General features: G+C 51.9%; 1 protein-coding gene across 2 annotated transcripts; it reads right to left on the bottom strand.

Moving 5' to 3' along the window:
• Nucleotides 1–22,340: 22,340 nt before the first annotated feature.
• On the bottom strand, nucleotides 22,341–58,341 carry DUSP8 (dual specificity phosphatase 8). 2 transcript variants are annotated; one of them, XM_053979426.1, is made up of 8 exons: nucleotides 58,294–58,341; nucleotides 55,805–55,873; nucleotides 48,386–48,791; nucleotides 41,795–41,933; nucleotides 25,471–25,637; nucleotides 24,161–24,320; nucleotides 23,851–23,974; nucleotides 22,341–23,460 (listed from the first exon to the last, which is right to left on the bottom strand). In XM_053979426.1, the coding sequence occupies exons 3-8, from the start codon at nucleotides 48,614–48,616 to the stop codon at nucleotides 22,371–22,373; spliced, it is 1,911 nt and encodes a 636-aa protein (XP_053835401.1). In that variant the 5' UTR covers nucleotides 48,617–48,791; nucleotides 55,805–55,873; nucleotides 58,294–58,341; the 3' UTR covers nucleotides 22,341–22,370. The 2 variants fall into 2 exon arrangements, with proteins under 2 accessions (XP_053835401.1, XP_053835402.1); XM_053979427.1 differs by lacking the exons at nucleotides 41,795–41,933; nucleotides 48,386–48,791; nucleotides 55,805–55,873; nucleotides 58,294–58,341 and adding an exon at nucleotides 32,904–33,238.
• Nucleotides 58,342–64,613: the final 6,272 nt, after the last annotated feature.

Genomic DNA, 64,613 nt, shown 5'->3' with positions numbered 1-64,613 from the left:
ATAGCTGTTTTGTATCCCTCTGTCTTAAGGAAAGGTGGTAGAGTTATTCTGTATTAAAAAGCATATTGTGCTGTAGTTTTGGGAACGGACCTTCCCTTTGAAATCTGCTTTGCACAACACATAACTGCTTTATTTTGCCATTCTCCTATAACAAAACTTCAGCCCGAGAATTATCTGGGTTTATGGCAGTGTACCATAAGAAATGGAAGGCCAGAACTTGAAAATGTATGTTATCTGTGTTCCAATGAAGTGTTTCTCTTTAATGCATTTTATCTTCTAATTGTTTTTAGTTTTACTTATCCTTGTATTTAGGAAATGTAGCAGAGGATGGGAAAAAGGTCTTACAGCAAAACCCTCCATACATTGCTGAGTGGTTAGGGCAAGGAGGCAAGGATTTTTTACAGTGTTTAAAATACCAGATCAAACCATCTGCAGAAAATAATTATCCTTTATGCAGACACTCAATCCAGTCATTATCTGCAGACATTTGAGAGCAGATATCCCTCATTTCAATTATATTTTCTTGTTGCTCTTTGTTATGGGTATTTTTAGCAGGGCATTTGAGGATGAGCTCCATCCAAATTTACTGTGGGATGCATTGTAACAGGAGTAGGGTGTTTAGTCATATGACACATGTTTTAAAATGACTTCTGATACAATGAGTTTGTCATGTCAGATCAGCTGTTTTCCTCCTAATTGTATCAAGGAAAATATACAGTAACTGGCACTAGAAGAACTACAGGTACAAAAAAAATCAGACAAGGAACATCTATTTCATTTATCTTTTGTATCCTACCTTCCAAGGGCACAAGGCCTTTATCTATACTCACCTAAGGTGATTATTTTATTTTTTTTCCCTTTGACATTACACTTCCATTGACATTACTGTTTTGTTTCGGTTTTTTTTTTTTCTTCCTTCAGACACTGGAAACCACAGAAGTCCCTCTGGCAGACCGAGCCTTTCACATTCATCCCAGTTCAGTCAGGCCCCTCCGTGAGCAGCTCTGAAGAGCAGAGGATGTGCCAACCCCAGAGCAGTGCCCAGTGGTTGTCCTGCAACTCCCCTTCCAAGCCCTCTATAAAATGCATTGCAGGGATTATTTATTTGGCAACAGCAAGCCTGGAAGGCTGCGGGGCTCCTTTGTGCTAAGCCCTATGCATATGGACAAAGAAAGGACGCTCCCTGTTCAGGGCTTGCAGGCCCTGTAGGACATGAATATAAGGTGCTTAACAAGGCTGGTCCCCAGCATACAGATGTGGTAGGAAGCGCAGAGGATCTGGGAGGTTTATAATGCTTGACATTGCAGGGTTTTGCATTGACTCTTCCCTGGATTACTGTTCCACAGCTTACTCGTGTCTAACAGGATTTAAAATGTGAGATTATTGACAGTCAGTCTGGGCAGAATGTGTGCCCCTGTGGGCTTGTGGGACCTGGACTGTAGGGCTTTTGGCCTGTGGCACATAGCAAGAAATTCACTTGCTGCATTCACTTGCTGCTCTCCTCCTTGTTCTGCTACTCATATCCCCATGCCTGGCTGGAGTAACAGGAATCCAAAAAGGTGCATTTCCTGCTCCTCCTGGCCTCCAGGCATAGTGTGCCTTTTTTTCCAGATGTTCCTCAGCAGCACCAGTGCTTTTCAGAAACTGATGGGAGGCTGGAGGGGATCCCATGCAGCCCAGAGTGCAGGAGTTGGGGCGGACAAACATCTCACATGGGGATTTGGCAGTCATGTAAAGCTCTGCAGGGCTCAGTATAAAAGCCAAAGTATAAGACAGTGTGGACTTGAGGGCTGTCCCTGTGTCAGAAGGCTCTGTTATGTCCCATAACCCCTCAAGAAAGACACGGCAGTCCCAAAAGTGACTCATCACTGGCTGAGAGCTGCCTTGAAATAGCAAATGTGAACATTTACTTCCTTCATTTTGTCCCACAGTTCTCATTAGTAGATCTGTGCAAAACAGGACGTTTGATAGCCGTCCAGACAACAGCTGTGTTATCTACCTGATATTCATGTTCCCTTTTAGTCGCTTGTTCTGCCTGTCTGATAATAAAGTGGTACCGAAGAGGGTGAGTGGCTATGAGGAAGTAATCAAGGCAGGAGTCTCTTTGCAACTGTCCCTTTGCTGCCTCTGATTTAATTGTCCTTACCTCCTGCAGTGAGAAACATGCAGCGTGCAGGTGGGCAAACACTACCTTGCACAGCCAGCACTATGAAGCAGGAGTGAACTTTGTTCTTTTATTGGCTTATTGCATCAGAAACACCTGTCCCTCCTTCACCTTCCCTTATTGATGTGGGGCCGAGCAGCCTCAGATCTGATACCTCAACAACAGCCTCACATGTTCCCTCTTCTCTCCTTGCTATATAGGAATGGAGCATTGTTTAGGGCTCTATGAGTTTTCCTTCCTTGGTCTGAAGCAGTGTCATTCCCATGGAGCTCATCTTACCCTGGACAGCTGAGAAGCCTCAAAAGGCAGAGATGGGAACCCATTTGCCAAGCTGAGGCATTTCCAGTGGGTGGCAGAGAAGCAGAGCAGGTGATGGCTGCCCTGACACAGAGGGGGTGTGACATTTTTCAGCAAAAGCTGCAAATCTGCAGTTCCAATCTGGGTCTTCAGCAACAGAGGAGATACACCCTATGCAGTGTATCTCCAGGAGACATGGCAGGTTGATGGGCTTGGGTTCAAAATGGTTCTGTTTGTGAAGCTCTGAATGCGGCGCTGGCTCTTTTAGTCAAAAACATCCACATGCCCCTTCCCTGAGACAAAACCTCTTTGTCCCTGAGCGTGAAACATATTGCAGTTCAAATTCCTACAGAGCCATTAGAAAAAGAAAAGTGCATGAGTCTGACAGCGTGGGCCTGCCTGCAACTCTGAATATGATTATTAATCATGCTAGATATTAGTAAAAGCATCTCTTCTTGGTTGGAACATTTGATTTTTTTTATAAATAAATACTGTGAGTGGTTATAAATATTGATTGCTGCCAGTAATAGTAGTGCCTTTTACATATAGTCTTGCAACAAGACAATCAATCCTGCTGAGGACCAGATTGGAAACAATAAATGGCATTTTGGGTCCTAAACTGTCTGGGAAATATGGCTTTTATTCTGATGTCTGAGAGAGGGGTGAAACTTTAGGGAAGAGGACTGCAAAATCTGTCCTTGGGGGTCTGCATTTCTAGGGATGTTGACCAGGGTTCAGTTTCTCTCTCCAAGTCACAGAAGAACAGAATTATTAGGTATTTCCTCTTTCAGACAACTTATGAGTGGTTGTCAAAACATGAGACTGGTGGTGACTGGCTTTTCATTTTCCCCCCACTAATTAGGCATTACTGTGCAGCATCTGCCTTTTGCCTCAGCTTCCATATCTGGAAAATGAAAAAAAAAATCCCACTTCCCTCTGCATCAAGTCTTGTGAGAGATGATGTGTAAATGCTCAGAAACCTCCAGTGCTCAGGAGTGCTAAAAATTAGGTGGATTTCTCTGTTCCTTCAAGTGTGGAATACAAGAATTACGCTAAAATGAATCAAATTCATTTTAAAGAAGAGGGAGTTTTCATTTCAGCTGGGAAGCTTGGGAAATGCCACTCATGGGGTCAGCATGCCTGGGTTGATCTGCATGTGTCAGAGAGCTCTGTAAGGGGATGAGCGTGGGTTTCCTTTTGTCCCAGTGCTGGCAATTCTGCGTCATTGTGGACAGGCTGTAACCAAACTGACGCTCCCAGCATGCCTGACCAATCCCAGCCAATTTGAACGGCCCCTTGGAAAGGGGAAGAAGAAGACACGTGCCAGCTCTGTGGTGCTGCTCCTCCTTACTGATAAGCTCTTCCCTGAACATGTCTTAATCTACTGGAGGAAAGGGCACAGGGTGAGAAGTGGGACATATATTTTTAAGTTTAGAGAGGGATGTTCTCTGTGGGGTTGGGATGTAGGCTAGCCATAAGCAAAAGATGTTGCATGTAACTGGAAGCCAGGGCTTGTCCATCCCCACTGGTTTTGCAGGAAGTTGGAAACAGTGCCAGAAATTGTTTGCATTATTTTCCTAATGCTGCATCTCTCTCACAGATGGCAAAACTCCCTCTAGGCCTCCTCCTTGAAAAAACCCAGCAGGCTGCAAAAAGCCTGCAAGGCTGTTTTTTTAGAGTCCTGGCTGCTTTTAACCACTCATTGACATTATTTACAAAGGCAAGGAACAACTGTCTAGCACGTCTTGTCCTCTGGTACAACTGCATGTAAAGCGGTTTACTAAATAACCTTTGAATCATCTCAAAGCCTGCCTCACGTCTCCTGCAGACCAAGGAGATGGGCAGCTCACCTGCGCACACACAGGGCTCATCTCGTGCAGGGCAGTGTGCCCCCCACAGCCAAATGCCCAAATGGAAGCAGCTGGATTTGCAAGCCACGGGAGTTTGGGCAGACTCGTGCCAGGATCACACCCAGGGGTTTGCTTTGTGGGTCCTGCGTGCCCCGCCCGGAGCGAGCTGCGAGCCCTCAGCCTGCTGCAGTAGGGTGGGTAGTGCCTGCGTGCAGCCAGCTGCTCTCTGCCCCCGCTGCCAGGGCTCAGAGTCCCGCAGGCAGCGGCCAGCCCGCCGCGGGGTTGGTGCCTGCAGTACAAATGAGGCCTCCAAATGATGACTGCATTAAAGTGCTCCCAGCCCCCACCGATTACAAAGGGTGCCTGGCAGAACAGGAGTCTGTTTGTCTGCTGCGCTCTGCACAAACAGTCGCTTCTGTAAATACATCTCACATGAGCAATTAGCCCCGACAATAAAGAGGTCCCATCTCTGCTGAGCTGTTCGGGGAAGCTGCTCTTCACCGGGCACCGAAGAAGGCTCAAACAGCTAGCAATCCCCCACCTGTTGCCTTCCCTGGGAGACCACGGCTCTGGGTCTGCAAAGCATCCCCTCCGTTCTGCTCCAGCCCTCTTGGCTGGGTCTCGGTGCCTTGGCACAACACCAGTGATGCAACCGCTCTCAAAACAGCCCCAGGGTGATAACTGAGCACCCAGCGGCGTGGGGCTGCATAGGGAGGGGGCACACATTGCTCTTCAGCTCCTCTGTCACCCTGAGGGCAGGGAGAAGTTATTTTAAGGGTGCGGGAAATATTATGCTGTGAAACTGAAGCTGGCTCCCACTATGCTTGGAAACCACCCAACCCAGCTCAGCAGCCATTCTGACTAAATGCACTTGTAATGATTTCTCCTTTCCCTCCTTCCTCACGTTACTAGCATTTTTCTCCTCTTTCGTCTTGCACAATTAAATATGAAAACCAACTCAGGAAAAACACTAATCAGTTCTTATTCATGCGTATTTGCAATGCTAGGTAGTGGTCTCAGCTGGACAGCAGAGCTCTCTGTGCCAGGCTCTGGTCATTGCAAAATCCACAGAGAATTATAAGTACCAAAGCCCTGGAAGTCCTGCCCCCACATACTGAGGGGAGATGTCAGATGTGATGAGCATATTGTAGGAAACGTGCCTTGATGCCTCTTCTTTTTACAGTGCACTCTGGGCTGAAAAAAAAAAAAAAAAAAAAAAAAAAAAAAGGTAGAGAGAAGAGGCAGGGAGCAGGGAGAGGTAGAAATGAGACGGTGTTCCCCAGGCATCGGGCAGCCTCCTGCCTAACTTCTAACTTTCCAAGGAGGGCAAGTCCTGTGTTCCATATATCACTATTGTGGACATGAAAGGAGCTTTTGCTAATGCTGATCCCTCTTTAATTTCTATCCTTGCTGCCTGAAAGCTGTTCGTCCTCTCTAAATCTTTCCAGAAGTGAACATGTGTCTTTTTCTTGGAGCAGAAATTGAAGTGCTCCTATACTACTATGCTTGTTCCTACACTGGTATCACTGGAGTCCAGCTCCAAGAAGGTAGGCAAAAACTTGTGCAAAACAAACAAATAAACAACCAGAAAAACCGGTGACACACATCCTTGTTAATTTATTTGATAACACCAGAATATTTCTGTATCAGTAATTGTAACTGAGGAATACAGTGCTATTCCCTGCCTTTGAGGTGAGGCAAGAAGCCAGTGTGATCCCTGGTGGCAGCCTGCTGTCCTCGGGGCTCCACATCCTAAGAAGACTCAATGGCACCATCTGGTGGTTGAGAGGAAATACTCATATTCATATTCATGAATACTCCATTCAAAGTTAATCCCAATCAGTAACAAGGTTTCTAGCTAGGTGCAGGTGGGTTAGTGGTCTTTCAGGGAGGCTTTGGGAGAGATCCAGGAGTGTTGAGAGGTAGGAGTGTTTGGCCTGCATGGGGGGAGCGCTACCCTCTTCCTCATTTGGCTCCTTCAGTGCTGACACAAGGGAAGCAGCAGCACCTCTGGAGTAGGTATGTGAAAAATGGGTGACAGTGAGCTTGCAGGGCACAATCACAAAAATGTAGGATGCTGCTGAGGCTCCCCAAAATCAGCACAGAGCAGAGTGCACTGTGCCAGAATGGTGTGCTAGTAGAAACAAAGAAAAAACTGTGCCACAGCAGCCCAGACAAGGGAAAGCTGAGCTGGAGCTGCTGGAGAGGATTTGCTGTGCATAGATGGCCATGCAAGGCACTGTTGATGCAGGTGGTTCAGACCAATGGGGTTTTGTTTGGTAAATGCCCTCCATTGATTTTTCTATGTATAGGAAGTGTTGATTTCTCCAGCAAAGGCTGTAAAGGAAGGTTGGGTTTATTCCATGTCTACTTTGCAGCATTAGCAGGGGAAGGTAACCTGTCCTCTTTGACTCTGATGACTGCAAGGGCAGTAAGTGCAAGGAGTCAGCTAAATTTTGCCCCCTGCTCACAGCAATCTGCTACTACATGAAATCCAGGAGGATAGGATGACAGGTAAGAAAACTTTGCCCAGGGCAACTTCCTTAGATTTATTGGGGTACAATGGTGCCATGAATGAGTCATCAATTAAAACAGATACCACCATTTGCTTCCTCAGCATGATTTGTGTACATGGAACCAGCTGAAACAACTCCCTGGAGTTTATCTTTGTGGGTGTATGGAAGTACATCCATTGGTCTTTTCAATGACCAGGCCTGAGACACAGGCCTGTGTGTCTCATATGTAAACTGGGGCCACATTAGTAGCTTTTAAAGGAAGAGATGAAAACCTTTGTGTTGGGCACACTGGGGATCTGGCTGAGTGTGGAGGTTTCCTCACAGCATCCACAGGCTCCAAGGCTCTGTTGTCCACAGACTTACCCAAAAAGTAATTACTTCTCTCTGCTAGTCCTAATCCATCTGCAGAGAAAATCATGGCCACTACCAAATCCCTCCAAGGTCTGCAGTGGGGGCTGTAGCAAGATGTGAGTTTTCCTCCATCTGCAAATGGTCACTCCTTCCCACACACTGTCTGCTTGGGCCTGCCTGGTCAGGGCACGGGGCAGTTGCTGTCTGCCTGTTGCTTAATCTGGCTGTTGTCAAAGGGAAGTCTGCTTCCTGGGTGGAGCTGATGGATGTAAGGGAAGGCTCGATCCCAATCTGCTTCTGGCAGCCAGCACCAGTGCTAATGCTTTCAATGGCTCATTAGTCATTTATGGAGTGCACCCAGGCACCTGAAAGTCTTCCTGGAGATGTGGGGAGAGTGAGGCAACACATTTTATAAGGGGTTGGGTGGCAAGTTGTTTGTGTCATACCTAGGAAATCAGCCCAGAGCAGATATGTGGTTTCTGGCTGTAGCTCCACCAGGTTTTTTTTGATGCCCCAGCTGCCCAGCATGGTTCCTCACCCTACCACCTTGTTGCTTGGGCAAGGTGAGCCTGAAGGGATGGGAGAAGCAGCCCAAAGGGTGTAGGATTGTCTTTCAGGAGTAGTAGGATGCCACTGAGCTGATCATTACCATAAGTAAGCATTCCCCTGCAGACTAACAGACCTATCTGCTTGTGTCATCAGTGTGAGTCTGTACAGAGATGCAGTCACCTGTTAACCAGCTGGTGCTGACAGCCCTGAAATATGGAGAGGGTGGAGGGGGCACTTCCATGGACACAGCCCCTTCAGGAAGTCCATGCCATGGATGAGCACACACCACGTAGGCTGTGTTCCCATGAAAGGCACCAAGCTTTCCCTCCCTTGACCTGCAACCCTAACCTAGGGGAAAATGTCCTCCCCTTCCTCCACTGAGGAAGATGGAGATGATTAATAAAGCACACAGCCAACTAAAGCAAACAGGCAGTTCTGGCCAGGCTAAATCCCTGGCCCTCTCACTGCAGTTCCTGTTACTTTTCCCTTAACTCTCAGCTTCAAGGTCTCTCAGAAAAGTATTCCTGGAGGTTCCAGAGAAGAAACAAGGAGAGGACAGGCAAAGCGGTTTCCTGAAACCAAAGGCCTGAGGGGGACATGTAAGAGGCATGGATCAATAGCTGCACTTCTGAGACCCTCCAGGCTCCCTGGATCAGCAATAATAGTGGGCTGAGCTCATTGCTAATAGCTTTGGTGGGGGAGAGAGCCAAGGGCCGCCTCTGCTTTGGAGAAAGCCTTGGTGCTGTCTCTGTGCCTCTGTCAGCACTGGTGCAGGAGGAAGCAGAAGGATCCTTTTTCATTACTTCTCTGTACATGGACCATGTTTTTTGGTGAGGAGGGGGTATCAAGGCTTTGTCTTTGACTGGGTGCTATCTAATGAAGAGTAGAACTGGCAAAACCACAGAGGTTATCTGAACTACATTACACCCTGCTGTGATCTGAGTTATCTTGCTGGTTGTATTCCCTTTAATCCACCCTGATATAAAAATACCCCGAGGAAGGATGATTGCTCTGCACAGGGAAGTTATTCTTCTTCCTAAGAGATCTCCATACTCCCACTGCTGCTCTGCCAGGCACCAGATTGCCTGGCTTTGAAGGAGTACAAGGTGCGCACTTGTGGAACCAGGGTGAAACCAATTACCATCAGGAGTCCATGCCTAGGGCCTGGTGCAGAAGGCACCTAAGCTTCATCATTCCTGTTTACTGCCTACTCATGCTTTGCCTGGCAGGGTTTACCTCCCCTGTACTAGCCTTGCACCCAGTGCTGCAAGCCAGGGTAATGTGGATGATAGGATTTTCAGAGAAGTACTGAATTTTCCTTTTTTTTTTCTTTCCTTAGGTTTCCACAGCTAAACAAACTCCTTCAGGATGAAAGCACTTCGGGAGCCCTGAGTGACCCAGAGGACTAATTATGGGGCCAAGGGGGAAGAGGCGAGGGCAGAAAGTTCAGTCATCTGAATGCCATCCTGCTGTGCTGTCTCAGTGACATTACGGCATCAGCTACAGCCCTCACAGGCACCCCTTAGCCAACCAATACCTTCACCCTGATGGAAATTGCACTTCTTCCATCTCCAACTTCTCCATACCCTCTGTGCCCTGCCCATGGTGCCCAGGGCTGAGCCCACAGCTGTCTGCAGCAGGGGTAATCACTACAAAGCCTTGAGCGCCTGGGTGTTTTCTCAGGGGCTGCACAACAAAAAATATCCTGGTCATCTGTGCCAGTCTGTCCCAGAGGTTTGTAGCAAGTGAGAGGCAAGCATGCCAGGTGCCTGTGGAGAGCATCTTCTGCACATCCTGGCTGTTGCTCCCTAATGGATGGTCTGGTCAGCAATTAACGGGGAAAGCAGAGCAGGGAGAGGCAGCCCTGGCAGCGCTTTGACTTCATGATGTACTTTTGCAAGTACAAGCAAGGTCTGAGGAGTGTCTCTGGTGGGGGAAGGTTAATGCTGCCTGGCTGGAGACAAGGCAGTCTGGCCCTTGCTTGGCCACCACCAAGTCTGCTGGACAGTGGCTGTGTGGGGGTTCCCAAATGCAGACGCTTCATCACAGCTCTGTGCTCAGGGGATGCCAGGGCAAAGCCAAAGCCAAGCCTTGAAGACAGGCTGAAGCCAGCAGCATTCCTGCCCATCCCTGAATGATGTGCTGAGCCAGAGAGGATTGCTGTTGGGCATTTCTCACCTCCTGAAGTTGGAGGGGTCTGCACACCTGTGTCACAGATGGCACATGGAATCTGTAAGGCAGTGGTCACTTGTCACTATCCTCTCTAATGAAGAAGACAGGCTGGGATGTCAGTAAAGAAAGAGGTTTTGGGATGCAGAGCAGGGTCTCCTAGAAGTGGACTGTAGCATCTTTTACAGCCTTCTGTCCACAGCCCAACAGCTGGTGTCTTGAGTTTATCAGTGCTGCAACCCAAATCTGGTCCTTAGTGGGTTCAGAGGTGTAAAAAACTTGAACCACATGGTTCAAGTGAATGGAGCACATGTGGCTCTTAGGAGAACATGGAGCCCTTCCCTTCTCCAGTACCATATGTAGCCTGGAGATGAGATGGGAGCTGGATACTGCAAACATTAGGGTTGACATGTTCTTCCCAGCCATGCTGATGAAGGACAGGTTGCCTGCAGAGGCACTGAACCTCCACAGCCTTGCTCTTAATGCTCTTAGTTTGCACCTGTAGGGTGCAAGAGATTTCAAAGCTGAAGTGCAAAGTGGCACCGGCCCTCCCTCAAGTCACAGCCAGGCTGGGGGCTCCTGGCCCACCGTGGCCTGTGGTCTTGCAGACATTTTCACTCTCCAGACTTCTGTCCTGCATTGGTCCAACAGGATGTATGAGCAGCTGTTTGCCTTCGTCCCTCTTTCCTCTCCTCCTCATATTTGTACCAACACCCGCAGCAGTGCTTCAGCACCCTTGCAGAAAGGGGTTTGTCCGGCACCGAGTGTCACCCCGAGCTCTCCTGAAGGATATGAAACGAGGGTAAACATCTTTTCCTGGCGTTGCACAGACAGACCTGCGGTGGTGTGAAGGCTCCCAGTAGAGGCCAGTAGAGGCTGCTCGCTCGCCTCGCTGCAGGGCCAGTGCACGGCGCCTGCGATGGTACAGCTCGAGACTCCCCTCCCCTCCTGAGCACGGCTCCGGTGCCAGGGAAAGGTGTCCCACAAAGCTTGCTTTGAGCTTGCTCCCGTTGCCTCCTCTGACACGGCCTGGCTTCGCTGTGGCCTCAGCTCCCGGGGTTGGAAGCAGCCTTTCTTTTGGCAGCCCTCGGCAGTGTGATGGATGCTGTGGGGTGCTAGTGGGGTCTGTAAGAAAGGACCGAACTGGGCAGGTTGGTTCTGCTCTCCTACAACACCATGCCCCCAGATGGCCTCAGGGGTCGTTATCGAGGGGAGGTCACTGGGATGGAGGGAGCAAACAAATATGTGTTTGCCAGGACATGCAGGACCCCATTTCCAGCCCATGGTGGATGTTCAGGCTCCTGCTTCCTTCTGTTCTGCATCCCTCGCTGCTGCCAGCCTTGACTGAGCTGGAGACACCATCTCCTCTGAGGAACAAGCCCCCAGCTCTCCTGTGCTGGGCTTTGGGGAGAGGCACTGGGAGCCCACTCATCCTGGATGGATGGAAAGGGTCCCTTGGGGTTAGCAGTGCAGGATCAGAACCTCAGCATGTGTTATGTGGAGATCCAGGGCACAGTGGTGAGAAGTGTCACAGCCACAGCCCAAATCCAGACCAGCTGCCCACTTCCATGCAAGGTGGATCTATTTATATCCAACATGCATGTCTCCAAGACACAAACCACACCTGGCTTGGAATACTCAGGTGTGCCTTACATGGAGGTTGTGCCTGCTCTCAGGAAGCCCTCTGCATGCTGTTGAGGCTTTATGAAGCATCTTGGAGCAGAGTGCTGGGCTCCCTGATGACAGCAGGTTTGAAGAGTGATGCCATGAAGCAGCAGGATTGGAAAAACTGGAAGAAAAACCTGAAGAACAGGGAAAAAAAGGAAACTATGGGGCTGAAGCAGCAGAAAGAGAACAAAATGCTATTCCTACAAACTTCCACCAATTCCTCTGCCAATGCCACGCTTTCCTTATCCCAAGCAATCATTCCTGCGTCCTCCCCTGGCAGTGCCATCAAGGCAGTGCCTTGCAAACACAGATGTGCACTGGTCAGGATGCAGCTCTGTTCCCAGCAGGACTGGCTGTGACTCAGAGGATGCCTCAGGGGAGCAAACCAGATGAGGAAGATGCTGTCTTTTTGTTGTTTGGAAACGAAGCCACTTTTTTTTAAATTGAAGGCTTTTTTAACTTGCCGAGGTGCTTTTCCCACTGGGCAGTGACACACTCTGTGGAGAGGGAGGAGGATTGCAATTAGTGTGGGCTGTGGGCAAGACAGGAGCAGCTGGATCATGCTGTGGGCATCTGAGAGGCCAGCTGGGCACAGTCAGATCCACACTGGTACTCAACACAGATGGTTTCTGCAGGAGAGAATTTTTGTTTTCATTGTTACCCTTGTGCCTCGAAATGCAATTTTGGGAGGCATTATCATTTGCCCTGTTCCTGCCGGCACACCTCCTTCCTGGCAAGGCAGTGAGAAGGAGCAATGCTGGGTTGCCAGTGTGATCTATAGGGGTTGCAGCATTTTGGGTCAGGGCACACATATTTAGAGGTAAATCTACAGCAGGAAAACTACCTCTCCTTGTGCAAGGTGGCTTTATTGAATAGACATAAATTAAGTATCTTTAAAGGAGAGGCGAACGAGAGACACAAACCCCATCCTTGGGGCGATGCAGACAGATGAGTAATGGGGCACTTTGAGTAAGTGCATGCCTGGCCAGCTCTGAGTCACTGAGCAAACAGCACCAGCCTGGAGCCAGAGGCAGGGCTATTCTTAGCACTCGCTTGTCAGGAGATGCTGCTGGGGGAGAGGAGACAGGTTAAGGGGTGTCAGAGGGGGAAAACATTTGATTTCCAACTAGAAAGCCTCCAAAATCCAGCCTGAGGCTCAGCTGCAGTAACCCAGACTGGAGATGACAAATGAGAGGATGAGGAGGGTGACCACTGCTGTGCTGGGGAGCTCAGGAGAAATTTCTCAGGGAGTTGAAGGGAGATAAAAGGACACCTGGAGGGACAAGTGCTCCTCTGCTGTGTGCATTGCCCAGAGGCAGCTGGAGATTCCTCTGCCTGGGGAACATCTGATAACACATATTAAGCATCACCCTCACCTGCCCCTAACAGCATCTCCCTTTCCCACCTGCCTGGCAAACATCCCAGTTTGAGGTTCCAAGAACCACCTCTTCTCAGGCATGATGTCCCTGCTGCCGATGGGATTGCATCAGCAGGGAAAGGAGGTGGCAGAGGGGTGCTGCAAAGACCTGGACTCAGTTACACTTGGGCTCCTTCTAAATAAAGAATCTCCAGTCATACTGGCTTGAGCTGCTGGCTCAGCCCAGAAGCCTGGAAAACTAAATAACATCATCTGGGTACTGCCGACAGACAATATTTCCACTCAGACACTGAGTGCCTGGGTTTCAGCTGAGGGGTGTGACCAGGGAGAATTGATGGCTTTATGGAACCCCCTAAAACTGCCCTTCCTCTCCGCAAAAGACCCAGGGAAGCAGTTGACCCTCATTTTGGTCTACGTTTTCACCTGGAACATCCTAATGCAAACCCTCTGTGCCCCTGGAGGGACCCCAGCAGCATCTCAGCCCTCTAAGCCAGCCTTGTTCCAATGCCTCATGGCTGGGACAAGCCCAATGACCATCCCATCAGCTCCTTTCCCACCCTGGGGTGCTCTGGCCACAGCTGTGGAAGCCACTCACCCAGTAGCTGAGGGTTGGTGGGATCTGCCACACATGGCAGCAGGTCTGGGGCTGTTATTCCAGAAAGTGGGGGGGTCACATGTGGGAATTTTGTGACTTGCTGCAGTAGTGCTCCAAACCAATATGCTCATGAGCCTTGGCAGCACCTACTGCCACGGAGAGCAGGGTATCTCTCTAACCACCTTGTGAAGTGACATTGTGGACAGGAAGGTAAGCAGCAATACAAAGCATCTGCATCCTGTGGGTATCCTGCAGGTGAGGACCTGAAGGGGACCAGAATTACCCCGTCAGTTTTGGAATTATAGTCTGGAGTGTAGGAGAAGGGCTGGGAGCAAGGATTCCCATTCCTCCCTGCCCCTTCCCTCCACAGAGGCTCCAATTCTGCCTTCCTGTGTGGCCTTTGGCAAATAACCTGCCCCATCCTGGCTCCAGGTTTCCTATTTGTACAAGCTGGGATGAGTGGGATTCTTCTCTGATTTCCAGAGCTCTCACGACTAGATAGAGTTGATCCCCATCTGCAGGGGTACATGGAAAAGGAAAAATTAAGTCAAATAACAATAATTACTTTTCTCCTTCCTATGGGTGTTGTAAGGATTAGCTCATGTTTAGCAAAACCCTCTGTAAGTGCTAAACATTATGAATGTTCTTGGATTGCTCCAGGAGTGAATGTGGCTTTCCAGGGAGTGACGGGGTTTTTCCCTTGGCTGGCACACAGCTGCAGTGAATTCCTCACAGCCCAAGGAAAGCAACATCCTATTCCTGTTAGGCTCAGCATGCAGAAGAGTGTCTACAGCACAGAGCAGTACTCACCTTGTTTTCCATCAGTCTTTGAGAGATGAAGCCCATCCCTTCTTGCATTGATGCACAACCAACAGTACTCTGAAGGAACATGCATCCCATGGAGCCTCTCTGAGCGTGGGGCCCTAATAAGGGCTTATCTCACCAGTGTGGCAAATGACATCTCCCAGGCTGCTCCCAGACACACAATGAAGTGGGATAACCTGGGAGGGGACATGGTTGCAGCACTGCCTGAAGAGCACCCAGCAGCTGAGGCCAGAGACCAGGTCAGAACCACAGCACAGCTTACCAGTTTCAGTGTCCTAAGGTGCTCAAGTAGGGGTGCAAGGGTGGGGGTCAATTAATGCCCCTGGCTGTCCTAAGTGTCTTAACACACAGCAGCTCTGTGCACCAAGAGTATTTATGCTCCTGCTAAGTGTGGAAAAGCAATGCATACCACCTAATCCTGGAAAGCCTGGGGGAAATGATAGATTCTCTTTTCCAGGCTCTGGTGCTGGAAAAAGACACCAAGTCCTCACAGGAGAGGAAACTGGCTTGTGACTGGTTCAGCCCCTGCCCGACTGCTCTAGCAAATGTCCCTCCTGGGAACCCCCAGCTCTCTGGGTAGGGGTACAGGGTGCCAAAGCTCCTCCAGCTGCCAGACCATGTCACCCTTGGTCTCCAGCCCTGCAGAGCTGGGGCTGGCTTTTTGTGACCCCTTCTCCCTGTGCTGACTCAGCCATGCCCCCATGGTGGGTGGCCACAGCCCCGGGTGGGATGGCATGAAGGTAAAGGCAGTATGGACTGGCAAGCTTTCAAAGAGGCCACAAGCTAAATAAATAGCCAGCAGCCTATTTCAGTGGCTGCTATATTTAGCTCAAGGAACATTTATTTATAGGCTTGGCAGCCTCTCTGAGTCAATAAAACCCAGAGAGCTGGAAAAAGGACATTCCTGGGTTTCTCATTGCAGTAATGGTTTCTGCCATGCAAACCACGAGGAACAAGAGGAGAGGCAGCCTCAGCACCAGGGCAGGGGGAGGAAGCTGTGCTGGCTGCACACCCATAGGTGCCTCTGCCAGGGAACAGAGCCTACACATACTTAGAGCCCCAGCCCCAGCTAAGAGCAGCTTCACCTGGGTTTTCTCCCACCTGGGTGCTGCTGCCAGTCCCCTGGCCCAGAGGGAATGTCTCTCTGAAACATGAGAGGATTTAATTGTGATTGTGCAGGTAGTGACACAAGACATCAACTCTGGGGACTCTACTGCAGCACTACTCTTCCCCCGGGTAGTGAGTTTGGAAAAACTAAGCCAGGGGCAGATAAATTGAGAGGGAGATGGGAACAGTGTTCATGTTTCTCTATTAAATAGTTGTGTCTTCCCATGTCACACATGGCAACAAGTGGTTGAAAGAGGAGGACAAACAGTCTCTCTGGAGCTGCTAGTGGTGTCAGATGCACAGGAGGCTAAAGCTTCACACTGAGATTCTACCCCAACAGCAGGTGATGGCAGTAATTTTGTGAAGCTTTACAAAACACCCAGCACTTGCAGCTGGATAAGGGGAATGCATTTATAAAAGACACAGGGGTTTAGCCCAGCCTGTAGAAAGCAGCTGTGAGGATGGATGGATGTCCCTTCTACATACACGTCAATAAATGCTGAGGCTTTCTGAAGCCAGAACTGCAGGGAGCCTGCTCACACCTTCTCCTCCCTCCAAAGAAAACCTGCTGCAGGGGTAGCAGGGAAATGCCTCCATCAGCTTCCACTTGAGCACAGTCCAGTCAAAATGGGGCTGCTGCTTGGCTCCTGCCAGCTGCCCCCTGAGCACAGCATGCCTCAGTTGGCCATGGGTGAGCAGGGAATGTTTATAGGGTTTTGCTGTAGTGCACAGCAAGCGTGTTGCTGTTATGTCAGGAGCAAGGTGGGAGCAGAACACAGATGGGAAGCAAAATAATAATAATAATAATAATAATAATAATAATAATAATAATAATAATAACCAACAACAGTATCTCTCAATGCAAACACTCCATGTCTTTGTGCTCTTTAGCTTGGCGATCTGTATCATTACCTACATGTGTGCCCCCATCTGAAGCAGGACTGGGATAGTCCTTTCCATTAGAAAGGGGATGCTTAGGCACCTGACTACAGCTTCAGAGCCCCTAGAGTGGCAGTTTGCAGTCTGAGTGCCCATGAATGCCCCAATTAATTTTTATGCCATGAGCCTTATTTCTGCTTTGTCCAGCTGCAGCTTTCAGCTGCTGGGCCCTATACGTAGACACAGGTCTGGCTGTGCATCCAGGTCTGTCTGTGTCCAGGTCTGCCTCTCTGTCTAGCTCTCCACCAGCTCTAGGCCCCATCATTGCAACCAAAGGTCCATTGCCCTCCCCAAACTCCCAAAGAGCCCCATCCTGAGAAGGTCTGACCCTCAAAAAACAAGGCTGACACCAGCTGTTAAAACACCTACTCGGGTATTTATTACAACACGTTGTTCCAAAATACAAAAGAAAGGAAAAGAAAGTAGAGGGTAGAAAAGCACTGCTGTTTACAGCCTCTGGTAATAAATAAATAAAGATGAGGCAGGGGCACGGTGTCTCCCCAGGTTCGACGCTGGCGCTGGCCAAATGGACAGCAAGGAAGGGAGTGTGGTGGGGCTGGTGGCCAGACCCTCTCTTCCATGCTTGGGAGTCCCCAGGTACACCAGGGTGGGTACAGACCCCCTCTCTGTTGTTGTGCTTGCTGAGGAAGGGTCTAATCCTACAGGGATGAGGAAGGGAGAAGAGGGTCAGTCCTAGCATGGTCAGAAACTGCCTGCTCCCTCCCTGTCCATGGCTGCTTCAAAGGCAGGTGAGGTAGGAAGGGTGATGCTGGACCGGGACCCCAACAGAGATCTACCAGGGTCCCCCAAGAGAGGGGTGAGACCTGAGCTCTCTCCTCTCCAGTGTGGTCTCAGAGCAACCTTGGAAATGTGTTCAGCACAGCATGATGAGAAGGATCCCAACCCATGACAAAGCAAAGTCATGACAGAGAAGACAAGAAACCGTGGCTAAGCCAATTGGAGAAGGGCAGTGTTAAACCCCGCAAATTAAAATGATTCTTCATGGGGCTGGCGCAGTACAGGGAGTGTTTTGTACCACGGCGCAGATGGGGGTCCTCTTCCCTTCCCCTAATGTCTCCTCCTACACCTTACAGTCATCTGGAAAGCTCCAGGTTGTACAAGGAGCAGAGGCAATGGGTGCAAAAAAACCAGCACCAGTCTCTCTTTGCTCATGACACCACAGTTTATCAGTGTTTGACAAAGACCATACCAAGTCCCATGCTGGGAGCTATTCCCAGCCCGTCTAAATCCCTCCAGGTACCAGAGGCCACTCACATGTCTCCCTGTGGCTCTGCCACTGGGCTTGCTCTAGCACTGTCCATGTGTATTCCTCAGGCTGTGCTGCTCCTGGGCAGGGGAACCACCAGCATGAGGAGGACACTCAAGCCCAGGCAGCCCAGGGCATATGGCTAAAGCAGCAGCCAATGTCCTGGGCTCAGCTGAACAGGACAGCTTTGCAAAGCAGCTGCGATGCCAGAGCAAGAAGCCCCTGTGGGTGAAGATGCAGCTTGCAGCTGCAGCCAGCTGAAGAAGGTGAGAGGACCATGACCTGGGGGGAGCTGATTTCATGAACTCAATGCCTGGCCAATGCTCCTTAAAGCCATTTAATACTTTGTTGTTGATGCCAATGGGTTCCTGCCTCTTGCAAAGATGAGCAAAAACCTGTATGGGGGAGAGGAGCTGCAGGAAGTGAAGGGAAGAGTTAAGAGAATGGATCTGCCCCGGGTTTGTGTGCCTTTATATCCTTAGGAAGCACCTCCTTCCAGCTCCTGTGACAAGGGTTTGCCTCCTGAGGCTTGGGGCAGCCGGGAGCTGTGCTGAGTCAGCCACAGACGGGCTGCGGGGAGCAGAGAGAAGGTGAGATGGGGTCTTGCTTTTATTCACAACAGAGAAACAAAGAGCAACATACAAAGAGTAAGAAGCAAAAAAGTACAGAATCATAACCATAATAATCATAATAATAATAATCATAAATACTCAAATCTATCATTCATAGATTGCAATGACAACACTGATAGCTTATTAACATTAGTATTAAGAATGGGAGGGGAAAGGGGACAGCAGGAGGGGTTTCTGAGGGGCACTGTCTCCTAAGGGGCAGATGTAACAGGGATGGACAACCAAAGAAACAAGCAGACAAAGAGAAGGGCTGGGAAAGCAGCAGGGGCTGGAGACGCTGATGCCGAGGCCAGGGACGAGCCTGCTCTGACCCAAGCCTCTGGCTCAGTGTTGCCAACCTGATCACTGCCCTCTTGCCAGCTTTGCTCAGCTGGGACAGAGGTGGCTGGGAGGCTCAGCCCTGCAGACAGGTAGAGGCTGGAGAGAAAGGAGCAAAATGTCCTTTCCTACTCTGAAGGAGAGCTGTGATTTGCTCAGTCCTTCATGTGGTGGAAAGCGCAGGCATTGCCACTGCCGTCGGACACTCAGCAGCATTGTTGGTTCCTCCCTTGAAAGAAGAGACCTTTCCTCTCCTCTACTCACACTTCTGCCTCTGTAGGTCCTTACAAATGAATGCACCCTCATCAGATCGCCATGCAAAGGTGATTTTTGGTTCCAGTGAGGCTCTGGGATGGGTCAGCTGGCTTTAAGAGCCCACAAAAAAGACTTGGCTGACAGATGATGTGGAGGATTACCACTCGGCACATCTGTCCTCATGACAATTCACAGCTGTGTGACTCATGGACAAAGTGGTTCATTAGACAGAGTTTGATTAAAAAAAAAGAAATTAATTGCAAGCCACTTGGTGACCCTGATGGCTTTGGGTCAGGATGGCAGGAGACACTTGGGCAGGGCTGCTCCATCAAGGCTTACCTTCTGGATATAGACAAAATATTGTATGTATGTGGGTTTCTGATGCACATGCCCAATGTAAAGGAGAGGGATGAATGCAAAGTACATCAAAATAAGGCTGCAGAGGTAGGTCATGAATGTCTATGATCTACTAATCTTAAAATATACTTATCTTTGTTCTGGTTTCAGAGGAGACAGGAGTCCACAGTGTGTAAAACCTCAAACATGTCTCAGAAGCATCCAGGTGATGGCAGAGTGTAGATGACAAAAAGCAAACCACTGCCTTTTTGCAGGCACTGCAACACGTGCCCTCTCCTTCCTGACTTGCTTCATCTACTTTTTTGTGCTTGCAACACACTGTGTAACTTGACAGGAGGAATTAGAAGGGATCTTGCTAGTGCTTTGTCTCATCTCCCCACCTGATTTTGGCCACCTGTCGTCCTTTCTATTACATCCCTTGGGAAGTCATTTAAGCCTCTTTCCATTGCTCAAAACTACACTAGGTCCTGCCAGCAACTTGCCTGACCTGAGCTCAGTAAGTCCATGCTGGCACCAACCCTGGAGGACTATGGGATGGGCAGGGAATGAGTGCTACAGGGCAGAGATCAGCAGACAATCACTACTGGCATGCTTGGGAAGATATGCTGCCACTGAGAGCAGCAGAAGGGGAAGGAGGACCAGAAGCACTCCTAGGACAGGAGGCAGGTGACACTAACACTATGCCCAGTGAGGAGGCACCAGAGGAAGGATGAAGCCTTTTTCTTCTCCCTCCCAGGATGTGACATTGATGCCTATTTAGGACGGCCTGCTGCAAGTGGAGCTCCTGAAATAGCTGCCTGGCTCATGGGGTGAACCTAAATGCCTTCTGGAGTCTAGAAAGGGAGCTTAGAAAATAGTGTCATCACTGCTTCATGATGATAACAATGTTCAGGTTGGCAACACTGAGCAGGTTTGATATGGTTGCTGGAGGCAATGATGGGTGGTGGTAGGCTTTTCAGGACTGACTATGAGATCTCTTACTCTCATCAAAAGTGATGTGGGGAGAAGAGCAGGTGGTCCCTGGGTCTCCATCCACCCCCATCCCTCCCTTCCACACCATGGGGAACCACCCAGGATCATGTGGGGGTCCCCAGCTTCTCACCAAATAGCTCCATGGAAAACCAGAAAAACTGAAGCCAGAAGAGCAAGGAGTCTCCAGGGAGACTTGCCTCAACTGCAAACACAGAGGTGGTTGAGGAAGCAACAAGCTGAAGCGAGCAGCCCCTCCTCGTGTGATTGCAGCTCCTCATGCCTCTGCTTTATGTTCAGTTTTAAACCTGAGATCATTTGGTTTTGTCACGGGTAGTTTGATTTAAAGATAGAAATGAATGACAAGAGGAGGAAAAAGGGAAAGGGAGAGAAACAATGTGGACCCAGAAAAGAAAAAAAAACAACACTCCAACAATGACACAGGACACAGACATGCACGAACACAGACCCCTGAGGTATCAGCTTTGCAAACTAGTGCGAGACAAGGGAGAAAGCAAAGAGAGATGCAAGGAGAGATGTGCTTTGCAGTGGAGGCAGCTAAGTGCCTCCAGCTTCAGAAAGCAGCTTCTCAGCAATCCTGACATCGGGGTTGGGGACAAGAGCTTGGCTTCCCACCAGATGGGAGGAAGCAGCCAACCATCTCCAAAAATAAGTCACTTATGCTCCTCCATGTGCTTGCAGAGCTTCATGTCTGGACAGCTTATCATCCGCCAGATGGAGGGGAGCTGGCCTGGAGGGCAAGAGGACTGGGAGAGTCCTGGCACCTGCAAACACGCTCCCCCTGAGTTTCTCAGATGTGAAACAAAGGATGTGGGAAGCCAGAAGAACCACCGCCCCCAAAGGGAAAATGGTGCCCATACTTCCCAAGCAAGGTAGCTGAGGTGAGGGGGAGCTGAAGGGCTGAGGCAGGCAGGCAAGACACCTCCCAGCAAGAAATCCCAACTACCACCAGCCTCCCATCCCTCCTTCTGCTGTGGCAGCTTCCAACACTTTCCCCATGCAGCTGGAGGTGACATCCTGCAGCCTTCCATCCACTTCAGGTGGCTCCCACCTTTCCACATCCAAGCAAGGATGGGCAGCCAAAAGGAAAGGAGGGGAGGAGAGGGGGTATGACTGGGATTGGGTGACAGCCAGGATGGGGAAAATGCCTGGGATGGGATGATGGCTGGGATGGTGGTAATGGCTGGGATGGAGATGAGGAGAAACAAACAGAGACCATGGTGGGAAGAAGAGGCAGCAGCTTCCAGAAGAGTTTTCTGGCTCAGTTTGTGTCATAAGAAAGTTTTATGGTTTGCTTGTTTACTTGTTCATTTCTAGAAAAAGTGCCCAGAAGAGTCTCCTGTCCCCTTGTTGGTATGCCCAGAGATAAGGGGGGAAATCTATGTTGTGGACATCAAGTATAGAAGGAGCCACAGGCCTCAGATATTGCTTAGAAACTCGTATTTCAGATTTAAATACCATACACAGTAAAAATAGAGCTGAAAGTACTGCCCCACATTGTCTGGAAATCATTGTCAGAATGAACAGCTTCAATAAATTAAAAACAAAACAAAAAAACTGAAATATTATTTACGTCTCAATAAAAATTGCAGTAAAACCATTTACCTTTTCTTTTGTGTGTGTGTTTTCGGGGTTTTTTTTTCTTTATATTATATATAATATATATTTATATATGTATAGGGCTGCTCCAGTGCAGCATTTTTAGTATACTTAGCCAGAGAAACACAGCAGAGCATGCTTAGTGCACCAGGGTGCAGGGAAGGGGCAGCTGTGGTCCCCCCTCCAGGTGCTGTGCCCCATCACCACAGCCAAAATTGCAATCCCTGCCACTTCCCCAACTCTTCCCACTTGAGTTTTAGGCCCAAATTTTGAGTGCACGTCTCTGAGGTCCGGGGCGCCCTGGGGATGGGCGGGAAAGGTCCAGGGTGAGTGCAGGAGGGACACTAAGCATCCGCCACTATGTTTCCCGACTCTGGAAAGACTCATCCACCTTTGCTTCGGTTTCAGCGCTTGCGCTCCCGAAAATGCACGCGCAAGTATAAATACACCCCCCGACCCCATCGCCTCCCTTTCCCGCTCCCCTCAGCTTAAATATCCCCCCGCCCCAGCCCTGTCCCAGGTCTCCAAGCACCCCAGGTGAGTGTCAGGACACCTCGATGATCTCCATGCTGCCCGAAAAGCTGGACTGTTTGCTGATTTTGCCCAGCTCTTCCCGAGCCCTGCCTTCGGACATGGTTTCCTCAAATTCCATCTGGCAGCTCCTTCGCTTGAATTGCTTCTCAGCACTGGCCTCCTCGTGCCAGCTGTGCCGCCCGTCTCGTGGCTCGGCCCGTGCCTTGTCCCTCAGTCTGATCTCACATCCAGCCGCCACTGCACCGCAGCCAAATGGCGGCGGGTATGGGCCAGCGCTGGGAAACAGGCCCCCGCCGCTGCCGCCAGTGCTGATGGAGTCCTTGCCAAAGTACCAGCCAGCCTCGCCTGAGGCAGTGCTGGGGGACTCCAGGTGCACCCCGCTCCAGGCAGCGGTGGTGGCGCCGGGCGCGGTGGGTGGCTGGCTGAGCCGTGGTGGCAGCCCATCCTCGGCGACGGGGCTCTTGCGCGTGGCGCAGGTCCCGCCAATGTTGAGGCTGACCCCATGGGCTGGTGAGCCCGCTGCGTGCCGGTGCTTCCGACGCTGCCTCACCTTGGCCTCCAGCAGGAGCTCGGGCCCCGTGGGCCAGTCAGGGCTGTCCGCCCCTGGGGAGAAGGGGCTGAGGCTGCCCGAGCCCGAGGGGCTGTCCAGCTTGCAGAGTTTGGGGGCTTCCCCAGGTCCAGGGGGCCCAGGGGGGTCCTGCTGCAGACCGGGGGAATAGGCAGACTTGATGTCCAGGGAGAAGGAGCGTTTCAGGCGGTTGGTATCCTGGATGCGCTCGGAGGAGAGGTGCAGGCCATTGAGCCCCTGCTGCAGGGTGGTGGGTGACAGGACCTTTGGGGTCCCGCCCTGCTGCTCGGGGTCACTGGTGGGGGATGCCGAGCCCGTGCTCCTTGGCACATCCTCGGCCTTCTCTGAGGTAGGTGTTAGGGGATGCCGGCTGCTCTCAGCCACCTCTGCTGCGTCCTGCAGGGCATTCCCCTCGCCCCAGTCGCCCTTTGACTTCAGGGCCTTCAGGAGCTTCAGGCTCCTCTCGTACTCCAGGAGCTGGCCCAGGAAGTTGAAGTTGGGCGAGATGGATGGGCGACGGTCCTTAACAAACCTGCCAAGAGCCACAGACAGCCCCATTGTTGCTTGGTCCTTCAGTGGGCCACCCCTACTCTCTCAGCCACTTTAGAGAGAAGAGGCATCATCAAGAACCTTCTGACCAGACCCTCTAAAGAAAAGGATCTTGGGGAACCATGGGGCCTTGAGATGCCCCAGGATTAGAGCTAGGACTGCCTCCCCACTCCCTTTTACCACTCCTAACCATTCCTTGTTGCAGGCATTTTATGACGGGAGGTTTGGTTTGGTTTGGTTTTACTGGGACCTAGACAGGCAAGACAGAGCTTCAAGGAGCCCTGACCCTCTCCTTCTGGGCTTAGCCTGCTTTCCTTCCCTCAAGTGAAGCATACTGGTATAACCCCCCCAGTACCCTCAGGAGAAAACTCACCTGTAAGCATCATCAGATGACATACCCATGGTCTTCATGATGTAGGCGATGGCAATGGTGGCTGACCGGGAGATCCCAGCCAAACAGTGCACAATCACCTGGCAGCTGGACACCTTAGCTTTGTCTGGAGCATGGCAGAGGAAACAGAGAGAACAATGATGGTGAGAAAAATGGTTCTAGCCTCCCTCCCCAAACCCCAGCCCCTTTGTGTGACGGGACAACAGTTGCTGCGAGCAAGACCAGGAGGACAGAAGAGTTCACATTGTGAAGGTTGAGAATTGGAGGGTCTGCAACCAAAAGAAAAGCTCACCGATGAATTCAATGGACTTGTCCAGCCAGGGAAGCAGCTTCTCACAGTAGTTGTCATTGACAGGAATGCGCATGAAGTGACTATCACAGATGAAGTCTGGCTTGGGACAAGAGTTGCTGGCATTTAGGACATAGCTTATCCCATTCTGTGTCATCAGGTCCTGGTGGGAAAAAAAGCCATCAAATGATCAGCTGAGTTCAGCCCACACCATGTACTGAAGGTCTGTCTTGCCATGAACACTCCCTGCCTCTTCCCATCCCAGCATTTTCTCCTGTGGGTCTCCTAGTGCCTTGGCCTAGTTGATGATAATACAGCAGAGACCTGCTGAAAAGGTTGTGTCAATTTAGATGACACAGGTTTGAACCTCAGCAGAACTTTACTTTGGTCCAAGTAAAGTGAACAAGGCCAAATACACTTGGAAAGGGGTTCCAGAGGGGAAAACCCAACAACCCCAGTATGAGAGAATAGGACAATACAAAAAAGAAAATTAGCAAAAACTCTGTCTGAAAGCTGTGGAAGAATCAGCTGAGGAAGAAAGGAGACATATCACCAACAGGGTGGAGTGAGTCAGTGGTAGCACCCTACATTAACCAATGCGGCCAGAAGATTCTCTATCTATAGGCAACAGAGTGAGGCCTTGCATGGGCAATGCTTCTCTTCTCCAGCATGTGGCCACATTGCAAGGATGGCAGAAAACACAGTTCCAAAACATGAACAAAACCCTCCAAGAAAGTGGGGAGGGAAGAAAACCACTTTCCCTGCCTGGCATTGGCTCCTCAGGATTTTGGCCCCAGGATTTCAGCCCTGGGTCTTCAGGGTTCCAGACCCAGACTGGCTCCATCAAGCCTGCTGGAAGGGCCTGTTCCTGCCCTTCCAGCAGGCTTGATGGAGCCAGTCCAGCTCCCAGGCTTACATTCTTGTCATTTTTTTCTTTCATTTCCTTCTACTCCCTGTACATAATTTCTCTCTCCCTCCTTTCTGTCTCCAGTTCCAGTCTGGTGTCATGATCCCTCTCCCTCCTTGCCTGCCATGGATGAGGACACCTGGCTGTCTCCCTCATGGCTGCAGTAGGCAGATGTTTGGCAGCACTTTAACTGCAATTCCTCTTTCTTTCTTCTCATCATTACTTTTCCTTTAAACATAATTTCTTCCCCAGTGTGACATCACAGCACAGCCTTTCTGGCATCTTTTAAAGGGCACTGTGTGGTCTTCCCACTAGGAAGGAGAGGAATCCTTAATACCTTCACCTCTCTGCATGACTGGGGTCCCCATTGGGACAGGGCAGACGTGTCCCCTCAACAGGGCTGTACCTTGTTCAGGACATCCTTCTGGGAGCCCAGGTACAGATGTGGCAGGATGCGCGTGGGGCCAATGTTGGCCACAGGCAAGCATGGCTGGGAGATGCTCATCGGCAGGATGGCAGCTGGCTTCCCCTCGCAGAGCCCTGGGAAGCAGGATGAGAAGGTGGCAAAGCCTCCTGTGGAGAAAATGGGGACATTGAGCTTGGAGCAGCAAGCCCGAGATCATCAGTACCTGGCACCCCAAGGCCTGGGCTGGGGACAAAGTGGTGATAACCCTGCAGCCCTGAGAACAGAGCCTCCAGGAGCAACAAGCCACCAGCACTAACCAGTGCACACAGATTGTGATGGCCGTGAGACACACACAGAGAAAGGAATGGAGAACCAGCTCTGACTTTTCCCTGTCGCAGCTGGATATTAATGCACATGTGAGGCATCCCACACCCTCGCCAATGAAACTGGCTCTTCTCAACTTCATTCAGACAAATAACAGGAAGAGACAGTCCTTTTCTTGGCTCCCTACTATTCTGTGAAGAGGGTCACCTTTTGATACCAAAATCCATCAGGGCAGGAAGACGACAAGCAAACCCATTGAGATGCAAGGCTCCTGGGGTCTGGGAGGTCAGCCCAAACCTTGCTGCATTGGCTACACTTACACATTGTGATTTCTGAGAGACAGCCCTTCTGCCCAACCCTGCCAAGCCCATGATTTCTGCCACACCATGGTGGCATAATAGTACTAGCAAGCCACTGCTGATTTTCATGCTCTGACCTTGCTTAATGTGACAGCAAGCAGTTTATTGCACCAAGCTGCTGGGCAGTCACACTCAGCTTGAGCATCTTGAAGCCCAGTGTTTAAAGAAAACCCCCAGCTGAGGTTGCAGTAGCTGGCATGTGACAGCCAGAGGTATTGTCACACTGTCTGGCATGGTCAAAAGCCTGAGAGCCAGTCCTGAAAGCTTGAGCAGGGCTGCAAACCTTGCCCTGCTTGCACAGCAGGCAGCAAGGAGAGCTGGAAAACCCCTGGTGCTGTTGCATGTCCTTCACAGTTGCATAAGACCACTGATCCTTTGCTCTCACTTGCTGATCCTATACTCCAGGGTAGAGCCAGGTCTGGTTAGCAATGGCCTAGTTCCACTCCCCTCCAGCTGAGGACATCTGGGTGGCAGCTTCATGCAGTGGAGAGGAGCTTGAGTCATATGTGCCTCAAGTCTCCCTTGAGGTCTTCCCAGTCATGCGAATGAGCAGATGCAGCTTGACATCACCCAAAGGGCAGAGAGGACTTGGGGGCTTGACTGCCTTTGACTGTCAAAGGGACCAGTATGCTCCCACGAGATCCTTTTGAAAGCCCAAGTCTCTGGACTGAGCACCCTGAGAATCCCTGGCTCATCTCCACAGCTAAACAAGACCTTTTAACGAGCCAGTCCCTCTCCCCTTCGGAAGCAGGGCAGCCTTGGCATATTCTCAATTTACCTTCTCCAGCATTTTGGCAACATTTCTGCTGATCCTCCTGGAGCACCTTTCTGGCTGCTGGTGTGGCACCCACACTCTAGAGAGGCATGACTGGTGCTGCAGACAACCCATCTGACATGTTTGTGAGATGAAGGTGATGGAGAAGCCAAAGCAGTGCACAAAATAATGCTCACACCACTTGGGAACATCCAAGGTCCTCCATCTCACTCCATCTCAGCACCTCCTGGTGTCAGCTTCCACTGGCCTAAGGAAAAGGTGTCCTTCAACAAGCCTCTTTCCTCCCCTCTGTTTTCTTGTCTGGCAGCTAACACACCTCCCAGCTTTAAAACCCAGTCAAAACAGGAGAGGCAGAGTTAAAGTATCTTATCTTTTCCAGCACTTCCTTTTCTCTTGCTCCCTCCGAAATTACATCGCCTCTCAACTGGGACATTAAATCAGAGCAAAAGCAGGAAGCCCAGCACAGGTGCAGCATAGCTCTGGTTACTGTTGGCCCCATTGCCAAGACTGTCCATCACTAGCCAGAGCTCTGCATGGACACATGCAACCTCCCTGCTTTGCCCTGTGCTGGTGCCTGGGGGAGGCTGGGGCAGAAACCCCTGGGAAGTGTTTCCTTCAGCTGCCCCTAGAGCAACCTGTAGCACTTGAGTTTGAGTGGGTCACAGATCTAACCCCGGGCTTGTGTGAAACATGGGAATTTTTCTGAAGGAACACTGCACATTTTTGGGGAGCAGGGCACACACAAATGCAGCCCCAGGGATCAGTGCCTGCTCTGGTCCATAGGTGCCCAGCCTCTTGCACTCACTCACATCCATCAGGAGCTGCCCAGGGCAGTGGATGGCTTGGTATAGCTCTTTAAGGTGATCTCATAGTTCAAGCAGGTCAGGGCATGCTGCTCTCTCCCCACTGCCTACTCCCACCATGCTCAGCTGGCAGCAGATCCTCTGCCAACCTTGACTGGGGAACTCCAGGCAGGAGCTAAGGGGTCTGTCAAGCAGGCGGGGATGTTTGTAGAGTGGCAGCAGCACCCTCATCTGCAGAGCCTACCTGGGCAGAGGCTGCCAAAACTGGAGGATGCTGGCACTTGACATGATCCCCATAGCTCACCTCACTTGTCCTAAGCAAAAGCCTCAACCCTGTGTCCAGGAGTCCAGGCATGCTCCCAGCCCTCCTGTCCTCATCTCCCCCATACTTGCACCTGCTGAAGGCAGTCTGGGCTTGGAGGAAACCCTAGAGATGGGGCCACATACTTGACACAATCCCAACATGGAAGCGATGCTCACCCCACCCCACTGCTTCAGCGTGCCTTTCATTTTTAGAAAGTGAAGCAGCTCTTCAAACAATCCCAAAGGCAGTGAATGTCCCTGGCTGCGCTCCAACTGATACTTGGGCTTTCCTCCCCTCTATGCCCCAGGCCATGGACCCCAGGTTTTGCTGGGAGAGAGCAGCAGAGCACAATGAGGTGAGGAGCCAGGGTAGCACCAGTTCTAGCCTTTCCTCTTTTATTCACAATGCTCATGCCAGGAGCACCATTTCTCTTAGTATGTGTGGAATTAAGCTCAGGAAGGATTTGTATCTGACATGGAATGGGTGTTTGGGGATCTCTGGTTTCTTTTGGATGCTCCCCTACCCTGGTGAAGGCTTGCTGGGGAGGAGCTGGTCCTTGTGTGGCACGGCCCAGTGAGCTGCTCATGGTTCCAGCATGGAGGGCTCTCAAAACCATTCTCTGGAAAAAATACTGTCTGCCTGCCTACTGCAATTACCTGAGGCAGAGATAGTGCCCAGGAAGAGAAGTGGGAACTGGAAGGGAAGGGAACCAGAACAGAAGTGGGGATGCTTTCACTGCTACTGCTGAAAATGGAAGAAAGAGGAGCCAAGAACCAGCATCAGGCAGGTTCTAGGAGGCCTAGGAAGTGAAAGTCACCCTTCTGCAAGTGAAAATCACACCGAGGCACAGAGTGTTGCAGCAACTTAGTGCCAGAAGAGTGCAACAATGGAGCCCTCACCTGAGGTTTCACTCACAGGGTGCTGACCACTCTTCCACCTCTTGCTGTGTCCTGCAGAAACCCCTCTGGGCCAGCCCCCAGCCCTGCTCTGCGTGAGCCTTCCGTCAAACAGAGGTGAGGGGAAAACACCAGAACTTCTCCCCTATCCCTATCTTTGCCAGGCCCTCCCCTCTGTGCATTTTCCAGCTATGATAACCACCCAGTGAAACTGGATTTATTGTGAGAACAAATGCTGCAGAGGGAAAGCAAACAGCCTTGGAATCTCCCCGAGCCTGTCCATCAGACCAGGGGGAAGATGCCAGCAGCATCTTTGAGCAGGCTCCTGTGGTATCTGCACTGCTGCTACTGTTGGGAGCCGTGTGACTCCTCCCCTCCAGCAGCAAACTGCACAAGGAGGAGGCCGTCTGCCAGGCCTTGCACCCTGCCTGCCTACAGCCCTGCGACAGCTGCAACCAAAATGAACAGAAACACAGACATGGAAGGAGACTACAAGATGTAAGGATGAGATGTTGCACTCCTGAGCTGGGATCCTGACATAGCTGGGGAACCTTCCACTGCCCTGGCTGTCACCTTCAGGTGGTTTTTGGGGACATCCTAGTCATAGCTGGGTCACTGACAACATCGCAGGCAAAATATGTCACCTGTGAGTTGCACTGTGCCCTTCTCTGCCATGGCTGGGCAGCAGTGGTGGTGCAGAGAAGGTGACATAGAAGGTGACAAAGTCCTGGCTAGGGACAGGGATGTGGTGTGGCATTATTCTCCTTCTGGTGGTAAGCCTTAGCTTTAGGGATTTACAATCCATTAAGCTGCATGAAATGATAACAGACACTGCTGAGGATAAAAGGAAGGTGTGGGACATGTGAAGCATGGATATTCCAGCTCCCTGTTGTTCCCTGTGTCCCTCCCTGCACTGGGGCCATCTTTTCAGGCTGGAGCTGTAACGTGGAGCTGAGGCTTCAGAACAGCCCCCTCAGCTGCCAGGAGCTTTAGCGGGGCAGAGGGTCTCCAGCGAAGCACAGGCGCAAGACTCATTGGTGAGGCTGCAGGCTGCCGCAAAACCTCTGGCAGCTGCCTGGGGAGCTGGTCTCTGAACAGCTCTGTCTGCTGCTCTCTAACTCTCATTATTGCAGCAATGAGGGTGGGCTGTAAAACACATCTTTAATACCCCTGCAGGTCTCCTCCTAGCTTCCCATGTGAGAGCTGGAGGTGAGGATGGGGTGTGGCAGCTGCTGGCCCAGGGAGGATTTCCAGCTCTGGATCCCCTCCTCCTTGCTGCCATAAACTGATGGCACAGCAGAGTGACATGTCACCTCTTCCCCGTTTCTTGGTGGGGACCTTTGAGCCTGCAATGCACAGGGGTGGCTGCTGAACAGGACATGCTGCTCAGAGTATCCCTAGGGGAACTTCTATGAGACTCATGAGGCTGGGGGTATTCAAGAGACATGTGGCTCTCTTGAAGAGCAGTTTTGGGATGAGGCAGGTGCCCTGGGCAGCCCTTTCACAGCTTCTTGCAGTCAGCAGAGCACAGCATTAAAGCCAGAGCTGTTGGGTTTCTTCAGAGGCCTCTGAAGGAGGCGGTGAGTCCATGGGGCTGGAGATGAATGTGCAGAGTGCAGCCATCAGAGCAAGGTGTGAGTGGTAGAGAGGCCAGGCTCTGCCCAGCTCTCATTAAAATGCCTGTGGTGGCTGGGAGCTGCTGCCAGGGCGGCACGTGGCAAGGAGCAGTGGGGCATGCAAGCGAGCACGCGCCTCGGCTTGCTGCTGGAGCAGCCGCCATGCCAGCGTGGCTCCCTCACTGCTGTGTTGTCTTGGTGGCCAGGGTGGTGCCCGGATGCCCCCTCTTCATCAGCCCAGCCCCTTGGGGGCCATGCTATTCCCAGCACTCTGACCCATCCATCCCCAGATGTTAAAGCACCTTGCTGAACTGAGGTACAGCAGGAGATGACAAGAGCTGCAGGGACCTGCAAAACCCCAGCCCTCACCTGCATTATGCTCAGCCTTCTTATGACAATGAGCCTTAGTGCTCGGCTGAGCATCTCTGCCACAGGTTGAATTGAAGGACAGAAAATGGAGGAGCCTGGCAAGCTGCACATCAACCCCCAGAGCCGCTGGGAAAATCCCTCTTTGCAAAATGCCATCTCCCTGACTCTCGTGCTGGGTGGGAGCCTGTTGGTGCCGGCAGCTAAGCCGGGTGGCATGATGAAACACTGCTTACTGCCACCCTTACTCACTGTGCTCTAGGGAGCTCCGGGGCTTTGTCAGCATTTCCTGCTGCCTGGGACGTGTCTGAATTTCCCCCCTGCCTCCATCCTCACTGCTTCCCCGGGTACTGTAGTCCCCTTTGATTCAGCCCATCCCTCCCAGCAATGCCTGATGTGGACACAGCCCATTTGCTTGAGCATCCTTCCCACAAGCCTGCTGAAATCCTGATGCTCCACAGCCTGCCCAGCTTGCCCTCCTGGCTGATGCTCTTTCATGTCGCTCCATCTCAGTGCATTGGAGAGAGATGTCCAGTTTTCAACCAGTCTATTTTTCCACTCTCTTGCCCGGGTGTCCCCATCCTCTTATTTGGTACAAAATTTCATCACCCCACTGCTGGTTTGTTCTTTTTTTTTTTTTTTCCCCAAGCAGTGGGGATGAGAAAGCCGATGAATCAGCCCTATTATGGATTCATGCGCACTCCCTGTTTCCCCAACGGTCACCCCAAACAGCCTCTGTCCATCTGCTTCTACAGTGCCCTGCTGCCTCCCAACCTGTGCCAGTCCCCCATGCCTTGCAGGCTGGTCCCAGAGACTGCTCCCATTCTCCCAAAGAAACAGAAAACATCTTTAAAAAAAGCAAAAGCAGCAGAAAGGAAGCCCTCTGCCTACACAACCACGGACACACTCCTCGAGCTGTTGAGCTTGATTTTCCTCTGGTGACTGTGCCTGCTTTGGACCAGCGTTACTCGTTCTAAGTAAAGAAAAATGTGTCATTTCCAGGAGTGACTTATTATTAATGACACCATCACTGGGTTATGTGCTTCATGCCACAAAAGCCTGTCAAGCACTTTTAGCAGCCTCCCATTTTAAGTGGTGATGGAGGGGAAGTTGCTTGATTCAACCCTTCGGTAATCTAGGTCATCTCCTCGGCATATTTTTAAGCTGCTCCAATTAATATATCCTTCCTCCGCGTGCCCTTCGCCCTGTCACTGGGGGGGTGGAAACACCGCAAAACCCCTTTCTGAAAGAAACCACCCAAGATAGGCAGGCAGAGCAGCTCTGGTGAAGCGAAATGGCTCCGGCGGGCAGCTGCCTGGGCGCGGGCAGCAGCGCAGCGCTCTGAGCCGAGGGCCCCTTGTTCTCCCCGCCGTCCTCGCCCGTCCTTGCCCCGTACACTCTCCTATGCCCGGTGCCCCCCCCCCGCCCCCGCAACCCGGCGCCCGAGGGCGCAGAGATGCTGACGGCAGATTCTCCCGGCTCTCGCAGCTTTCCTTCTTCCCTTCTCCGCGCCGTCCGCGCCCTCGCTAAGCTTGCCTGGACGGCGAAGGGTTCAGGAGAGGCCGGAGCGGCCCCCGCGACCAGACAATCTCACCGGACCCTGCACCGGGTGGGAGGGCTGCCTAGCGCCGGGGCCGCTGCAGATGCCTCAGCCCGCTGCAGGCAGCCGCTCACCTGCCTGAAGGAGCTGCCCCCTCCGTGCAGCTCCCGTCCCAGCCCGGCCGCCTCCGCCAGCGCTAGGCACATCGCCCCTAGCTGGGGACCAGCCATCGCTCCGCTCCGCTCCCCTCCGCACGCTCCCCGCTCGCTTCCATCTCCCCGCTCGCCAGCTGCCTGCGCTCTTTGTATCGCCAGCACCGCGCTCCGCTCCCCGCCGGACACTCGGCAAAGGCGATCTCCGGCCCCCGGGCAAAGCAGGGCTCCGGCGGCGCAGCCCCCTCTTCCCGCTCCGTCCCCATCGGAAGGAAAGGCGCCGGGCCGGCTGACAAACCTCTCTTGTCCCTGCTCTCCTTCATCCTCCGCACCCTTATTTTCAGCTTCATCTGCCCCTCGCGCATGTCTGTCCAGAACTGGTCCTCGGAGGGAGCAATCATTACATCCACGGGCATCCAGGCAGCTGGGCTGCCGCTCGCGGGGGCACCTCTCACCGTCGCCAAACAACAGCTGGCGGGCAAACAAAATACTAAAAAAAAACCAAAAAAGCGCCCCTGCAGCAGAGCAATGCCAGCCTCCCCCTGGCTCCAGCCTTCAAGCTGAAAAAATAAAAAGCATTTAAAAAAAGCCGAGCGGGGTAGGGGGTCTCGGCGTAGCCCCCTTTCCCCGGCCGCCCTCCTTTTCGCCGCCCGCTCCAGCCCGAGTGAGCTCAGCCCGGGAGCAGCCGCCCCATCCGCCGCCGCGCTCGCTGCGCGCCCGTACCGCGCTCATAGCTAACGGGTCAGGCATGCGGCCGCATTCCTTACTCAGCACACAGACACGCAGCACAACGCCGGGCTGACATATGCTTCGCTCCCCGCTTAAAGGCGCAACCACGATTTTCTCGCCTGCCCAAAGCCCCCCGCAGCGAGCGGCCGCGGATCGCTGCACCACGCCGGCTTTGGCCCCGCGCAGTTAATATGGGGACGGGAACGCGGTGGGAGGAAGCTCATGCCCACACCTCATTTTAGCACCTGCCAGGGCGGTGTGCGATCAAACCCCCACAACGAAGGGAGCAGCACCATACTCCATCCCGGCTCCCTGCTGCTCCTCGTACCGTGAAGGCACTCCACGGCTGCACCCGCTCCCCACAGCAGCTCCTGGCAGGACCAACGTGTATCCCCTGGGTGATGTTTAACTCTGAACCCCAGCACCAGGAAGGGCAATGCCATGAGGGAAACTGAGCCACAAAAGATTAAATAACTTCTCCGGGGCTCTTTGGTGCAGGGCAGAGCTGGGGACGAGACAGCAGGTCCCTAATGACGAGCTCATCTTGCCCCTTAATGTCTCCACTGAGAGCACCACCCAGGAGAATGCTCATCCTGAGTGGTCCCAAACAGCTGACAATGAATGGGTCCCAACAGCTGTCAGGAAAAGGGGCTTCTGGCACTGGGCTGCTCACACCTATGCATGGCCATGTCAGATGGAGTTATCTGCCTGGTCCCAGCAAAGCAGGACCATGGTCTGGAGATGCATCCTCTGCCAAAGCCTTCTCACATGCAAAACTCCAGCAAGAGGGGACATGTAGGAATGGCCTTTCCTGGTCTCAGTGGGGGTCTATCTATCTCTAGAGGCTTCTGAAGCAAGTGGGGAGTGATGTATTTTCTTCTTTGCATTTGTGCTGGGGGAGAAAATTACTCGTCCCCCACTTCCCACCTGCAGAACTCCTTAATACATCTCCACACAGCTCCTTACGAGTTTATTTCTCTGAGCCCAGGCCTCCAGAAAATCATTCAGGATTATAGTAAGCGGGGGAGAGAAGAGGGGGGCATGTATTGTGCCTTTGAAAATCTGAAGCTTTATGGGCTGAAAATCCCCAGGCTGAGCCATATGTGAGTGACTTCAGTGTTTTTCCTTTGAATGACATCACATGAGATGAGGTCATTGGCATTGACTAAGTGCTGTCTCCTCCCCCCCATCCCAAGCGGAGCCAGCCTCCTAACGAGCCTTGTTGCTGTAACAAATATGGTTTGATTATTATCAGATGTGGGTCAGAGGTTGGATAAAATTCAAAGCGTGCTCCAACTAGGCTGGAAGAGAGAAGCAGCCTTCTCCCACAAGCCATGCTCGGGAAGTGACTACCACAGCACATCCCCAAGGGGATCTGTGGTCCCCCACATTTGCCACCACTGTCACTACAAGGGAAGGGCGCATGATGTTGCTGGCAGTGCCAATGCCTGCCAGGGATGGAGATCCCTCTGTGTCCCACTGCCACTGTGCCAGCAGTGCTCTACCCGTGTTGGTGGGCGATCCAGCTGTGACCTGCTCCGGTGGCTGTGGCTGCGGGTTTACTGGAGGGGACCTAGTCACTCTACCGGGGTCACTGGGTCATGCAGGGGCAGTGGGCAAGGGGGATGCTGCAGGAAGCATGTAGTGAATTAGGGGGTGCAATAATCAACCTCCCCCTGACCCAGAGATGCACAAACAAAATTTGCCTTTTCTCACTGCCCGTCTAGTTGTCCATCTCCCTCAGGTTTCCAACAGCCCTGGGCACAAGTTATTTTGGTAATGCCAGTGTCCTTCACAATGTGTTTGGACTGAGATTTCAGTTCAGAGCTCCTGGGATCACCAGGTGGGAAGCTGGCCATTACACCACCAAGTAAACCTCAACGCAGGAGGCGCACTAGTGTTGTGCACCCCTCTGATCCTCAGCAAAAGACAAGCAAGCACAGATAGCCAGCAGCCACCTTCCTCCACTAGTGTGAAGTCTAGCCACGTGGAGATGCCACCTGCAGCCACCATTCCCCAGTCAGCATCCTCCTCTCTGCTCTCTCCCCATTTTCTGCACCATTTTGCCAAAACCACTGTAGGGATTGGCACTTGGGGCAGGGGGCAGCTGGCAAGCAGAGAGATAAAAGGCAACACCCATAGTGCAGAAATACATTCCATGTATCAGCTGCTGCTCCTTGTCCCTTTTTCCCAGGTGCTCCTCCTGGCCAGGACATCACCCATCCTGCCTCCAGCCCCTATTTATCAGACAAGAGGTGCATCACCCATGGAGAGATGCCCACCCTTGTCAGCCTCACTTCACATTGCCACAGCACTCACTGGAAAAACATCTGCTGCAATGGGTTGGAGAGACTCATGTAATCCTCCTGCAAGAGCAGGGAGCAGGATGAGTCCCTGTCCAGCACCTACATACCCTGTCAGGACAGTGCCTACAGCCTGGCACAAGCCCAGCTGGGCAGGGCCAGCAGTTCCTCTCTCCACCCAGCACTGGGACCTGGTAATAATTGCCGGTGACGACCTTTTGCAAGCATGCAGCACAGGCCCAGGGAAAAGGGGGAGGTGGATGAGGGGAGGTAGATTTCTCAAAAGGAAGGAAACTGTAACTGGGCAGTGGCCCCTACCCATCAGGATCTCCTGCTGGGGAAGTTGCCTTCCTCCCCTTGACCTTCCAGAAATGAGAAATGAAATTACACAGCAGTTTTCTAAGGCACAGCAATCAGAGGGCTGCTCTTCCCTACTCCTCCTCTGTCCCACTCTGCCTTTGACCCTTTTGCTTGCCTTTTCTGGGTCCAATGGTTAAAAAACACAGCCAGAGGGGGAGGGGAAGCTCCTCAGGGTAATTATAGAATCGGGAAAACAAGTTGTCTGACGACAGCGTTGCTAAACAGAGAGGTTTAGAGCATAGGTCTGGAATACAATCAGCCTTGCACACACGTGACCTGGCTTAACCCCTCCCAGGGATGCAGTCACTGGTCCCGCGGGGCCGAAAGCCTCCCAGGCATCTCCTGGTTGTGGTTCAGGGTGAGAAGGGGGCACCTTACTCCGCCTCCCTGCCTTGGACTGAGGAGACTGGGAGCACTCCCGTGGCTGGGAGTCTGAAGTTGGATGCCAGCACCCACTGGCATAGGGGTTAGAGGGCAAGAAAACACAGTCCTGCCCTGGCTAAAGTGGTCCCAGATGACTTTGCTGTAGGAAAGGAAGCAACTCCTCCAGGGATGTTTTGCATGAGAGGAATGGAAGTTCAGAGAGTTACCTAAACCTCCAGGATTGTAAAAATCACAAACCCTGGTATTCCCATTTGCTTTTTTAAAAAATGCCTTTCCCTCTAGGCTGTTATCAGCATACTACCTCCAGTCCTCTGGACAGTCATAAGAAAAACATCGTCACAGGTAATCTCCATGTACCTCACCACCTACAGCCAGAAGAAAAGCTGGATGTAAGCCCCTGCACAGCCCTTCTTACCCTTCTTCCATTCCTGACCATCATGTGGGCAATTTTAGATGAAGAACAACCAGAATCCCCATTCACATTATTTAAAAAGCTGGTTCTTCAAAACTACCAAGTCTGGGAAAAGCAAGAAATTGAGAGTCCTATGGGAGCTCTTTTTCCTGTCTCATCCCACTCCCATACCCTCCTTATTCATACTCACACTCCTGCCAGCTAAGCATCTGCTTCTTTGGGTTCATCACAGTATGCTATGGGATGGAGATAGCCACAGGTGGAGAGAGGTGCTTGCAGGAGGTTCAGAGACAGTAATCAGACTTAAAGGAAAATCTTGTAGGTGCATCTGATGGATTCATGCCAGTAAGTCCCTGAGGGTACCTGAAATAGTCCTAATGCTTGACCTTCTGTGATTCTGTGACCAAAATGTGGGTATTTGGGGTATTTTCTTTCTTAGGTTTTAGTTAATATTTTTTTCTTACACTGAGTTTATAAAGACACCTCAATCGTGGTTCTGGATCCTGCTAAGCTTTTGTCTTCAGCATATGCCATGACAACCTTTGGACGCACATGCTGCCACTCCAGCCTCTGAGACTCGGACTGAAGGCAAGCCCCTCTGCTCTGCCCTGCCTCTGCCCTACTTTCACACCTGCCTAGCTTGGCTTTTTTCATTCATCTTCTCTTTTCCTCCAGAACAGCTCCAGCCCAATATGTTTCAAGAGGAGCAGGCAGCAAGGGAATATGTGGCTGGCATGTGGCTTCTCACCAACACGACACAAGAAAGCATTACTGAATTTTCAGCCAAGGATGAGCAAAGCCATGTTCAGTCGCCCTGATGTTTAGCTTCTTTTTAGGACTGTCCCTATACAGAAAAAAAAAAGTGGTTTTTTCTTTCCTTCTTTCAGTCTGGTTTTTTTTTTTTTTTTTTGTTTTGTTTTTTTTTTAATTAAAATCATCTATCTCTGGTCCTTGTGTCTAAAATAATTCCGGACAGTGCTTCAGTGCTAAACCCACTCATGCCTGGGCAGCCCAAGTCAGCTCCTGCAATGGAAATCCCCTTTCCTTTTTTGCTACTTTTTTTTGCCTGCAGCACCTTGTCTTTGGTAGATTCCCCCAAAATCCCCAAAATCTCAGCCTCCACCCAAATCACTGCAGCCATGCAATTCCAACTCTCTGCAGCCGTGCTGGATGGCCATGGCACCACCGGGCTGGAGAGGACCTGGGTTGTGGCCAGCCTGCTCACTGAGGAGGCTGGCGAGTGAAGGGCTGGGAGGGATTTGTCACTGATGATATTGTTACATTCTTTCCGAATCCTGGGAGTAAACACACGCTCCAAATTTAGAAAGAACAGGACTGGAAAATTTAAACATTCCTTGAAGAACTGGTACAAAAGTGGGGGGAGGGGGGCGCTGAAGATGATCTCACACGCGCTCCTGAGCCAGATGAAAAGCTCATGACTGGAGTTCAGAACGCAATTGAGGGGCCTGTTTCAGGTCTGAGCACGATATCGCAGCGGTGAAGCTCCCCCAGTACACAAACTGCAGCAAAAAGAGCCTCTGCTGTGCAAGGGGGGTCCCAAGCCCCGCAGCCCAGGCTGTGGGGCTGCCACTGCTGGCCACATTGCCATCCTGGTTTTATCTCCAGCTAGCACACGGCTTCGAGCATGGGAGAGAGGAGCCCGGTGCTCAGCCTAAGGACCAGAAATAGGGACAGGATGGGTGACTGAGCATCATCTGGACCAGCATCCCAAGTCCTCAGCTGTCCCTTTTAGCCACTGAACAGGAATAGAAGAAAATCTCCACGCTGCCTGCTGCAGCTGGACAAATGGAGAGGAGCTGGTGAAGCTCAGCACCCACCAGCTCAGCACCACACACGGCTCTGGACAGGCTCTCATACCTGAGCTGACACACGGGACTGTCAGGGAGCAATGGAGCCAGACTGCTGCTGCTGCTGCTTCATAAGCAGATAATATCCCTTAATAAAAACCAAGCAGGTGATTGCAGAAGGGAAGAATAAGGGAGGAAAAATATAGCAAAATTTTAAAAAAAGGAAAATAAAAGGAAAAAAAAGCAGAAAAAAAGCAAAAAAGCAAGGGTTTGTGCTGAAGTAAACAAAGGTTAAAGAACAGTCAGGCTCCTGCAGGAATAGCAGAGCTGGGCTGGGAGGGAGGGGGCATTACGTAATGCAGGAAAAATGCTGGCTCCATTCAGTTTTCCACCACTTCATGTGATGTCAGGAAAACCATATAAATCAACAGTCTTTTTGCTCCTGCGGATGGAGGGCAGCAAGCAGCACTATTTATACTTACACAATAAAAAAAAAAAAAAAAAAAAAAAAAAAAAAAAAAGAAAGAAAAGAAAAAAGAAGAGAAGCTGATGATTTCCAAGACTGGGAATAATTGACTCAGATTCTTCCCTGCCAGCCACTGGAATCACTGCTTCTGGGTTGTTAACCCTTGAGGAGTCCCTGGCACCAGTCCTGCCACCCCCAGCTCCCCTGTCCTCACTCATCAGCCTCCATCAGCTGCTTCAAAGGTCGGAAGTTTGGTGGCCTGGAGGTGAGCAGGAACAGTCAAGCCTGGTATTTGCATGAGATGGGGACATGAAGGCACAGACCACAGCATCTGCTGGGGCTGAGAGAGCTGGGCAGCACAGAGGGGCTGTGCAGGGCTGTCACACTGAACTGGGAACCCTCAGGACAGCTTCCCTGAGGTAATGGCATCCACTAAGGGACAGGCTGAAATTTTCCCCATTTTGGGATTACTAACCCACTGGGGTCACAAGGCACCTCCAAGGATAAATCAGGCACTTCTTCTGAGACACCAACTGAAATGGATTGGGGCTGGACAAGGTGCTTGAGGCTGGAGTGGACAGACTGAGGGGTTAAACCCCACAAGGGCAAGGGTTCAGAATCAGGCCCACTCACACATCCTGCCCCAGACCCCCCAAGCACTCCCGAGCTGTCTCTACACCAGCCCATTGCTGCCCACACCGCAGGCAGGAGGAAGCTGTTCCTGTCAGCAAGCGTGCCCAGCCTCCCCTGGATGCTCTGCACAGCCATTCCAGTCATGATTTCCATGTGAAACACTGCCGCCATGACCCAGTGTTCTACATTTCAGCTCCAATTTTTTCCCCCTGCTAGTGGCCCTTGTTCCACATAAGGCTGAAGCCCTGCTGCACTTTTAATTTGGGAGGCTTGAACTTTGCTTGGTGCCTAGCCACACTCCTGCTTGGTGCTCCTGCAGCCCAGGAGGATGGAGATGGCTGTCCTGATGATGGAGGAGGCGTGTGCCCAAGTGGGGGACAGCAGATTTGCTGGCAGGGGTTTGGTGGTGGTGTGCTGATGGCTGCGGGGGTGGCACACTGCTGGTGCATGCTGTGCATGCAGCTGGGGGGTACTGGCACTACGAGGCTCCCCCAGGCCTCCACTTGCCTTAAGGCAGGAAAAGGCTCTGAGGTTTTCAGGGCCACCTCACGCAGCCCTGTCTGGCTCCAGGAGGAGAGATACCCTCTTCCTAAATCGGTGGGGGAGGGCAGGGGTTTGCAGCCAGCGCACAGCACTGCTCCTCACCCAGCCCTGGGAAAGTGGAGTTAGAGGGTTAGAGGGTGCCAGGGTCACACCACCAAGGCTATTTCCTGACCCATCCCCATGACTAAGCAAGTTCCTTCCCAGATGCAACTGAATCTACCGTTTCCTTCTTCTGCATCATATGCCATGCTGTGCCCTTGTTTATGCCACAGCGACCTTGGAACCGCAGGCACAGCAACTGAGACAGGCCAGGGACTGCCACAGCCAGCTCAGGGAGGTATCCTCCAGCATGGGCCTCAGCAGAGCTCCTGCAACCAAGGCCTCGATAATTAGCTTTAACATGATTTCATGTAGTCCCTGCTTGGTTTTGTTGGTAGAACCCAGGGCTGGGGGGTTTAATCCCACTGTTTCTCTGCTCTATTCTCCCCATCACAATGCAGGTGCTCTAATTCAACAGCACTTTTCCCTGCCTTGCATGGGCAGGGCTCCCTGAATGCCACCTACCCGTGCTACCTTCCCCCCCACAATTACCCTTCCCCAGGGTCTGTCACTCTGCGGGTGTGGCAGTTCACTCCATCCCTGTGGTGTCCCAGGGCACAGAGGTTGGTACCCTCTGCCTCAGCCCCAAAGCAGTATCCAATTGCCACAGGATGAGCACAGGCTTAAGGGACAGAGGTGATTCCCATCTCTGTGCTTTTGGCACTGTTTAGGAGCGTGGCTGAGCTCAGTGGAACTGCGGGGCTGCACGGGGCAGTGCCTGCCCACCCATCCATGGGCAGAAAGCTCAAAGGTAGGCAAATCCCTGGCTGTCCCAGCCAAGGGGAATCAAAGGAATCTTCAGCTCTCCCTCAGGCAGTTCCCTGCCTCTCTCTTCTCCTCTCTGCTGGGTCGGAGCTTTTCATTCATCAGTCACCTGCCTCACTATAGAAGAGCTGTAATTAGGGCAGCATGTGCCTCCTCCTGCCTGCACATTTGTGCCCAGAGAGCATCATCTCCAGCAGACCCTGACTCACTCAGTGATGACTCTCTGCCCCTGCCATCCTTCTCCTTTCCAGTACATCCATGGATTTCTTCTCCTGCCCTCCCTTTAACAGCAGCAAGAGGGAGCAAAGTGCCTGAACCAGGTCTGGGTTTGGTCCTTGGCACATTGACCAGGGATGATCCAACACAGGGATGGGAGAACAAAGGGCAGCTTTTGGATGCTGGATCTATGCCACCACACCTCCTCTGTACCCTCCTCTTTCATTCACCCTGGCTGCTGGGCACAGCAGCGGGTAGATGGACAGCACAAGAACAAAGGCATGGGGAAGACCCAGTGATGCCAGCATGGGCTGAGCCTGCTCAGCCTGCATGCAGGGCTGCCTTCCTCCATCACAGCCACTGGTGGCCAGGGAAGTGGGTGCACATGGACACGGATGGCTACAGCTCCGTTACTCCAGGCTAAGGGCATGAGTGCCCCTTAGAGATGCAGCGGTAACCCAGGGCTCCTACCTGTGAGGATGGAGACGCTGTGGAAACAGCTGTCCAACTTGCCCAGGAGGATGGAGAGGAAGCTGTCAGCAGCCAAGCCGGTGACATCCCGCGTGCTCTGGTCATAGACCACCACGTCCTGGTGGTCCTCCGCCTCCACCTGCAGGGGAGCAGCAAAAAACAGGCATCAGAGAAATGGGCTAAGCACTGAGGATTCCACAGCACCATGGGGAGCAAAGCTGAATTTAATTGTCACATAAGCAGGAAATTCCAGCTCCACACCATTTCCACAAGCTGGTTTTGACCACCAAATGGAGTGTCCAGCCAGGCTGGGACTGTGCTCCATGACTGCAAGTGAATGTGTCAGTAGAGGTGCCCACTGGCACACTCTCACCAACTACAAGTGCTTTTGAGCATCCTACCCAAAAGAAGGTCACTCCTCCCCATCGCCCACCCTCAGCTTGCTGTTACTTAATTGCATCCCAGAAATCACCACGACTTCTTCCATGACTTCCTCCCCAGCCAACTTTCGCCCTTAGATACTCCTCCTCAGCCTGGCTGGTGTCACAGGGACAAGAACACAAGGATTTGGGAGTGGTTCTGCAGGCAGGGGTGCTCCCAGCACAGCCCTTGTGCTGTGGATGGAGTCAGTGGGGGCTGGATCAACAGCTCTTCAGGGCTCAGTCTGGGGACACCATGCCTAGCACAGTAACACCTCTATAGGCACTACACCTCACCCCAAACCTGCAGATCATCCCTAAAGGCTGAAGGAAAGGGAAAATCTCTTCTTTTGCTTAGTGGATGTTATGGGTGATGCTCTTTCTTCCTTTTGTAATGTGTGCTGGGGCCTGCACACTGCAGGGATAAACTGAGAAGAGCAGAAGGAGCTCCTGGGCTGCTCTCATGTGATTTTACATACCACACACTGCTCCTAGCTACCCATCACTGCAAGGATAAACTGGGGCAGGTGAGATGGTGGGATAACCTGCAGGCAGGAGTTCTCCCATGCCTGGTGATGACTGGATTGCAACGAAAGCACTCAAGGCACAGGCAGACACTCCCACACCTACCTGAAGGTCCATGCACCAAAAGGAGATAAAAAATCCTCACAGAGGCATAGCTCAGCTCATCTGCTGAAGAGCTGGGTGTATGGCACCCACCTGCCCTGAGAGCACCTGCCCTTCCAGCCGGAGGGGTAAGGCACATCCATCACATCATGGGAAGAAGGGGAGGCAGCAGCAAGCAGGGAAGGAAGGAATGTGTGCAAGCTGCTCTCTTCTCAGCAGCTAGTGGTGGAGCTGCCCATTTGCCACCCCATGCCAAGCCCTCTCCAAAATGTCTTTAGGAGACCACTTGAGCAAGGTACCACTCATGGACACCCGCCTCATTTTGCTGTCTCACTGCCAAGCCCTATCTCACCACAGAGCAGATTCGCTCAGGGTTGCTGTCATTATTAATGCTGCTTTCATACCCTGCTGCAGGTGCTTCCCTGCTCAGCAACGTGAGCACCATCCAAATAAAACGGCAAGGAATAATTCAGCTCCTCAGTGCAGTTTGGAGAGCAGAGGTTATGGGAAATTCCTGCTTGGGTTTTTCACTAGCATTTCTTTAGGGAAATGTTGAAAATTTTGCTTGCACTGATTTAGCTGAGCTCTGATTTTGCACTGATTTAGCTGAGCTCATCACATCTCTGCACAGCAGCGGAAGGACAGCCCCGCACCAACAGAAATCCCCGTCGGGGCACCACGCACAGCTGTGCACGAGGAAGGGGGGCTCGAAGGACCCACCTGTCCCCAGCCTGGCACCAGGGACTGGAAGGCAAAACTGGCCCCACAGCTCAGCAGGATGACAGGAGGCATGAAAGGGCAGGATAAGAGGGAAGAGAAAAGGACACGGGAATTCTAAAATAAGACATTGAAAAATTAATGAAGCCACCTGAGATAAGCCAGATGAGGATCTACTCCAGCATCTTTTCCTCAGCCAATCCTGACACAGGACTTTTGTGGGAGGTCATCCAAGCACAGCTGGAGGGAAACACGATGGCTGACAAGCTGGTTCAGAACCGGGAACCTACCAGTCCTCTGCAGCTGCCTAGCCCTTCAAGGCTCCCTAGCACATCCTGAAGACCCAGTTCTCACCCTGAAGCCCCATGCCAGCAAAAACATCTTTTCTCAAAAGTACAGTGAGGCAGGAACCACTCTACAGTGGGGCAAGGGCTCATCCCAGCTGCACAGTCCAAGCTGAGAAGGCTGCAGGAGAGATACCAGCTCTGGCTGAGCAGCGTTATCCCACAATAGGATTTAGTGTTCCCTCCGCATGGGAAGGCTTTATCTGGGCCATTACTGCAGGGTTGCTGAGCTACGGCAGAGATATGCAACAAGGTTTACATCTTATTAAAGTTACACGGTTTCACTCAATGTAAATGCCAAACAAGTGCTGGCCTCGCATGGCCTGGCTGCAGAAAATAAATACCTGGTTTGCTGGGGTGAGGATACCTGCAGGAAGGTCCTGAAGAGCCCTCATGGAGCATACAAGGATGCACTGGCATTCTGGCTCCTCACCACAAAGGGAAATAAGACACAGACATTTAACCAAGCACATGGGTCTCCCATTAATCTCATGCCCTCCTGAAACACCCCTTCTCTGGCTTTAAACATAGGGAGGCTAAAAGCTAACTGGGGCAGAGGAGGAGGGTAAAGCTGAAGAGACATTCCATACTAGATTCCTGCTTCTGCCAGGTGCTGGCATAGGACCGGGACATAGCTGACAACAGAGGTATCCTTCTGAGAAGCAACACTTCAGCGGGGGTTGCTGTCACTCCAAGACTGCTGAAGTAACCCTAGGCATCACTCTCCAAACAGGGTCCCCACATCCATCTATCAAGGGACAGGAGGGCCAAGATGAAACAAATCTTTTGGCTCCAGAGAGATGTTGGGTGGGGCTTGCAAACCTATGCATGCCTTTGAAAAGCTGCTGGCCCACTCCAGTGCTGGATGTGCCCCAGAGCAGCTCCTCAAGAACAAACCTCCTCCCTGCCATAATCCTGGCTGGAGGGGTATGGGGTATGACCAGCCAGGAGCCAGGATCACCTAGCCAACAGCTCCAACCAGACCTCAGCTGAGACCATTGATTCATTGCCTTTGTGCCAAGCCCTGTGCCTCCCACCACTGTCCCCAGCTCTGGCTGGAGGTAACTAACTCCCACATGGACATCAGTCCCCAGCACTGCGTGGTTAACACAGCTCAGGTCCCAGCTCTGTCTCTCCCCAGCTGCCAAGCAGTCATAATGATGCTCTACAGGTGATCCAGGCTAAGATGAGAGTGAGCTATTATTATTATCCCAATTACTACTGACATCTCAGTCACGTATTGTTTCAAAACACTGTGAATCACCCCACTGAAATAACAGGGCTTCCATCAACATAAAGAGCAGCCAGGCACACGGCTCAAAAATAAGCCCCAGCTTTCCCTCAAGCAAAACAGCTGATTGCAGAGCCAAGCTCCTAATGCAAAGAAATAAATATTCCCATCACCTGAAGAGACCCTTGTCTTGCCTCAAAGCATGGCTGTAGTTGCTCTGGAGATTGCTCCATTTCAGGAAGTGAGAGGTGGTTGAGAGGTGGACTTTCCAGGGGGATCTTGAAGAAGCAAAATTTTCAACATTTCCCTAAAGAAATGCTAGTGAAAAACCCAAGCAGGAATTTCCCATAACCTCTGCTCTCCAAACTGCACTGAGGAGCTGAATTATTCCAGTTGTTATCGGAATTTATTATTGTGAGAGTTTACTATTGCCAGCACTGGGAGAAGGGTTCAAAACCAAGCAGAAGCAGTTATGTTGGTACCATTTCTGTGTGGAGGGAAACGACTGCAAGAGGAATTGCTGCTGCAGCTTTTACCAGACTGGGCACCATGGGAAGATAGTCCACACCAGGGCTTGGGGAACAGTGGCTATGGCAGCTGCCACAATCATAGGATCATAGGCTTAATTAATTGAAAAAAAGAAAGGGATTTTAAATGTCTCCGTTTCTTCTTTCCTCCCAAATGGTCCTTTCCTCTCCTTGCTCCAAAAAAAGCCAGGAGTTGCTGTTATCCCACAGTATAACTCCAAACTGCAGCCCACAGAAGCATTGCTAACAGTACCCTTCCTTAACTACAATATGGAAAAGGAGAGAGTGAGCACTGGGAAAAGCAAATTAGACAAATTCTCCCACCCCCCCGCCAGCACGCAGGCAGGAGGAGCGGTGTTGGCGGCCAGGTGGGGTTTGCCCAAATGCTTTGCCCTGAATCAGCCCGTCTCCTTCCCGAGGAGGCGAACACCACGCTTAGAATCGCTGGGATAGGATGAGCAGGTTCAGCTCTCTTTGCTGGAGGCGAGGAGGAGTGGGACGAGGCAAGGACTCGGGGCTGCCCTTTGGCTGCCCGGGCAGCCCCGCGTCGCTGCCATCCGCCTTTTCTCGGCAGCCCCGGCCGGCCGGGAGCAGGAAACAGGAGAAGGGCGGGAGGCTCACCAGGAGGAATAATGGGGCCGGACAATCGCACTACTGATGTCACCCTTCCTGCCATCTGCTCCCCACGCCAGCCGTGCCCTCTGCCCCCCAGCACCGCGGAGCCAGGGGCAGAGTATGGCTGGGGGATGTTGACCAGCGGAGGCAGAGGAGGCAGGGAAATGACACAGGGTGTCAGAGGTCTAAATCAGCTTTCAGCATCCCCTTCTGAGGATCTGTGCACCTCTGTTCCTCTGCTGAGGCAGCAGCTCATATTGATTTCTCAGGGTCCCAAATACAGTCTGACTGAAATGGGAGGTGGGGAGAAGGAAAAAGGGCGAGAAGAGAGTTCATCACCCCAAAATGCAAACACACAAATGCATGCACAGAAAGGTTTGGACAGCCCAAGCCACAACCACCACCCCTGCTTTATGCCAGATGAGAATACGGCAATGATCCCCTCCCAGTCCCCTGACTCTAGCTTCCAAGGACAAGTGGCTTAACCTCTCAAGGTTGTCCTGAAGCTTAATTAATTCCTGAACTAAATGTGTTGGGAGAGCCAGCAAGCGGTGGGCACGGCAGGGGCTGTGCAGAGCAGGAGCAGAAGTGGGGACATGCAGCCTCCTGCCCATGGATGTGCCAGGAGGGATTTCTGCCGTAACCAAAAGAAAAGCAAAAATTAATTAAAGACGATGGCAACGCCTCTCTCCTCTTCCCCTAGCATCCCTGGTTACAATCACATCCCCAGCCAGTACGTGGACCATTATGCAATGATCCAGGAGCCAGGAGAAAACGATCCTTCTACGCTCCTTCTATGGGAATTCAGAGCAGGGAATGCCAGGAAGGACCAGCCGGCCCCTTTGGGAGCCCACTGTTCCACTGCAGCTGGCGAGCTGCAGGTTTGCAGGCGGATGGCATCAGCTGATGTTAACTCTTCCACGCTTCCCCCTTCCCTATCATCCTCCTCTTCTTCCTCCCCCTTGCACATCGCTGATTCTGCTGCTGCTGCCGCTCCACGTGACAGCGGCCACTGCAGAGGTGACCCTCGCCGGGAGGAGGGCGGCCGCTCTGCTCTCCTCGGAGCTTGCGAAAAACTGATTATTCTGCTTTATTCTCCAGGGGACTTAAGAGCAGCTAAAGCCGTTCAGGAATCAGTCTCTGCAATCCCCTCCAAATCGCCCAGCCCGGAGCATCACCGAAGCAGATTGGCGCGAGGCTGCCCCCCCCGCACCGCCAGTCCCCTTGATCCCGCGGGGTGATGTCACCGCCAGCCAATGCGGACAGCGGTGGCTTCTCGGGATGGCGGGGCGGGGGGGACACATGACGCAGATGGCTCCAGCTGGGCCCAGCATTTGATTAATCGCCTGAATTACCCTCGCTTTGCCATAAAATTACAAGGCGGGAGTAGGGGAACGGTGGGAGCGAACTGGCAGGTGGCAAGCCACCCTTCGGATGGTGAACCATCCTCGGGCTCGTCCCGTGGCCACTGCGGCACCCACCGGCGCAGCCCTCCGGCAGCACCTCGGCACCCACCGGCGCAGCCCTCGGGCAGTGCCTCCACGGAGCGCACGACCCGGCCTACGGCTCTGCAGGGACACCCGGCACTGCTCCGGCCGGCGCTCCAGCCCAGCCCCGTGGCTCAGAGCCACCTCTATTATTTAACCAGGAGCGATAGAGAGAAGCCTGGGAGAGATAATGTGCCATGACACCGGATAAGAGCTTCTGGCGTCACAGGGGAGGAGGATTACATGTCCCTGAATGGAGTTAGAGATGACAGAGGGGAGGGGAAGAGTTTTTAGCAGGGGATTAAGTTTACAGCTCCAGGAAGGCTCTGTGGGGTTGTTTGCTGTCATAAGACAAGTCCTAAAGCTGATATACCTGTTAGACTTGCTTGGGGAATGCTCCTGAAGCAGGGAGCCACGTCAGTGGGGTGGGGGCAATGAACAGGTTCCCGAGGACAGCCCTGAGGCCAAATGAGCTCACACTTTAGTTCTCCAAAGGGTGTCAAAGAGATGCTGGCAGATACCGGGGTCAAGGGATGGAGGGGAAGGATCCCTTAGGCCAGTCTGCATCCCACAAGAAAAGAGGGTGTGAGCACCATCAGGAAAGGTGAGGGTCAGATCCCTTACCTTCATCTTGGAGGCAGGCTGGATGAGCTCTGTGATGGAGACCTTGTCCTGCTGGAGCCTTCTCTTGACAAGCTTGGAGCAGCAGATGTTGACGGAGCTGAGGACGTGCCAGGAGTTGTATTCCACAAAGGAGCGGCTGTCGATGACCAGGGTGCCCTCCGCTCCGTTCCTCAGGAGGCTGGCCAGCTTCTTGGGATCCATCACCTTGCGTGGGAGCCTGTCTCCAGCCATAACGGGCCAGTCCCCTCTATGGCAAGTGGGGAGCAAGGGCTGGAAGGGCAGGGCAGGGATGCCAGCACCCGTCTCCCCAAGGGGAATGAGTGAGAGGTGAGGGGTGAGCAGGGCAGCACCTGTCCTATTCTCCTCACGCTGCTAATGCCCAGAATGCCAACTCATTGTGGTGAACCTGGAAAGAGAAGAAAGGAGATGACAACCCATCAGCTAGGCAGGATGATATCTGGATGTCTTCAGTAGAGCCTAAGGGTGCAACAAGCCACACTTTCGAGGTTTGCTCTTCTAGCCTGCTGGCATGTGTGTCTCCAGAGCTGCCCAAGCCAGAGGTTTTCTCTTTGTATTTAATAGCCCTCAGCAGAACTTTCTTCCATAAATTTGTCTAATTGCTTTTTGAAGGCATGTCAGCTTTTAATTTAACAGGCACAGTGGCCAGTGGCAGGGAGCAGAATGGCTTGCCAATTACAAGAAGAAGTCCTTCCCCTGGTTTGCTCCAAATCTGCTAACTGATGGCTCCTCTGGGTGACCCTTACTATTTGCACCAGAAAACACCACATGTGCCTGATCCCTCATCTTCTCCACAGTTCTTACCACATTTAGACCTAATTTAAGGAGCTTTTCAGGTCAAAGCATCTACAGAGACGCCAGTTACACAGACAGACACCTTTTGCCACACTGGCCAGCCCTGATGTGCCATATTTGAGAGCCAGAAACACCAGGGACCTGCACAGGGCAAGATGTCACCTCCTTTCACTGTTTCCAGTCCAACAGCTCCTCATACTCAATTTGCTTTTTCTGACCTCTGCCAAGCCCAGAGCTAATGGTTTCACAGAAGCAGCTTAGCTCAGCTCTAAGGTTCTGCTGCTGCATGGTAAAAGCTACTTTGGGGCCCATCACACATACCACCAAATCACCTTTGCTCACTCAAACCACTCCACTGGATTTCACCTGCCTGTTTATTAGAGCCTGCTCATGGGTATCTTTGCCAGCTTGCCTCCTGGCAAGTTAAGAGAAGACAAGAAATCAAGTTGGCCTTTACTTCTGTCTTCAAGAAACAGGCCAGGCACCAGGGCAGAGGTGCTGGGAAGCTGTACTTGGACTGAGATGGCCCTAGAGAGCTCTCTGCTTTTCAGCAACTAACTTGCACAGAATTAGAAAGGGGTTTCACATACTAAGTATACAAATATCCTGTGTTTCCATCTTAGGAGCTGAGGGGAGTTGAGCCTGGTGCTCTCTGAGGTGAAGAAAAAGATTCCTCTATGTCCAGCCCATGAGGTCTGCAAGAACAGCAGGCAGTCTAGGAAGCATTCAGCTCAGGGTGTCCTCTTAAGTTTTAATGGAACACGTCACTGCAAGGATGTTTTAATGGCATTAGGTTTTAATGCCACTGCAGTCATTCAGAAAATAAGCCTGGGCTACTACCCAGCTCCTCTTGCTCTTGCCAGACGGTGTTTTAGAGAGAATCCACAAGCTGCTTCATGGAAGCTTTAATGCATCTGAATTAGGAGGACTATGAATAACATGCCTGAAAAGGCCAGCCTAAAGATTTTCATTGACCTCTGAAGGATCAGGATTTGGTCCACGGACCAGAAGAGGCTTACGAGTCACTCAGATCTGAGCAAGCCAGCAGTTCCCATAAGCTCTTACACCTCCGGGCACCTACTGCAATGGTAGCTCAAGATACAAAAAAGATACTTGAGTCAGACACGCTACTGGGTGACATGACAGGGACCTCAGTTACCAGCCACCAAACCCGGAGGACACTGCCAGCTTGTAGAAAAAGAATGGAAAGCCACAGACTGTAAGGATGGGGGCTCCAGCATTTGCTCTGGCTTGTGACTCCAGCACTAACAGCCCAAACTTCCCTGGGCTACCAGAGCTGCCTCCCAAAGCAGGAGTAGGTATCCCAGGCTTCAGCCTTAGGATCCAAGCTCCCAATAGGAGGCCACATTAGGATGTGCAGTACTTTTCTGCCCTTGTATCACACCCCTGCTGCCTCTGCCAACGTGTTAATACAAATTACAGGAGGGAAAAAAATCCCCTAGAAGCTGAGACAGTGACAGCCCCTCCTGGCACAAAGCATTTTGGCAGCCCCATGGCACTCTGGCATCGCTGTGCCCGGCCCCACGGAGCGCTCCGCAGCTCCTCGCCAATTAGAGCAGCCCCCTCGGCAGACATCGGGCGGTCCCCTGCTGAAGGAACCCCGCTCCCCCCAGCTCTCCCCAGGGGGGCTTAAAAATTGAAACAGTTCTAATTAGGGGGTCTGAGGGGGAGCAAGGCCGGCTCCTGCTGGGATATGACACACCTCATTACGTTGCTACCGCCTTGCCAGAAGCCCCCCTGCTGTCCCTTGGCTATAGAGCCGGGGCACTCAGAAAGGATGCAAATTAGCCAGCTTTTCCCTTTAGTCTTCCTTTCACACCCCATTCCCCAAATCACTTTCTGCCTCCCTTACCCATCAGGACACCAGGCTGTGAATGTTTTTTGGCCCTTCCAATTACATCGAAGAAAGAAAAAGGGAGTAGAAAGAGTTGACAGACAAAAAAAACCTTAGAAAAATACAGTGGCTGAGGGATGAGTGAAGGGGGAGGAAGGAGTGATCCAACATTGCAGAGCTCCTCCGGATGTAACATGGTATCCGATCTCCAGATAGTGGGCAAGGGGTAAACTTTTGGGGTGTCAAACACAGAGTGGTCTAGGAAAGATAACAGATCCTGATGAACATACTCTTAAGAGATGTCGCTGTCGAGCTGGACGGGAACAGAGAACTCCAGATCAGAAGGCAAAGAAAATGAGCTCTGATTTATTTCAAATATACCGCTCTATATATAGAGAACATCGAGAAGACTAATTTCATTGGTCTTAGAGTAAAAACATGTCACACCATTGGTGTGCAGTGAATGACGCGCAGTGGCAGAGCATATCTATAAACAATGTGAATAACAAGATAGATTAGAGAATTATTTACATTCTTTCCCAACTGTTTCCCAGACTCTTGCCTGGTTAGAAAACCTTTCTCTTTCTCTCTGACTGAGCTGAGAATATCCACAAAGAGAAACCAAGGCACAAGAGGCCTACACAAAGTTTGGCAGATGACGGGAAGCTTGGGTGGAAGAGATTGGAGAAGACCAACGAGGTTTCCCAAGTCAGCTAATAACCCCTCTCCTGCAGAACAACCAGATAAACCTCTGCAGACACATGTGACACATCAAACAGGTCCCACTCCCAGCTCCACCCAAAAGATGTGGGGGAAGGCAGGGCAAGGTTAGTCTGTTCTGCCCCTCTTTCCTTTAGAGGGGATGGAGTTGGCCAGCTTAGTGTGGTCACGGGCACCTGTAACCTTGGCATTAGAACCAAGACATGAGGACTTCCCTGTGTAGGTTCAGCCAGGTCAAAGGCAAACAAGCAACTTCTCTGATAGCACCTTCACAGCACCTTGCAGGCTGTGTATGAGATGGTCTCTGAGAAGAACCAGCTGTAATGTCCTCTTACCTGGGAAGACCAGTGAAGGAGGGAGGATGTCTTTCTGCTTCTGCTCAGATGGGTCAGAAGGAAAACTGAGGAAAGAGGCTTAGCCATGGAGCTCTGCTAAAGTAAGAGATCTTCTCACCCCAGTGAGAGGAGACCAGGGGAAAAGGTTAACCTGGAACCTAAATTAGGATTTCAGAAACATAGCTGTGTTCCTCTCTTATCAGTTTATTAAAGCCATCTTAATCTTCTTGAGTGTTCCTGAAGAACATTATCATAATCCTTTAATCCCACCTCTCCCTGGAGTGCCTGTAATGAGGAGATGGTCACATGGCTTAGCTGAATAGGGACAGCCAGCAGGAGAGGCCACACTTCAGCCGAGGGACAGAAAGATGGGCAGGGATTAGCAGAGGGCTGGGCCAACTCAGTGGGACTCTGTCCCTGGTGTCACCACAAATGGGTGTGTAGGAGAGGGGAGCTGGCCACACGAGTCACAAGTATGGCAGAGATGCACACAGCATGCAAGTGTTCAGCCTGGCTGTGACCTTCTTCTGGGCAGGCCAGGCAAGAGAGCAAGAAAACCCAGGATACACCCCAGTCTGAGTCTGTCCATGTGGCATGAGAGACCATGGGTACTCATTCCTGTGCTGGCCCAACGCAGATCACCCAGATGGAGGTCACTTCTCTCAACTGCTCATCTTGCACAAGGCCCCCAGCTGAGAGATGTGATATGGGAAGGGCACAGATCTGGTTTCTCTTTTACTGGAGACATCAGCTGGAAGGGCAGCAGGTCTCTACAGCAACCCCAAACCTCACTAACCAGCATGTCCACTCCTTGCACCAAGCTTGTGTGGTCTCCTGGAGAGCTCTATCCTCCACAGGCAGCCCTGAGGAGATGCTCCCCCCACTGCCCCAGGCAAGCCAGCCTTGGGGCAGCCAACACATTTCCATCACGCTTGTGAGACCAGAGCTACAGCACGCTCCCTGTGATGCTCTTCCCAGGAGCACACTCTTCTGGTGGTGTCTCCACCTTGAGTTTACCAAGGGATAAGAGCACCACAGGCAAACATTTGTTTATTTGTCCCCAGTAATCTGAAAGCAGCCACTCCCGAAGAACTGCCATCTCCACCAGGGACTCAGTGGCACCAGGGACTAAATGATTTGGCTTTTACCTCTGCAGCCCTGGGGGTTGGGGGAAATATCTGTGCCTTGTGAGCCCTGCACTGAGATCTGCCTGGCCAGGGCTCCATTATCCATCCAGGTCAGCCCTGCAACCAGCCTCAGGCTCACTGCTGGGATGCTGGCAGGACCCCACTGGACCCCAGCTCTCCAGACACTTCCCAAGATACAAACCGCAGCAGTTTTTCCAAGCCCCACACCCTTTTTCCATCCTCATCCCCTCATTTCTTTCAAGTGCTTCAGCACTTAGCAAGCTCCCCTCAGCTGGCTCATGCTGTTTGAGGGATTCCTAAATCACAGGACCATTACTAATTATTATTATTATTATTTTGCAGCAGCAATCAGGGACACGGGGCTCATTAACAAGTTAGCACCTCTGGTTTCCCCGGAAACCCGCAGCTGCCAGGCAACGGCAGCTCTCCGGCCCGAGGCGATGCTACTGCAGCGCATTCAGCTCATTTCCAGAAAGATGCTCGGGTTCTGCACGGGTCGATGAACCCAGCCTCGCCAGTGGGATGAGGTTAGGAAACTCCAGGATGTGTCCCCTGCTCTACCCCATCCGCTGGGAACCTCAGCCCTTCTTCCTGATCCTGTTCTGCCACTCACAGCATCACAAATTGCGCAGTGGCTCCTCTCTCCCAGCGAGCCATGCAGGCTTTCTCCAAGGGCGAGGAATTTGGAGCATAATGATTCCCCAGAGTAAGAGTGGGACAAAGCTGTCAGGTGCCTGCAGCAGCCGTTTTAGAGGTGATGTAACTGATGATGATTTCTCAGCAGTTACTCAAGGTCCCTTTAAGAGGCAGCACAAAAGATTTCTCTGCTTGATGATGAAAAAATTGAGTGATTTTTTTTTTCCCTCTGCTCCTTAAAAGGAGGCTGGGAAACACCACTAACCACATCCACTAACTCAGACACAAAATCTGCTTGTCCACCTTTCCCTAATGAATCTCAAGGATGGGGAGGAATGGCATCTCCCAAGCCCCAGCAGTATGAAGATGTAGGGGAGGTGGCAATGGCTTTCCTGGTTGTCAGTTAAGCCAAGTTGAGATCCACTGCTCTTTCCTAACCCCCACCACCCACATGGCAGACAGAGGACTCCCCCACAGCCTCATCCACACTGATCTTACAACCCCATCTTGGATCTCTGCACAGCCAGGCACATTCCTCCCAGGACAAGAGTTCCTGCGCATGCCTCTCCATGCAGGGAGCACTTCAGGAAGGAGGGAAAGGGCAGCATTCCCTTTTTCCCACAGCACATCACCCAGAGGCAGCCACTGCACTTTTGCCACGGTTTCAAGCTTGCTGATCTCACGATTTCTTTGATCTTTTCTCCTCCTTTCTACACTGCAGTCTCCTTTCAATTCCTGTAGGCTGGAAGCAGCATGCCAGAGAGCTCTGCAAGGAGCTGCATGCAACCAAGCAGCACCCACTCACCTCCCCGCATCTCCCATTGTCCTCTCCACCTGCACCCCATGGCCTGCAAGGTGTTTTCCACTAGAGGACGTGGCTGAAGGGCCAGGATGTCCTTCAGCAAAGTGCCAGATGGTGCATTCACACCGGACGAGGGACATGGCGTGGAGCCACATGGCAGTGCTGGTGTGGGGGTGCTCAGCCTTGGGTACATGGCTGGTGGCATGGGATAACTCAGGGAGGAAAGGAAAGGGGACAGGCTGTATCCAGCTGCCAGGGAGTCTTCCCCATGCACCCTCAGCGCACAAGGCAGATCGGCTCTCCTGGCTGCAGTTACACCAAGCAAAGGGTCCTTGATCCTCTCTTGCCACCTGATGTTGTGCCAGCAGCTTTGGATGGGTTATGACAGCAAATGCAATTGCCTCCCAGCCTGTTTCTACCAAAAAAGTGTGGTTAAAGATTTATAGACTGGCCACTCCCAGAAAAATTTCTGACTACAGAAATGGTAGTCAATCTGGAGATCTGGTCTGGAAAAGCCAATGGGGACAGCAGGGAAAGGAATTTGGCTGGAGTCTAGATGACAAGGGCAGTATCTCCTCCTCTTAGACTTGTGCTTTTAACATGATTTATATGGTTTTCCCCTTTAGTATAAACATAAGCTTTCACTTTAAAGCCTAAAAAAGCCAAGACCAAAGGTTATCCATGACCAGCCAGCCATTTAATCACCACCTTTGCTCATGCTAAGGATATTGCTCCCAAGCACTGCTTTCTAATACCAAAGCTATCCCATTTCCATTCTCACCCTGCCAAGCTGAGAGCTGGCCACGTTCTCATCCCAGACCTAAAACCACCTTCTGCTTTGAGCAGCCTGGCACACATCACAGAGGACATGTCATGATGGAGAAGAGAAACCTAGTCCTGCTGATCTTCAAGGGCCCTTGTTGCCCACTGCCTGGTATCCCATCATTTGCTGCATGGGCCCTGAGCCCAGAGGTTTATCCTAGGGATAAGGTGCTTCTTTGCCTTTTTACAACAAGAGCAGACAGAGGCAGCCCAGAAAGGTATGCAGTCAGATACTCCTGCAGGGCTGGTCTGCCTCTCTCGTCCCAAGACAATAAACACCATAAATACCTGCTGGGTGCATTTGCAGTCTCCTGGCGAAAGGGTCTCCAGGACCTGGGTCCTATTTTCCCACAACACCTACACACCAAGTGAAAGAAAGCACAGGATTCAGCTGTGGTTCTTCAAAGCTGCAGATAAATACAGTATTTCACTTTTTAAACACAATCTCCAGTGACAGGAACTTGTCCATCTCAGCAGAGTGCTGGGGACAGTCACAGGTGAGGCCAAAGGAAGCACCCAGCACACAGAGGGGCAGTCACTGCACTGTGCAATGACTAATGACAGTGGCCAATACCAGTGTAATGTCATTAGACACCCATATTCAAATGACAAATAGGACCCCTGCCTCCCTGTAGAATAATGATGTTCCTTTCTGTTGGGTTGTCTGCAGTTTCTGGTGAGTCCAAGTGCAAACTGAGGTGCAGATCCCAGCACAGGTTTGCAGCCAGAAAAAGCCAATGGCCACAGTCATGCCTCTCTATTCCAACAAAACTATGACTCTCCCTAGAAGATCCAGAATCCAATGAAAATGCAAGGAGCTATGTTGGTTTTCCATGGGATGAGACATTCCCCAGGCCAGCAAACACATTTCACAAGAGTTTTCTGACCTGGTTCATGGCTTGCTGAATTTTCTATATGCACACAATAGCCAAATTGCTCATGGGTTGGGGACAAATTAGCATGTGTTAGCTCAGGTTCTACTTCCTACCACAGCCCTAACAAGGAGACACCAGCTCTGAGTTTTGGAGGATTACCTTCCTCTAGAAAAAAACCACCCAAAACAGGCAAAGCCCAAGCTGATGTTCCTGCCTTCTCCTTTTCCCTTGGGGGCCGTGATTCATTATCTGCAGGTTTTGTTCTTAATCCGAGGTGACACAGGGGTGAAACAAAGTGATTTGCAGACCTTCCTCCATCCTCATGACCATGTGTGTCGAGCCATGGCTTGCTGGTCAGATGCCACAGTTCTTCATATATGAAATCCTGCAGCCTGGCCTCCTGACTGAGAGCTGAGTATTGCAGCACTTTGCAACATGGGTCATCTCTCTGAATCCGTATTATCACTGCTGCTGTGGGTGGCAAACTACATGGACTCATTTGCTGGAGGAAACAGGCAGCAATATTCCCCTCACCACCTCCAGGCAGGTGTTAAGCATGACATATACGTGTACTTTAACCCCAGTTTAAAAAAAAACTCAGAGATATATCATGACATCCACCCAGAGCTTAAACATCCTCCAGCTCATCTCCATGCCAGCAGGTCTCACTCAGCCCTGCTTCTGACCCTGCAAGTGACAGCTGGGGTGATCACACCAAGCCTTGCTTCTTTTGGGCTGGCTGACCCCCAGCTAAGACCAGTTCGGTCACCCTCACCTTTCCACCTGTCCTGCAGGACTCCAACAGAGCTCACTCTTATCTTTGCATCAGGTACTGCTGAATGAACCTTGCTCAGGTGCCAGACAAAGAGGCAGCCAAGCTCAAAGAAGGGATTGTGAGGATGACACAGAATTAACAGGCACCAGCATTCAGCAAGCAAGCGGAGAATGTGACGATCTATTTTTAATGGTACAATGAGAATGCTTTACAAAAGGATGTGTCTGGGGAGATTCTGCCCAGTCAGAGATTTGCATTCAGGTTTTTTTGCAGCAGTCAACTTCCCTTGATGTGTGGGAGGCATTTTGTCTCTTCACCACCCCACAGAGCAATTCAGAGGACCCTGGCTCAGGTTTGGCTGAAGGCTCATCCCTCTGGGTCACCTTCCTGCCCTGCTGCATCCTTCTGACTTTCCACCAGAAGACCTGAACCTGATGTGAGCAGCAAGTAAGGTGTACAGGACAGGTCCAGGCTTGCTTGGCTTCTGCGTGTCAGCCCTGCTGAGCCAGTACAGCTGCTGGGGACATCTCTGCGAGGTCCCCAACAGCAGCAAAGTGGTTAACATGGCTTTTCATGGGTTAGCTCCAGTCAGCAGTGCTGGCACCCTCTCTGCACCAACCCTCCACTCAACAGCCTCAAGTGCCAAGCGAGGCTCTGGCTGTGCCCGTCCTCTCCCCATGCAGGGCTGCCAGCCAAAGCAGATGAAGATGACATGAATAACTCCACTCAAGCCGTGGCTCAAGGAGGACCAGGCTGCCATCGCAAGCTGGGAAATGAGAGTTGTTTGAGGCAATGCAAAACCAATCAGATGTTGTAGACACTTCTTGGTTGCTTCTTTTCAGCAGCATGCCCCAGAGACGGAGGGACCCTCTTTGTCTGGAGGGTCTGGATTTCAGTGGGAGATGCATTATTCATGCAGGCACAGGTTTAATATGTGGAAAGGGCTTGACTTACTCGATGCAAAAAACCTGCGATGCCCTAATAGACTGAAATTTCTCCCCAAGCTTCTGCTGCATCAGCTGAATTACCATGTGTTCGACAGCATGAGCTCCTCAGAGAACTAAATCCCCTATTAAAAAGCTGAAAAGAGGCGAGCTGAAAAGCTGGGATGCAGGTACACTACGCACCTCTGTGCCAGGTGAATAATGTGGGTTGACAGAGATGGACCGGAAAGACACACTGCATCATTAGCAGGGCTGGAGGACGTGGTGGGGGACAGGATGCCAGGGTCATGCTGTCACTGGAACCTCCATGCAGGATCAAAGCAGTGGTCCACCTCATTCATGTCCCCTCACCAGCAGTGCCTAATAACAGGTATCCTACAAAAGCCTGGGAGAAGCAGCATGGTGAGTACTTATGGACTAGTCATGCAATAATTTAGGTTTAAAGGGACCTCAAGTGGTTCAGCTGTCCTATCCCTCTCTCCCTTAAAGGAGAACGAGCATCCACATCAGAACAGGTTGTCTTGCCTTTCTGGTTGCCAAATGCCTTGTTCCCAGCCATCAGTGGACTCAGAAATAATGCTCCCCATAACTCAGCATGCAGAAACCCTACACAGAGCGCCTCTTTTGCAAATTGCTAGAGGACCTTGAAGGACTCTGGACAAATTCCTGAAGAACACAGGGTCTCTGACCCAAGAAAAGGCTTTATTTAAAGAAAATACAGTAAAGGCAGACAAGACATATAGGCACACATTAGGGAAGCACAAGCACTTTCCACACACAGAAAACAACATGGAAAAAGGCATAAGAGGAGTGCGAAGAGAAGAGGAAATCAAAGAAGGATTTCCAGCCCCAGACAGGGTCCTGGGAGTCTCTTAAGTAAGTTTAGTCTTAATGCACACAGTCCTTGCATTTCTGTCCTGTTATTGCTCCCTGTTTATAACCGGAGACTCTATGTACTGGATCAGCTTCCAGTGAGCGCCTCCAAGTTCTCCTCTGAACCCAGCCTTGGCTAGCACTTCACCTATCTTCTGAAATGCTGATCCTTCCACGACACCATGCACACAATACCTATTGCTTTGGGAAACTGAAGATCCAAAGCAGCAAAACCAACCCCACAGAAGCCCTGGGCAAAGCAAGGAAAGAAGCCTCCTGCACACCAGCCTAGATTATTGTGTCCAGCTGCGTCTAGAAAACCTCAGAGGAAGAGCCAAATAGCAGAGAAGTGGAGCCAGCCATCCTACAGGAATCATGGCAGTCATGGCATAGGCTGAGCAGGGCTCTGTGTTGTGCACAGTCCTCCAGGGTAGCCCACGTTTACTCTTAATCTCCTTTCTTTAAGTGGAGATGGTTGAGAACCAAAGGAGTCTCTTGACAGCATGGACCCAAAGTTTGGAGCAGAAAGTCTAGGAACATCTCTTGGAAGAGAAAGAGATGTTTTCCTCTCCATGAACTCATGCTAAAGAGGAGACAGGGTCACCAAGGCACCGACCATGACCAGAGCTTGGTATGTTCCACCATGGTCTCAGCTGCTGGCCTGCTTCTGGCAAAACAACAGTCCCATGGGGATGAGACACATGACATGGTCCTCCCCTCCATCAGATGAGCAGGCAAAGCCATCATTGGGGTGCACTGCACCACTCACCATCCCTGCAGGAACCTGCACTACCACTGATCACCACAAGCTCTGCCTGGCTTTGATAGCAGCCCCTGACACCAGTCGTGCCCGGCATCTTGGCACGGTCAGTTTCTACCCTCCCTCCCACTCCCCTGGCTGTGTTATAATCCTGCACACAGAACTACACCCAGATTTCCTGAGCAAGCTTGAGAAAATCTTGAGCACAGAGCTTGTTTAGCTTCTTATCTGATGAATGCTCCCAGGCCACTCACCTCCCTTCCCCAAGCCTGCCATAATTACGTCAAGTGCTCCTTCCCACTGGCATCAGGCAGGACAGGTGTATTTTCAGAGAAGAAATGTAAAGCTTGAAAAACAGGTTTTAAAACCCAGAGGGCATGGGGATGCAGAGGAGTGTCAAAGCTTTCCCCACAGTATGACTGCACTGCCGCTCTGGCTGCAGGAGTTTCTCTGCATAGCAGCAAAGAAAAGAGTGCAGGGAGACCCAGAGCACCTGGGAATTTCTGCAACCAGCTCCCCCTTAACACTGTCATTAAACACATGGCAGAGGGTAAAACAGTCTACAGACTCTCCCTGGCTGCCCTTCTGGGAGAGAGGGGTCAGCATCCACAAACTCCTTCTCTTCATCACCTCCTTCTCTACCAGATTCAGTTTGCTGGCATGGTTTCAGTGTGATGGCAGTGTCCTATGAGCCTGCACCATAAATCAGGGCTGCCAAATGCCAGAGCACCTCCTTTTCCCTCCTCCCATTCTTGATAGTGTGAACCTGCTCTTCACCTGACTGTTCCCAGGGCTTTGGGAGCTGAGCTGTGGACCAGAGAAATTAACCTCTGATCTCTAAGAAAAGACTTGTTTAACGGCAAGGAAGCAAATCCAAAGAGGAAAAGCCCTCATCCCCCATGCAAATTACAGCAGCTGGTGCAGAGGTAAGGAGCAGGGATGGATGGGGACTCACTCATACTCATGCCAAGAGAAGTCACTTCAGAAATCCAGAGGCAAAACGGGTTTCCAGCCATGTGGAGATTTCCTAGGGGAGGACAGGGTTGCACAGGAGAGAAGAGAGTTTTCTCCCACCTCTTAAGATCCAATTTGGCAGCATGGGACAGACACTACTGCTTAGTCCTACCCAGCCCTCAGGGGTGTTTTCATAGTAAAAGTGTCATTGCATTTAATATTAGGTGAATATAAGCTCTCCAAAGTCTCAGTGGCTTTCTCAGTGAGGTACCTGGCACCCAGCAAAAACACACTGCAGACAAACACAGTGCAATATTTGCAAGAATAATCCCCATGCAGAGTCCCCAGTGAATACTCCTAAGGACTCTGGCTACTTTGCTTAGGTCTCCCAAGCTCAGCTGAGGCTAGATTTTAAAGAACAATGCTAGATCCTGGTTTTCCTTACCTTATATCTAAGCAAGGACAACTGAAAACTACGGGAGGACAATCTGCTGGGTTAGAAGACTTTTGGTGTGAGCTGCTGACATCTCTGCTTGGAAACCTTCCAGCCTCAGGTTTGAGCCTCTCAATTGTGTTGCCAATAGACCAAGGGCAGGAATTTCTGCCTACTGCCATTGCAAAGAGGCATCTGGGCATCCCTGTGCTGCTCACACTCTCGCCTGTCTACTCTTGTCCCAGCCATTTAGACAATCCTGCACATCCAGGCTCTGCCATGCAAAATTTGGGACAAGACACCTGCAAAGTCCTTGAGGGTGTTTTAAAATCCAAAATACGCTATGGCCAGGAGGATTTTCTTGGTGCCACAGCTTATTTCATTTTGGGAGCTGTTGCAAGCAAAATCAAAGCCATGCAGACCCAAACCCCAACAAACCTCTTCTGCAGAGTGAGTCCTCACGGCACAGGCGCACTCTGACAGCGCGAGCAGAGGCACAGAGAGGCAAGGCCAAACCCAAAAGCACCAATTCCCGTGCATTGAGTCCTTCCGAAAACAAAGCTCTCCACAGCTGCATTTGGGCGCACAGGCAGCCATGCCCCGAGCCTTTGCCTCAGCGTAGGGGGATGAGACAATACAAGCCAATGTCAAACACCGCTCCACGGGCAAGCTGCTCTCAAGGTTATCATGGCCCCTGCGCTGCCAGGTGCAATCCTCAGCACTACCTGCTTGGATATCCTCACCCTTTCCTGCGGGAGAGGGGTCTGCCTTATTACCCCAAATCACAGGGAGATGGAACCTCTGGCAACCATTCCCAATGCATTTGTCATCGCCAGCTGCTTGGGACAGGGGTGGTCTCTCCTACATATACTCATGCAGCACCCAGCTCCCACCAGGGAGCTGTCGATAACTACCGCAATATGAGGGATAAACGCATCCACGCCTAGAAAAATCCAAATATCCCTATCAGTGCAGCATTGCACCGCATTCTTCCTTCTAACGAAGCCGCAAATTACTGACCTGTGCACAGAGCTCCCCCAATGCAAGCTGAAGCACTGACATCAGCTTTTGCTGTTGCTCAGGAATTTAATTCTGGGGGAGGAGAAAAGGGAGGGGGGAGCAGGAAGGAGAAAGAACTTATTTATCAATAAGGGAAATAAACAGGAATCTTTAAAAACAAACAATACTCAGCACAGAAAGCAACATTTATCACTATATAATGATTGAGGGTGTGTGGGGGGTGATCAATCGGTCCAGGCACATTAGGGGAGGTGGAGAGGATTTTTTTAAACGAGCAGCTTAACTCATTAATCGCGAGCAGCGCCTTTGGAGCCGCTGCAATGAAGTCTTGCATGAAAACCCCCGCTGCTGAACACATGCCGGCTTCGTTTAAACGCCAAGGACACAGGGCGACAGTCCAACCTCTTTCATCATCAGAAAAACCACAGCGCTGTTAACACCGCTTCCTCAAACACCAGCCCCCAGCCCCGCCAGATAACCCCTCCACCCGCGACCCCCGGGCCGGCAGGACAGTGGGTATTCCCCGGAGCTTCCCAAGCCCCCTCCTCACCTGCACCACGGCCGCCCAGCAAGCGCACGCCGCGAAGGCAGGGTGGGATTTCCACCACCCCCCGACCCGAAAACAAGAGCAGCATCCCCGACATGCGCGGTCGCGAAGCGCCAGTCCACCCCCCCCCCCCCCCGCCAACCGCTGCTCCTTTCCCCAATCCCCGCCGTGGGGCTGCTCCCTTCACAGCCCCAGCCCTTGGCACACATCATTCTCCCTCGCACCGGAGCCGTCCCAGCCCCTCACAGCCGCGAAGCGCTGTACCTAGGTGCACACACAGACACGCACATATACCGGCACATGCTGTCGCGCTGTCCGCCGCCTCAGGGCGCGATGCCGGCTCCGCTCCCCACGCGCGGGCGCCCCGCACCGCCCCCCGCGCCTCCCTCCCTGCCTCCCCCGTCGCTCAAGGCCCCGTCCCGCACGAACACGGCGCGGACACGGCGGGACGCCCACTGACCCGGCGCGGCGGGCGCGGGCGGCCGCCCCGCTCCGCGGGCTGTCCGCTGGCGCGGCCGCTGCCGGCGCCGCAGGGCCCGCATGCCGCGGCGGGCGGGGGGGGAGGGGGTGTGCCCGCTCCGCGCTGCTCCGCGCCGCTCCGCGCACCGCCGGGAATGCGCCGGCGATGAGGTCATGCCTCGGGAGCGAGCGGGGGGGTGGCGGGGGAAAAAAGGAAAAAAAAAAACAAACAAACAAAAAAAAAAAAAGCGTTGACGTCACCCGCAGCCAATCAGCGCGGGCGGCGCAGGACAGGCTGACGTCAGCCCCGCGGGCGCGGGGCAGCGCGGAGGGAGCGGGCGCTGGGGTGCCCGCGGGGAGAGCGGCCCGAGCAGCGAGGCACTTTCCGGGTGACCCTCCAGTCTGCGACAGCCCCGGAGCCGCGCTGCTCCTGATAGAAAACGCGCTGCCGTGTATTTTTGGGTCATGGATGGCGTTGCAAGTCTGAGCCGAGAGCTCTCCCGCAGCTGGGGCCACCTCTGCCGCCTGTCAGCCCCCTGCCTGCTGAGCCGGGAGCAGCGGGGACCTGCGGGTCGCCCCATAGGACTCATTCTCTCTGAGGTGCCCAAGCTGCAGAAGGACAGGCATAGAGGCAGTGCGGTCTTGGAGGGTGGCATGGCGAACTGTGACCAAAAAGCTGGCTCAAAAAACAGGAAGAGCCTGGCCCACGGGTCGGCTTCTGGATGGATGGAGTGGGCTCCATCCTCATGCTGGAGCTTAGGGCTCCCCATCCTGCTGCGGGTTCGCCAAAGAACTGGGCAACTGGCCTGGTTACACGGCAGGGGTTTCTCTGCCCTTGGCCCTGGCCTGGCAGCTCCAGCTTAGAGAGGGATTAGGGTTTAGAAGCTTAGGTTTTGCTGGTGCTTAGGAAATTAAGGGAACCTTCCTCCCTGCCGATACGGATGCCAATGTTTTAAAATTAACTCTCATGTCTCCAACATGCGGCCAGCAGCCTCCTCAAGAACATCAAGCTCCCACAGTAACTGGTAACAAAATCTTTCCCAGAAATGTCATTTCTCATAAAGCACCAGAGCTATAAAACCCGGGGATGCTAAAAAGTCTCACTCTCCCCATTGCATAAGCAATGCTGAGTTCATGCCCTTCTCCTAAGTGCAGAAAATCAGCTCACCCAAAGCTGTCAGCAGGGAAACTTCTACTAAATGAGGGATATTCTACCTAAACTCATGGGTTTTGGCCCAGTTATCATAATCAGTGGCAAGATGCTGGGGTAGCATGGGCACTTGCATCTTTAGTGGCATGGGAACTCTTGGTTCTGGTGGGAGCTGGGGCAGCAGCATGACCGGCATGGCTGGAACAAAGCCTTTCCTGCTGGTTTTCCTGCCCAGCTCCCTTCTTGCAAAGCATGCCAGCTTAGCCATGCAAAGCACCCAGCTGGGAAAACCTGAGAAAACCTGGGG

The sequence above is a fragment of the Vidua macroura genome, chromosome 6, assembly GCF_024509145.1.
Source record: "Vidua macroura isolate BioBank_ID:100142 chromosome 6, ASM2450914v1, whole genome shotgun sequence".
Taxonomy (NCBI): domain Eukaryota; kingdom Metazoa; phylum Chordata; class Aves; order Passeriformes; family Viduidae; genus Vidua; species Vidua macroura.
Note: the sequence above shows the minus strand (reverse complement) of the source record. Positions and strands in the feature narration are given on the sequence as shown.

Excerpts from the sequence above, each read along its gene's own strand:
- DUSP8 (XM_053979426.1), bottom strand. The coding sequence starts at position 48,616 with ATGGCTGGAGACAGGCTCCCACGCAAGGTGATGGATCCCAAGAAGCTG. Across the intron at positions 24,321-25,470 it reads AGAAGGATGTCCTGAACAAG|GACCTGATGACACAGAATGG; the intron begins GTACAGCCCTGT and ends TTTTCCCACCAG. Across the intron at positions 23,461-23,850 it reads TCATCTGATGATGCTTACAG|GTTTGTTAAGGACCGTCGCC; the intron begins GTGAGTTTTCTC and ends GGCTCTTGGCAG.